Source organism: Alligator mississippiensis, chromosome 1 (genome assembly GCF_030867095.1).
Source record: "Alligator mississippiensis isolate rAllMis1 chromosome 1, rAllMis1, whole genome shotgun sequence".
Taxonomy (NCBI): Eukaryota; Metazoa; Chordata; order Crocodylia; family Alligatoridae; genus Alligator; species Alligator mississippiensis.
This window is the reverse complement of record NC_081824.1, coordinates 210,949,558-211,021,646: the sequence shown is the minus strand read 5'-3', so window position 1 is coordinate 211,021,646 and position 72,089 is coordinate 210,949,558.

The window sequence follows — 72,089 nt, the reverse complement described above, 5'->3', positions numbered from 1 at the left end:
TCTGATATGTTTAAGACATGGGTGATCTTCTTTCCATATCCTGAAGAAGGGTGGTTGTGTCCAAAAGCTTGTCTAACCTCTCTCCAAATTATAAAGTTGGTTCAATAAAAGATGTCACAAAAATATAAAAGCCCCTTGGCCGTTGTGCATTTCCTGAACCATCATGGCTTCAAGCACACTGTAACCCAGGGGCGGGCAATTATTTCAGGCAGAGGGCCTCTTACCCAATTTTGGCAGGCTGTCGAGGGCCGCATGGGTAGCCCCACCCCTTGACAGGTGCCCTGCCTCCTGGTCACCATCTTGGGACAAATGTCCCAATGTCTTGGGACCAATGTCCCAGGGCCAGCACTGGTAGGGCCCAAAGCAGGGCGCAGGCTAGCAGGGGTCTGTGGAGCCAGGCTGGGCTGCACCAGCAGGGAGAGGGGGGAGCTGGCCTGGCTCCATAGAGCCCCTGCCAGCTGGGACCCCACGCTCCTGCCACCCTGCTCTGGGCCCCGCTGGCATTGACCCCGGGGCACCGGTGTGGGCCTCATGCTCCCACTGGCTCCCCACCCACTCATTCCCAGTGCCCCCCAGCTCTGTGGTACAGGCAGGGGGCAGTGCATAGCCCTGACCCCCTGCTTGCCAACAGGGAAGAAGCTGGCACTGAGCGCAGGGAAAAGCAGCCCCTCACCCACCCCATGGCTGGGGCTCCCTGCTGCAGGTGCTTGCAGCCCATGCGGGGCTGTCTGGAGCAGGCACAGGCAGTCCCAGGCAGGCTCCAAGTGTGGGGCACTGGCCACACGGCGAGCATGGGGCTGCTTTTCCCCACGCTCAGCACCAGCTTGTAACCCGGCCCCTCTGCCAGTCTGGGTCCTACTGCCCTTGATTCCTGTCATTTTTGACAGGAACCAAGGGCAGAGAAATATTAATTTTCTACATTTTTTAGGGGTCCCACGGGCCAGATGGAATGGCCTCGCAGGCCATATTTTGCCCACCCCTGCTGTAACCCTTCCATGTATTTAAGACAGTAATTTTTGTCATTTCTTCTATAGCTCACAGAAAGCACAAAATCTAACAGGACAATTTAACTGGGGTGATTGATCATACTTAATTATGCCCAGAAACTAAGTTGTAATGTTTTGTCATGTAATCCTATCTTCAACTCATATACAAGTAAAAATATTTTCATATCTGGGCTGGTATAGCATTTTGGGATCAACCATTTATCTCTTTTGGTTCATTCTATAGCTCCTAGAACTGATTGTACATTAGCATGTTTCATGAAAATCATGCATGACATTGCTCTTGCATCTATATATTGAAAAGAAATGAGACTGGGCCTGATAGAAGCCCTTTGAAGTCAGTGGAAAGACTCCCATTGACTTCATGGGCTTTGCATCAGATCCACAGACTGATTCTCTGTAGGCTGTCTATGTGTTGATGATGTGCTCAGAATATTGCTGAAAATGTTATTAATAATGGGATTTTTTGCATTACAGGTAACCAATAGTTCCTGAGTGTTTGATTTGTCAGTTCTTACAGACATGAACAATTCCCAGTGTGTCATCTTAAAAATGCAGTTAGGTGAATGCAGGTATCTGGAAGACAGAGTGGGATACAAGATTATCTATATTTAGCCAAAATGTTTGTCAGAACTGAATATTCATGACACATTTTCTAATAAATAGTGGTTATGATTCTGAAGTGAGCCTTATAGCAAATAGTGGGGACTAATCATAAAAAAAATAAGAGGAACAGGATTCCAGATTTTTTTTTGCTCCTGTAGATAAAAACAGCTCTTAAGTGTACAGAGATCTCAAACCTTTTGAATATTTTACCTTTGTATTTCTGTAAATATTAGAATTAAAAATATATTATTGAAAGGTAGGGCCGAAAAGATTTGGAACAATTTCAGACAAAATCAATTGCTTAAAGAAAGATCCCCTGAAAGGATAGAGAGGGTTAAAACTAAAAGCTGTTTTGAAAGCCTGCAATAATAATACAATAGACTAGTGGTAGCCACAGGCAGAATTTACTGTCCTTGGTCTACTGAACCTGTATTAACCCTTCAGGTGCCCTGTAAGGTTCTGTATATGTGCACAGTGTCACTTTAGGCTTCTATCTATGGATGTATGCTTTCTGTCAGATTGCTCAATTAATTATAATTGACCTGCCTTTAAAGGCATGGCCCTGGGCATACTAGGGGGTGTGGCACTCATGGGGTTATATTTCAAACCATATCCTACGGTCTCCAAGTCAGTCAATGAATTTTACTCGTCAATATTTAATGACACGAGTGTGTCTTCATTTTTTTTACATTATTTCTCTACACAGTTAGACAGGTGCATTGTCCTCATAGTATGCCTTAGCAACAATGAAGGGAGTTCATTTCTGGGCATTAGCATCTAAGAAGTAGTTTGGTAGACCACAAAAATATCAGCACATACTAAACACACATTTGAAAAATGGACATTACAAACCCCTTGATCTGACTATGAAAAGTAACAACAGGAGTCTTCCTGTAGATTCATTACTGTACAGGTATTTATCAGCTTAGAAGCAGCATTCACCAGTGCATAATACACAGGATTAAATTGGTTTTATAGCATAGGGCAGGAGAGATATCTCAAAGAGTCTTCTCATTTTATACTTCTGATGCTACCTCTGCTGCCCTAAAAGCTACTGACTGCGCATTTTGTGCTGTTGGTGCCTTGGAACAATCTCAAACAATGGATCAAGAACCACATCCTTTGTAGTCATGGTATTTTAGGATGAGGAAAGCTAATTTTAAAACATCAAACTATCCTTCTGTATGAATTATTTTTCCTGATGAGGAAAAATAAAATTGTTTTCAAAGTGGATGCCTTTTCTTTTACTCTTTTTATGGCATGTGACATGAGTGTAATCTGACAGTTAGTTTAGGGGCCTGGAATTACTCCATTTTAATTTTGCCTGTGACAGATTCTTTCAGTTGCCTTGGTTGAGTCACCACATCTGTAAAATGGGGACACTGTTACATACGAGGCCCATCAGCGGTCTAACATTGTGACCAACTGGCTTACAACCATTTGCAAAATACAGCAATGAATAGTTGTGTCATTATATTCACTATGTAAATTCATAAAAAATTATGTTAAAGAGAACATTAAAGTTATGGCAAACAAATGGCAGCCACTTTTCCAGTCAGAAGCCAGCTATAGTTACTGGACCTCTTAGAGATCCCACGTGATGAAAGAAACAGTTTCTGCAATTAAAACATCTCCAGGGCTAGTTTACACCAATGATTAGTGGTTTACCTAAATCACAGAGAGACTTACCAATTTTTGTGGGTTGATTGCAGCATAGAGCTCTAATTCCATGGTCATTTTGTGGTGGCCCTGCCCCTCAGCTCTGACTGGCAGACAGGCTGTGCCCCTTAACACTACTAGATGAAGGGGCTCTGGCAGGGGAAAGAAGGATGAGGGGGAAGCCCCCATCTTGTCTGCTGCCCTTTGTGCCGTTCCGCCAGCTGGCGTAGAATCATAGAAGTAGGGCCAGAAGGGACCTTGTAGATCTTCAAGTCCGACCCCCTGCCTGGGCAGAAGGAAAACTGGACTCAAATGACCCCAGCCAGGTAGGCATCGAGCCACTTCTTAAAGACCCCCAGGGTAGGAGCCAGCACCACTTCCCTTGGAAGTTGGTTCCAGATCCTAGCCGCCCTGACTGTGAAGTAGTTCTTTCCTCTCCTGGCAGCAAGGACCACTGGTTCCCATTGGGGAGCTAACATTTTATTTTTATTAAGGTTTTTTTTTTTTGTTGTTTTTATTAATTTCATGGAAAACCTGGATTCTGTGATTTCCATGAAATCTGTGAAACCACAAATTAAGTAGGTCCCTACAGATAATCCACCAAACTTGCTGTATTGCACATAGATAGGTAGGTAATAAAACATAAAACATCCAACTCAAGAATACAAAGTAAAATCCTGGCCCCGGGTTGTGAGGCGCCATTAGCATTATATAGATACCCCCATAATCAATGGGAGAAACTACAAATTTCTAATATACTTTGGCTAGGGAAGCAGATATGAAGCATGGAGTCTTTCAAGGGCTGATGATTTGGTTCAATCCAAGTCATAATACAGCTGCCCATATGAAATGATTCAGTCCATTCCATACATGGCTGCATCACAATTATAGTTCTACTAAAGTTTTTGATCTCAGCAGAAAGACACCGTACATAGCTTTTCTCTCTGTGTATCTTCTCTTTCTGTAGGGACTGAGCACCTGGGTACAAGAACATAACCTGCCCATAAAAACTGTCAAAACTGAACCACATTGGTGCACAGGCTTGTGTTGCCCCTGCTCTGGTCATATGTTTGTCATAATCAAATCAATATACAATGAGACTAACGTATGCTTGATTCATCAATATGTTATTGGTGAAGAATTAGAAGATCTATGCGAAACAAGGCAAGGTTGGAAGCTGACTAACCAGGGGAAACAGGCAGACAGCTACAGAACCTAGTTCAGGAAAAAATATGCCATTGTGAACCTGACAGAGGAAATCTCTAGGGACCCAATATTCCTGCACAGCACAAAAATACATAGGAACGAGAGCTGAACAGTAATCCAAGAGCCATGTGGCTTTTATAGTGGAGCTCGGGGCCAGTTTTCTCTGTTCACTTTTCCTCAGACAAGTCAGGCTGCAAACAGATGTCACCTCTGTGCTGCCATAAAAATGTTTAGGGTGGTGCAAGCATACAGATGTCCATGTCCCTTGTCCTGCCACAAATGCTTAACATTGTGGCGCTGACTATAAGCGGTAAATATTTGTGCCACTTTTATGTGGCACACATGTTTGCTTTATGGCAGGAGAGTGTGGGCGGCCTGGGGCGGCCCACCCTTTCTAGTTGCCCCAGGCAAGTACTTCTAGGGTTTCAAGGGCCCAATCCTGTGCATGCCAGGAATTCCCTTATTTGCAGAAGCACACCCTGAGTTGTGGCAGTGATGGGAGATTTCTGGGACACGCCTCTGTAAAGGGGAGAACCCGGGGCTCCCCCATTTGCAGCTGTCCCAGAACACATCCCGGCACAGTTGTCCCTGCTCCAAGAATGACATCTGTTTATAGCCTTAGAGGCTAAGCCAGGGAAATGAACAAAGGCCAAGGCTTAGTGTGGTTATGCTTACAGTTTCCCTTACATCTTGGCCAAATGCGTGAGGTATTTTTCCTCTTCAGCACTTCCAACATCTCGCCCTGCACTGCGGTATATTTAACACCCACTTGTGCTGTCTTTGGCTGCCAGGCTCCATTCTTGCACATCCTACAGTGAGAGGCATGGAGGCATAGCTAGTTTACTCATATTTTTACATCAGTTTGGGTCTGCACTGCAAAACACCTTTTTCTGTCCTTCACTGACCAGCCTCTCCAGACCACCCACATTTTCTGAACATGTAAGTTGGCAGTTGCTTGGAGGGGAGCCCAGGTCTTCCCTCTTTGCTTGGACCCCCTGTGGCTTTCCCCCTGATTCTTCTCCTCCCCATACTGCGGCAGGGGGATGGAAAATCCCTTGTTAAAGTAGAAGCTGTAAGAAATTTTTGAGCAATGAAAGGAAGTGCTCAGACTAAGGTTTGGAGTTTGCGGAATATATTTTGATCCTGCTACAGGAAAATGTTTCCTCCAAAAGGGCAGTTAATCAGTATTTGTTTGCAGTGCTGATATTCAGCAGTGACATGGTTTTTGAGGAGGCATGCTAGAGCAAAATGGAAGTTGGGCAGCTGGTGATGGAATATGTGATCCTGAAGATAGCAGAAAATACCTGGGTTAAGCAGCAGATGTAGCTTGAAGATGCTATGGGGTCATCAGGAGATGTAGAAAGAGTGGAAACACTGTTTGGAAAAGAGAGTCAGATAGCAGAAAAGAAAGTCACCAAAAAAGCTTTGTTAATATAATAATATTAGGGTTTGTTGAAATTAGTTTCCTACTGCTTGAGTTCTGGTGTTCTCTGTCCAGGCATCATTTGTATCTTATATGATGCTCTGTGAAAATGTTCTCTTACACTGGCCAGTGCTACATACTCTCCTTGGTTTTTATCCATCCTCTCAATTACAAAACAATGTTAAAATGACCAAGAATGGGATGTAAGGCCTGAGGCTACAGCACATGGCATATTTTTGTATCTGAATGGGAGCAACAAGCGCAGTTGATGTAACCATGTAAAATAACCATAATATATGTTTAACACTGAAATGATGAGTAAAATCAAAGATGGTAGATGGATATCCTTACGTATGTTGCATAACTTGAAAGCTCCAGGACAGAGACCTAACCAGGGACAAGGATATACAGGACTGGACCTTCCACACCAGCAAGGGGATTAGCTTAAGTGAAACTCAGCTACATCTCACCTGTATGTGATTTACCTCCCAGGACAAGAGACTGACAGCCAAACCTGCTAAGAGATAAAAGTAGTTAGAGCCCAATCTAGGGGGCTGCTGGTAGGGGAAGTAATGATTCAGGTGGTCTGGTGGAAGTGTTGTCCGGCTGGAGAAAGGTATGTTCCTGTTATAGAGATGTTTGTGGTGCCTGCAATTGGCAAGGGTGCAAAGCTAAATTATGATTAGTTCTTCATTAGCTGCACTAGAGAAGGTGGTTGAAGTGGGGATGGTAATCTGCTGCCTCTGGCTCAACTGAGTACTGATAGCCATAACTGAAGCTTTTGTTTCCTATGGTCTCTGTTGCTTTTTTAGAAAGTTGCAAGCCTAAGTATCTTCAAGCAAAGATTTCCCTTGCTGACCTGGTTCCAGTGCTCTGCAGAAACCCATGTTGGGTTTCTCTGCCTTTCTTGCCCTCTGGATTAGAAATGATTGGGAGACCTACACAGAAAGCTTGCCTAGCCACTGGGGAGCGGGCACAGCGAATGCCTTTCATTACTTACTTGCAAATTTTCTGGCTAATAAAAGAGATGGATTCTTCCAAGAGGCACATAGATTCTTTCTGCTTGCAAAGGTGGATTATGCCTAGGGGTTGGTTGAAAACAAGGAAGCATAGAATGTATTTAAGCCATGAATTTTGTCATTTTACATATAAAGTGCAGCTAATGAAACTGTTACTTGCAGCCTCTCCACAATATTCTTGCCTAGAATAAAGAATTAAATCTTAATACAAATACATCTAGGCTTACAATGTGTAGACTGCACTATGGACCAAGGCACTTTAAACTGGCTCCTTCTCTCATGTTACAGAGGGCATGTCTACATGTGCATAATAATGCTCAGCTATAAACTTCTGCACATATTGCACCAGAGTTTACTGCTCCCAGGCACCATGTTTACATGTGCTCTGACCCAGTTCAATGTGCTGCAGAGGGGCTGGTGGGACACAATCATGCTGCAGTGCAGGGCTAGCTGGCAGGCAGGCCCCACACTGAAACACCCACATGTCCTAGCCAGCTGGGTCAGCGTCAGTACTTGCATGGAAAAACTCTGCAGCAGGATAGTACTTGCATGTACAAGCACTAACCCTGCTGAATAGTTTATTAGTTTCTTGCAGCCTAATAGGGCCGCATGTGTAGACACCAAGATGTTTACTGTAGAGCTAATTAGGCAACTCGGCAGTAAATATCTCATGTAGATGCACCCAGAAAAATACCTGTTAGGTACTCACAATGGAACCAGAGCAATCTGACAACTACGGCTAAAAGCCACAGGTACAAAAAAGGAAACTGGAGTCTTTTGAAAATCTACCCTCACTAGATTTTAGAGTTAGTGGAGTTGCGAATGCCCAGCCCTTCACAGAATCACCTTGTGGCTCGTCTATTGTTTTCTACTCTTGACGTTACTAGTCTACCACTTTGATAATGTCTTATTTTAGACTCTTGCACACCTCTGCAGGGTTTCACTCTAAAAGTCTACTGCCTCCAAACAAGAAAACACGAAGTCTTCTTGGCTTATCTGTCTTGTTCAAAACAAAGAATGTTTTATTTCGTTAAACCCAGAGAAAAACTCGGAGTAATGTATTTGGCATGATGGGCCCAGGCTTTCAACTCATGTGCATCCCATTGGCTTTTAAAGGGAATTTGGAATGCAGGATCAGGCACAAGATTGAGACTTGGCATCTTTTTTCATTTTTTGGTTTCCAGTTGTTGGTGATCATCGCACAAAAGTTCAAGTTCCTTCAAGTTCCTGAATAGAACTTTTTGCTTTTCTACAAATATCCCTTCTGTTCATATTGTGCTTGTGATGCAACCAGAGCATGAGATAGATTATGTTTTGACCTTTAGCTCTTCTATTATCTACAAGTTTCACTTAATGGGAGGGTTTTTGCATAAACTAGGAAAACCACATCAAGCAAACTAAATCTTTTCCCTTTTTTGTATTGCTAACTTAAAAACAACCTCCAGAAACTTGCTGGTGTCACTTTACGTCATCTCAGGCTTCTTGTGTAGTCCCTTTGGCAACTATATCCTGATTTTTGTCTCGTCACACAATAACCTCTCTTTACAGATTAATCTTCTACTATGTTCATTTTCAGTTGAAAACAAATCTTGCACCCATTTCAATAACTGTGGAAGGCTTCTCAGTTGGAGCACAGATCAGGACCCATCTGCAAAGATGGAAGGCCTGGAGAGATCAAGGGTGGGAACATGGGGGATTCACACAATAGCAAACAATGTCTGGAGCTGAGCAAAGATCTCCTTGTTGCTTCCCCTTCAAAGGAGACCTATTAGAATCATAGGGATTATTGGCTGTTAGACTGGAACCATCTCAAAGGAGTGGCTTCACTGTCATTTGCAGCCTTTGGGGGTAGATTAGTCCTCCTTTCTCTTGGCATTCGCTTTAAGACTTACGAGAGATATTTGGGCACTTTGGTGTTGTTCCTATGGAGCGTGGATAAAGCAGAACTTTGTTTTTTTCACTGACCAGTCCAAATACCTCGTGTCAAAATGGAGATGATCCAGACCAAAAAAAGTTAAATAAATAAAGATCAGGCTGCCTAACCCTCGTTAAAGATTACTATGCCTCAGGTCTTTGCAAAACAGAACACAAAGCAAGACAATAGTTTCCCCAGACTAAGGTTTTATTATAAGTCTGAACCATGTTTGGGAAAAAGGTTTCTGAGGGTCCCAGACCTTTTTCACAAAGTTGAAATAATCTTGTAGTAAGTTTGGATCATCTTTGGGGTAAGTAATGTGAAACTCCATGATTTTGCATGTCTTCTGTTCAAGGGCCCTGGCTCATGTTATATTTAGGATGCAATTAAAGTGGTAATCACATAAATACAAACTTTGATGCATGTTAAAGCAATTTATGGTTTGATAATATAGCAAACAAGCTACAAAGAGATTCCACATATAATGTGTAACGTCTTTGTTGCTCATTTGTATCATATCTTAAATTGAATGCGTGGCATGTTGGGGTGATCCATGGCTGATCACAATGTTCAGTAGAGTATAGGGATCCAGCATGAGGCAGCCCTAGAGTCTGGGAGACATCCATCTCTACCTGACAAGGGAGTTTTAAAAACTCACTGGGCACTTAGACCCAGACAGCAGGCAGAGGCTCCCTGGTCTCTGGTTTCCTGCGCCCAGGAAGCTTTAAAAAGTGTGCGTGGGCAGCTTCCCTGGGCTTCCCACTGGGGAGTTTAAACCCTGCACCTCATGGGTCTGGCCAGGCTGCCATGTATGGGAGATCAGAGGCTTCCAGAAGGTTTAAAGTCTTCAGTGAGGGAAGCCTTTTATCTCCACAGTGCCTGATCCCCTTTCAAGAGCCTCTGATGCCCCAACCCTGACAGCCCAACCAGAGCTGCCAGGTGCAGGGTTTTCACAATTGTTGGCCCAGCCCAGAAAGCCCTAGTCTCAAACTGGACCTGGGCCTAGGACTGTCTTAATTTCAGTTGACAATCAACTCATTGTCAGCTCACTGCACTGGGGACTTGAACTGGCCTCGGTAAGGGTCCACGGTTGGGATGACAATTAGCTGATTGTCAGTCCTAGTTCCAGACTGCATTAGAGCCAGTTTGAATCCCTGGTCTAACCCTGGGGGCTGGAGCTGACAATCAGCTGATTATCAGCCCTTGGTAGACCTCTAGCCTGGCACTCCTATTTCAACTTGCTGGTGCAGGGGGCCCAGGATTATGATCCTGGGCTCCCGCTGCATAGGCAAATAGTAATGGCATGATTGGGATTGGATCCCAACAACTGTGCCTCCTGCCATGCATGTGTGGCACAGCAGGAGGCATAGTTATTGGGGTCATATTCCTATCATGCCATTAAATAAAAATCATGTAATTAAAAGTATTCCAGGAGTCTAAAACTGCACTGGCCTCGTGTGTGTGTGTGTGTGCGCGCACGCACATAAATCAGAGGCCTGGTGTTTGTATCCTGCCTAAAAGTGTTTGCAGCTTTCCTTATGTCTTGCCTTTAAATAACTAGCCCTTGCGCTTCTGTCATTCAAAGAGGTGCAACCACTTTATAGTGGTAAATCATTAGGATAGTTTTCATTTCCAAGATGTGCAAACAGGGACACAAATGCAGCAGCAATCTAAAGTGGGGGTGCCTAAGGATAGGTCCTGTTTGTTGGGCAAGGGGCCGAACTTCAGGCTTTCAAGCTATATTTTTTTTGTGTGAATGGTATGGTCAGGTATATAGGATCTGAGCCAAAGGTCATGAAAGTCAATGGTAATAGTCATAGCTTAGAACTCTGAATCAGTGGTTGGGCAGACACACAAGCTAGGGCTCAGTTCGGTACTATTATCTCCCTCCCTTGTATCTTACTTTTACAGTGTCACATAAATAAAAATTCAGGGAACTGTGCTACACTTTCTTCATAATGCATGTGTACAAATATTTGGGTGCAGCAATGGTTCAAAGGAGCCTGAAGATACTATCTCAACTGTGGTGTTTTCCTGGACCATTCCAGTGCTTTCCCTTTATGAATAAAGGCGGTAGTGTCTGCAGTCAGGAGATCTCTCATATAGATTTAATCTGGCTGTTTTCCTCCCTGGGGAGTGGAGTTGAGGAAAGAGAAGTTCAAGGCAGTGTGTGTCTGAGTTTTGTAAGCAGTATAGACATGGAAATTTGAATCCTAAATTGCACATTCCAGTTTTCCTATGGAATAGGTGAGTAAAAAGGAAGCAGAGCTTTTTAATATTGAAGACATACCTATTTTTAAATAGTCTTATCTATGTTGTGTATGTATGTATATACATGATATATGTGTCTATGCATGTGTTTGTATCTTTTATATAACAATACTATGTTTATAAATATTGTGTATAACTCAGTTTACAGATACTATTGATGATTCCTTTATTCACCTTGTGGCAGAACCATTTAAATGAAAATATGTTACCCATTTCCTTACTACTATAAATACTATGCTATGGGAAAATAGTGAAGTGCAATAGCAATACATCCATAGAGAAATGCCCTGTTGAGACGAAGAGTATTATACAGGGAACAATTGACAGCCCTTCACTTCAGTGGGTACATTTCTCTGTACAGCTGCATCACCACTAATGATAAATGAGTAATGTTTGATAGCTGGCTCCGTTGCCTGACAGCTACAGTTTTGGCCAGAGGGCCACGACAGGCTTTAGACTTCTGTTCAAAATGAGTTAAACATATTAGGTATTATGAAGGCACAGAAGCCTCGAGAATGAGTGCTGAAATGAGTTATCAAGGTATGCTCCTGGGTACACAACTTGCAAAGCAGATGTCATTCTAATAATGTGTGATATAGAACATGTCTGGCCTAAACCCTGCTGGATGAAATATGAAGCCCCGTTGGTGATATTTAATACCATTTTATGAGGTGCCATCTTATAAAGACAATGCCCGCCTTATGTGGAATGCTTAAGGTATTTTGCCAAAGGCACTGGGAGGTATCTGAACTAAGTAGAATTTTTATTATTTTATAAGCCTTTACTTTGTAATATTTCTGTTTCTACATTATTGTGGTACTAGCTGCACTAACCCTTTGTCTAGTGAACTTCATGAGCGGTTTACTGATAGATTGACTGATAGCCATTGTTGTCTTTGGACATAAAGGCCAGTTCCTACCTAAATATATTCTTAACAAAAAATAATAATAAAAAAGACAGCTTCAAGAGGAAACAAAGCTTTACAAGGTGTGTTCCTGGAAAAGAGGACTTTGGGACTATAATATACGAAAGTTTTGATGTTTTTACTGATGCAGGGCCTTGAAAGATCATGCATTGGTATATTATCATTGCATTTTTTTCTTTCCTTCTTGAATTCCTATTGTAAACTCCTGACTTGCAATTGAGATTTGTGAATTCCTTTGCAGTTTTCTGAAGGAAACATACATTTAGTGGCTTAATGCAAGGGAGATAACATGGGCTGTCTCTTACTGTCTTTATTTCTGTTGGTATAACACTGTTGTGCCACGCAACTTCATTCTCCTTCTGTTCTGTCTACTTAAAATGGTTGGAGTGTGTAATGAGGTATTCTAATGAATTTAGATATTTCATTTGTGGGATGTAAGGATAGTGAGGATGATGGTCCCATAAAATTAGATATTCAAGTTGCTATAAATTGGTACAGTGCCAAGGGACTGTGGACAATGGCCTGAGGTACTAGCTCAGTATAGCTATAGAATTGTCTGTCTCCCTTTACTCCACATCTTTTTCTAGGCTTTCTGCAATTTGCTGCTCTGAAGCAGTGCCTCCTGTGATAGGGAGGAAAGTGGTATTATGAATACCTAATGGTAGAATGCATTTTTGATGTGCCAGTACTGATGTGCAATGCTTGGTCCTGGGGATTTGACCTTATGAAGAGCACCTTCTAGGGTCGGGCTAGGGAGTTCTGTGTGGATTAGATTTTGATAAAGTGCTCAGTTCCTTGTGGGTCTGTGTCACATGGTTGTGGCTTTGGATCTGCTCTCCTAAACAGCTATCTAAGGGATTTTTCCGTTGCCTGGCCCATTGGTGGCTACCATTTGTACAATTTCCAGCTTAAAAGGGGGCAGTGGTGAACTGAAATGTGTGGCCCTTTCTCCTTACACTAACTATAGAGTACCAAGCACCATGCCAATATCTTTTCCTTTCTAAGTGATTTCTTAGCTATAGTACTGAAGAGTGATTTTGGGGCAACAAGAGGCTAAGTTGCTTTGATAAAACATAGTCACTTATTTTTCCCTTTGAAAAAGCTTCCTCCCTCTCCATTTATGTCACCCTTAGAGTCCAAAGGTTCACAGATATTTAGGTTCATCCTCCTTTGTACCATAACTATGCCAGATATGGATAAACCATTGCAACACTGGCAAGTGATGACTATTGCTGGCAGAATGGGTCATCTGTTACTCTGGGTCCATAGTTATTCAGCAGCATTGGCTTGGAAAGAGACTATTCATCCTGCCTAGGTGATCTGTCCCTCCTTCTGCCCAGGGTTTTTACTGTGTAATAGAACAACTAAAACTCCAGATGAAATATTCTGTCTGTAACATTCCTGGTATTTGAGCCTGTGCTGTCTAGCTTTGTTTTTAAATGCACTGAAAATGCAGCTGTTTGGTAAAGAAACAGCTTTCGAAAGAAACATGCATTGGAAATTCCTGAAAGTCACTGCTCAGTCTATGACACGTCAAGTTATATCTGGCTATGCCAACAAGTATCAGTGTATTGCAAAATATCATAATAAAAGGTGACAAGTTACATTGTAAACTGCTTAAGTCAATGTGTTTATCCCAAAGTGATTTTTTTTGCAAAATTACAGTTATATTGAGAATTTCTCCCCCATTCTGCCACCCAGTGAAACCCTTTGATTGTTGTTATCTAGAAATTAGTCTAAGGATTTTGGGCACACATTTAGGTCACAAAGCAAGGCATTCTTAATGCCAATATTTGTAGTGTTTTTCATTCTAGCATGTTAATTTTAGAATGAAAAACACTTCCACCCTCCAGTTGTGGCAGTCTTTATATTATACTATTAAAGTAGATCTGGATTGTAGCTATTGGCCTCAGTCCTGCACTAGATGGTGGCACAGCTTTGCTTTGCCCCAGGAAGTGGTTCACTGCAGAGAGGCATGATGCCCTACTAGATCCCAATAGTTCTTCTGCTAGCATTGGAGGTTTGCAACAAATCTCTAAGAGTTACTGCCTGTCTGAGGGAAGAAACTGGCATCTGCAGCAAGGAGCAAGTTGGTGTGTTCTCAGGATTGCAGAAGTTTGTAATGCTGTATGGCCTTTATTTTAGCCTTGAATGGGGAGAGAGTCTTCCCCACAGCCTGGCTGTACACAAACCAGCCTCTACTGTGGCGTTGCATGGCTTTATCCAATCCCCCTCCGAGAGCTCATAAACTAGTTCGCAGATCCTTTATTTTAGCTGTACAGGTGGCTCATGTTTATAGAGTTTTTCAATTCGGAGTTCATTTCCTTAAAATCTGTCCTTATGTTCACTAAAATCCATGCAGTCCCAGTTCCAGGCTACGTGAAGTTTTTAATCTTTTTTCTCTTCTTTATTTCCCTCCCCCCCTTCCCTTTTTGCCTATATTGTTGCAGGAGTCAAATGGGAAATACACAGAAATAGGAGATTAAAGATGTAAATTTTATAAACAGAAATCAAAGGTCCTAAATCCTTAGCGAAGAAAAGCCAACATAAGTATGAACATTAAAAAACATACATAAATAGTACTTCAAGGCTGAATGTGTTAAATAATTCAACAGTTAAGTCATAAGTGTTCTTAAACTTAAGTATAAAAATGCCCTTGACAATATTTCATAGCTGTGCATTTCTTTAAAATATTTAGCATTCTCATTAAAGAGAATGACTTTATTTTATATATTAGTTACACTCCTGCTTCTTAATATGAAGGAATTTAGTAGCAAAGAGCATTCTTATGTATATAAGCAAAAGACAATTTACATATAAAGTTGGACAACTATTCACTTTTTATTTATTTCCAGATCATCTGCATCCACGCACAGCCATACAGCATTTAAACAAATTTGTTCCTTAATGTGTAGTATTAATATTTTCTGCCCCAAAGTATCATTTGCTAATGCCATCATGAAGACAGGTTCATTCACAGCTACATGTAAGTTCTTGCCTTTGAAAGACTTAATGAACCTTACATTTTTGGTATACTGCACAGTAGTGTAATGCCTATTACATATTCATTGCTAGAATGGAAGATTTCCTTTAACTCTGAGCTTCCTGGTCTAGTTCACTGTAAAACATTGTCAAAAGTCACAAGAGACTTTTACTGAAAATTGTGACTCTTGATAGCAGGATGTAATAGGAAGGTTTAGAGTAGAAGAGCCAGTAGTATATAGGCCCAGTGGGAATAGTTCTGACAGACAAATGGATGGGTAATACAATTTTTGACATAATGGGATGAAAAAGTTTATGCCAGAAAGAACTGAATTAAAGTTATTACTTTAGAATTTCTTTTAAGTTTTCAAGACCATCAGTATTACCTGTATGTGTTTCATTTTATGGCATCTATGCATAGCAGATTTTTAAACAGGGTTGTTGTGAATTGATTTATAAGCTTACTAACAAATCTGCAGTAAAAAATTTAGTTACCTCCTTGGAACCACCCTCAGTAACATCATTTTTACACAGTGGGGTTTTTTTTTGTGGCTTTATATATATTTGTATAATCAGTTTGCTTTTCAACTCCCTTCTGCAAAGAAATATGGAAATAACTTTCAGTTTGGTGCTGAAATAGGAGGAGAGGGCATAAACCTATATTATTTTGTACCTCTGGATGCTTTGTAAAGAATAATTGGAGTTCGGGAAATTAGCAATGGGAAATTAGCAGGCAGATGCCATTCAGTTCCTGCAGAATTCATTGCCAGCCTTAGCTAACTACAGGTCATGTATGCATGTGCTGTCCATCTTTCTGAATGATGTCGTCAAGTATATTTTGTGTGTGATTGGATGCCTGGTTTTGACCACTGGCCTCTAGAGGTTGGCAGTGCCCCAACAATAGCTGTGCTTCTGTGTAACCACTGTAGCAGTGGTTCATCGTAGCTGGCAGTGACTAAAATTAAGCCAAAGGCCAAAATGAAACAATACGTGTGGTGGAGAAAGGCAAATAGACTATTTTGTTTTAAACATTGCAAAAATGGGGGGGGGGGGGGAAGGGGAGGTTGAGGTGTAAAGTTGGTAAAAATGTATGCTAAATTCAAGATTCAGAAACTGGTCATCTCTTGGGCCATGCTGCTGCCTGCATTGTGCTGGATGTTAGAGAGAGAGACAGAGAGATGGAATGAGCACACTGGGTACAGGAGACTAATTATACTGCCCTCATCTCTCTTGCACATCAGATTAGGTACAAAGGTTTTACTTCTTTCTATATGTATTAAAAAATGTCAAGCTGTACAGCAGTATGTAACCCAGTGTTTCTTTTGTTTCACTAGTGGGTCTGTTAGGATGGAAGTCTTATTGCTCGTGACATCTTTGAAACCATAACATTTTCATAGGCTCACAACTTCCTGTCCTCCAGAATTACAGAATTCATATCATAGCATCTCAAAAAAATAAAAGCCCTCAGAAGCAGTCATCACTGACAGAAATACAGGTCAGCATCCTTTGCACAATTCCTGTGCCAAAAAGCAGCAGTAGACCCACACTTAGCAGGCAGATGGGAAATCTCTTGGCACAGTGGCCTTCCACTGTGGTCATTTCTGACTGCACAGGCCACAACAGGGCTATGACGGGGCTTACCTGAGGAGAGGGGTGCTGCCTTGAGGAGGCAGTTATATAGAGGTGCTCTGCACTACTGGAAAGTTAGGGGACCCACCATACTATTCTTCTCCACCTGTGTGCTGCATTTACTCTGTATACTCTGGGGTGGGGGGAAAAGGAAGGCACTGTATCCACCTTCTGCTTTCAGAGAGAGCAGTACATGCAGGGAGCAGTTCCTGGATTCCCCAAAGGAAGGGCATTGTAGCTGTCTTTGAGGTTGTTCTTGGGTCAACAAATAAAAGGACTCCTTACACCCTTTCCCATACAGCCTCAATATCTCGAAAGACAATCTGGTAGCATGCAGCCCCTAGCGTCCACCGCTCCCATCCTACCCCAAGCTGTCAGTCTTCACTCATTCCTTCCAAGATCTCATACAGCCGTGCAGAAGCTCAATGAAATGAATTCAGCTATTTAATAAACTTAGACTGGTATGTATAATGCATTATCTCTTAGATACTTCACTTGCCCCACAATCCTTGTATTGCATTTGGCTCAGTAAATGAGACATTAGGTAAAGATGAACGGAAAGGTGGAGGGATTCATTTTATCGAAATTATTTATATATATGAGAAATACATGACTTTTAAAATTCATGGCTCTTTTATGCACCAGCCACAGAGCATACACTGAATCTAAAAGAAGAGGAGACACAGGTTATGTGCTTTTGCATTGGTGTGAATGAAATCAAATTTGGGCATAGTAAAGTATCTCCTTCCACAATGAAAATTGCCATGCTGTTCTAATTATGAATATCACAAAAGCCACTGCTTCTATAAAATACCATGGAGCTGCACAAAAGGATTGACTGGAGAAGCACACATCTACCTACCAATAAGTGGCACTGAGTATCTACTCCATTTCTCATGCAGGTTGGCATATCTCTCAGTGGTCCATCTGGTGGAATTGGATGGCATTTATCAGGAACTAATCCAATCGTGGCATGCCAAAACCTGAACATAAAAAGTACTTGTGCCTAATGTCAATCATTCACCCTCTGACAGTTCAATAAACATTCTTTCTGTGATGGTTTCCAGCAATACTGACACCCAAAATGTAGGAAACAATGCCAAAGAGAGAAATGACAATGCTTCTGTGACACATCGAAAGGGACTTATGCAACCTGGTCTGAATTTTGCCAAGTGTTTCTTAGTACTATGTGGTCTGCAGGCCACTGGAGTGTCAGAATGAAGTGCAAAAGGGGTGACATTCAATAAATAAAAAGTGTGGAAGGACAGTGGCAGTTGGAGCATGAGATGCCAGAGTTTCAATGTGCAGCTCTGGGCTTCCAAAAAATATGAGTACCTCTTCACACATCATTCTCTTACACACAGAAGAGAACTGGAGTGGGAAAAGCATAGTTCCAATGCCTGTTCATTTCACTGACACACAAAAGGACCCAGTGATCAATTTACCTTATTTCTTTGGAAGGAATTCAAGGTAGGGATGACCTTGAAGGGTGCAAATGGGTTTGACACTGCATTTTTCTTCCTTTCATAGTAATGGCTAGAAAGGGCCAAACCAAAGGTGTTAACAGGGCAACTTCAACACATGGGGCGGTGCTGACTGCTATGCTGCCAGTTGCAGCGCTGAGGCCAGCTGGGGCAATGGCTATTTTTGCACAATCACTCTCCCCCAAAAAGCAGTGACTGGAGCTGCTGTCCCAATCACCCCCCCCTTACTTATGCTGTTGGTCCAAACAATGCCCTCAACAGCACAGAATTCCTCTGATGTGATGTCTGCTTGTGAGAGGTCCGCCCCTGTAGATTTTGGCCAAATATTCATCGACTGTTGATGTTTACATGATGTGAAGAAAGCAGGAGAGACCAGAGGTTGGTAGAATCAGGATACATTTACCGATGTCACTTCTAATGAAGTGTGAAATGAGGACAATCATTTTAATAGCATAGTTGTTAGCAATGACAATAATGCTTTATAAGTAGCTCTTTTATTGTAATAGCTCACCTGCAGGAATAAGCAAGTAGGATTCTGGTCCAAAACAGGGCAGAGGGAAGAGAATTTTGAAAAGCCTTGCTTTATTTTATGTTTCTAGCGAAGAGAACTCTACAAATCAACCCACTTGTTTGCAGTAAGAATAACAATAAATAATGCTGCATTCTTCACTCATAGATGGCATAGTACTTTACAGTACAAGTATCATGGGGAAACTGAGGCACGGCATGGTGAAATGATTTGCCCAAGTTCCCCCAATTGGTCAGTGGCAGAGGTGGGAACTGGGAATTAAACTCCAGCCTCCTGACTTCCTTTATAGTCCCCGACTTGCTGTGGTAGTATTGGTTCTTCATTTGTGCATGTGCACTAGAGAGAGGTGAGAGCATCCTATGTGCTGTCCCCAAAGTGGAGATGTTTTGATCCAGAGAGCTGGTTGAGGGTCAGAGCACGTGAGCTGTTCCTTTGTTTTTCTTTGTACTGGGGCTGTACCTGTAGATCTGGACTGTGAATGGAACGAGGAGTGAGGGACACTAAGGACCTTCCCTTAGTGCTCACCCGTCCTACGAGGCAGGCAATGCACAGAGCCCAGGCACCACCCTCCACCATGACAGTTAGCACATCTCCTCTGGCTGGAGTCGGGTGGCAGCATTTGCTGAAGCAAAGGATATCTGGGAGGGAATGGCATCTTTTGGAGGGGTCAAGGTTAATTGAGGGAGCAGTCTAACTAATCTACTGCTTCTTGGTTGCTCAAGTCTGTGCCAGGACAGTCTCACCCACAGATCATATCAGGGCAGGTATGCTAGAAACATCATTAGCAGGGATGTTATACAAACAGATTAGACCCTTTGTCGGCCAGACAGATAGCTAGCTATGCACAGAAATCCTGAGGTGCAGAAATTCTTATATACACTTATGACAGTTTTCCAGGGAGAAGTGCTAGCTAACTCCATCAGTGCCTTTGAGCCTAGACTTGTTAATTGGCATTACTTCTAATTCCCAGCTATATTTTAAGGTATGAACCTAAGGAATTTTAAAGTCATTATGTGAGTGAGGGACTGATAAAAATAAATCCTTCAGGTTTGAAAGTGGCAGAGGGGGAATAAAAGGTGTTAAGAAATCCATGATTTTTCAGCCAATTGGTTCAAAAAAGCATCAGGGTGGACTGCAGCTCATGCAGAAAGGTCACTGATACCACTCTGGGTGCCTCTTTTTATGAACTTTATGCATTGCATAAAATAAATTTAAGGCAGTTTAATTTAACAGTCTAATTAGTAATGGATTTTTCATTTTTTCCTTCTGTAATTGCACGTGAGACAAAGATATAGGGCCAAATCCAGAGCTGGAACAAGTATGCAAAAGTCAGTGAAGCTTTTCCTGTTCACTGCACTGTTAGAATCAGTCTCTGCAGATGTTCAGGACCAAATTCATTGCTGGTGTCAAGACAGTGGCATCATGAATGAATTTGGCCTCAGACATTAACGGGGTATAGAAATCCTGCTTAGATCTTTAGCTGCAGAGCAGGAGAGATACAACTTAAAAAATTCTTCTCATTAATAAAACACTTGGCGGAAACAGTTAAAAATCTCCAGTAGAGCTGAATCAAACTCCTCTGTGTTTTCACTTCACACAGATTCATGCAAACATTTTTCTCCACTTTGAGTCCTCTGGGCTCAGACACCCTGCATTTCTCTTTAAAAATTCCATGTTCCAATGAACCCCAAGCCTCAAAGCCAAGAGCAGTGTAGGGTACAGAGTCTCAGCTTATGTAAATCAGTATAACTCTGCTGACTTTGGAATGGTTACATTGCTTATACTGCTACCCTGAGTTTCACCTTGTTCCACATCCACAGAGTGTAAAAACCACAGAATTTACAAGGTTGTAATGCTAAACCATAAAGTGGCCCATGGCTATGGGGGCAATATCTCAAACAGAAATCTTTAGCCAATAAGATCATAGGCCAAATATTTCAAACTATTGTGCCTAAAGTGAGCTACTCAAATCTGTATTTAGACAGGGATTTTTCAAGCACTGATTTCCCACTGCTTTTTTTCATTAAGCCATTGGAACTGACATCAAAACTTTAAAATTCTGGATGTCTTATAACTTATGACCTACAGCTCTTAAAAATACAGTTCTTTTAAAACCAGCTCCCATCCATCCAGGCACAGTTCACATCTTTTTCCAGTGCACCTGGACAGGAGAATTTACTAAATACTCCTTAGCCTGAGATTGTCCAGGGACTACTCAAGAAGCTCTCACTTTGCTGATTTCCCATCCAGTTATCACCCTATTTCTAAATTCCCCTTTTTGGGGCAGGTCATTGAATGGGTAGCTGGCTGACAGCTCCAGACACTTCTGGATGCCACTGATTTTCTGGACCTTGTCAGTCTGGCTTTCATACTGAATGCAGCAACTATGCTTATAGCCTTAGTTGATGATTTTTGTGGAGATTGACAATGGAAATTGTGTCCTGCTCTAAGGTGATCTTTCTGCAGCCTTTGATACAGTTGATTATGAGGTGCTGGTGAAACATACGTGACCTGGTGGGTATTCATGAGATGGTTCTAAATTTTGCTCCTTTCTACTAGGGAGGTCTCAGTCGCAAAGGGTCATGATAGATGAATGCTCATGATCTCCTTGGGCCTTTTTCTGTGGGGTCTCCCAGGGCTCCAGCTTGTCTCCCCTCCTGTTCAAAGAGATCTCCAGCTCCACTTTGCACTCCTCTGTGCAGGGCTGACCAGGTTCCATGTCCTCTCTTGCCTCTCTTGCTGTCCTCTCTTTCCATTGCTCCAGCCTCAAGCTTCCTCTTCCTTTTGCTCTTGCCTACCAGCTAGCCTCTGGGATTTTCTGGGAGTTGTAGCCCAAATTAACAGTCAGCACAGCTCTGCAGCCTTGTTCTTGGTTCCTCCTGCGGTTACACACATTACATTCTCATCACAGCAGAAACACTTGGGAGGTCATTCTCAGCAGTTGCTCCTAAGCTCTGGAGCTCCCTCCCTCTTGAGGCCTGCCCAAGTCCAAGCCTGGACATATTTTGGAAGTGTCACAAAACCTTTCTCTTTGGGAAGGTGCTTAGCCACCACGACTAAGCCAAGATGTTGTTTAATGGATCTCTGCTTTACTTTTATTTTAGTTTGTTATTTTTGCATTATCTACTCTAGTTTCCCATTTGAGTTACTGGTTTCTCTTGCTGTAAGCTGCACCGAGCCTTTGTTGGAAAGGGCAGAATGTAAATTGCATAAATAAATAAATAGGTGCTAAGATTCCCATGTTCTTGAGTGGGGTACTGATGTATCACATGGGGTACTTTCTCTTTCACAGGCAGGCAGGATGTGATGGAGAAGGGGGTTGGTGGAATGTCAAATCTGACACTTAATGGCAGCTGAACTGGATCAAAAAGGGCTGGCACTGGTTGTTTCCCCTGCCCTTCTTCCCAAAGCAAGGGAAACATACTGGCACACTATAACCCCTTGTCTGATTCTGGATAGCACAATTGTATGCTGCCTTTTGCTTGGACCTGAGTGCTAGCCAACATGGCCTTGTTGCTGGAAAGTCTTGCCTGACCAACCTTGTCTCCTTCTATGACCAGGTGATGCATTGCCTGGACAAGGGAGACAAGGCTGATACCATACATCTGGATTTCAAGAAAGCCTTCGACTTGGTCTTTCATGGTGCCCTCATGGTAAGCTGAGGAACTGTGGCCTCAACCATCCCATGGTTTGATGGCTGGAGAAGTGGCTCAGGGGTCGGACCCAAAGAGTATTAGTTGACGGAAGCAAATCAACATGGCGCAAGGCGACCAGTGGTGTCCCTCAGGGCTCAGTACTCAGACCAGTACTCTTCAATATCTTCCTTAATGATCTGGATTTGGGCATCAGATGTGGACTGGTAAAGTCTGTGGATGACACTAAACTATGGGGAAAGGTGGTCACAGTGGAGGATAGGCTGGGAATACAGGCCAACCTGGACAGGCTCACAAGGTGGGTGGACCAAAACCTGATGGCATTCAGTGTAGAGAAGTGCAGGGTGCTCCACCTTGGGAGGAAAAAACAGCATCATACTTATAGGCTTGGCAGTGCTATGCTCACTGGTACCATGACCGAAAGAGACTTGGGGGTCTTGAATGACCGCAAGATGAATATGAGCCACCAATGTGATGCCGTAGCTGGCAAAGCAAAGCAAGCCAAACCAAACCCTGGCATGCATCCACTAATGCATTTCAGGCAAAACCAGGGACATCATCCTCCCACTTTACTTGGCCTTAGTGAGGCCACAGCTGGAGTACTGCATCCAGTTTGGAGCCCCCCACTTCAGGAGGGATATGGGTAAGCTTGAGAGAGTCCAAAGGAAAGCCACCCACATTATCAAAGGCCAAGAGAGCAAGCCTTATGAGGAGAGTCTGAGGGACATGGGACTCTTCTGCCTGGAGAAGAGAAGGCTCAGGTGGGACTTGGTGGCAGCCTATAAGTATATAAACGGGGTGCACCAGGATCTGGGAGAACAGTTGTTCACCAAGGCTCCCCAAGGGATAACAAGGTCAAATAGCCACAAACTTCTGGAAGGCCGATTTAGACATAAGGACATAAGAAAAAACTTCTTTACAGTCTGAGTGTCCAGGGTCTGGAACCCCCAGAGGTGGTGCAAGCACTTTACTCTGGACTCATTCAAAAAGAGTTTGGATGCTTATCTTGCTGGGATCATTTGACCACAGCAGACTTCCTGCCTATCGCAGGGGAGCTGGACTTGATGATCTCGCAAGGTCCCTGCCAGCCCCTAATGTCTATGAAAATCACAAGCTACTCTTCAGTGGTCACACGGACATGAGACCCTTAATGCACATTAGCCGGATAACACTGTGCAGGAGCATGGGGGTTAAAAACTATGTTAATAGCCTACTACACAGTGTTATTAGGCTCATGTGCAGTAAGTGTCACAAACTAACCATGCCCTGGTGCTACTGCGCGATGAATCTAATTTCTGCACATTTAGTTGGTACTTTTATTAAGCAAGTACTAAACAAAATGTACAGTAATTAAGGGATATTAATGAACGTGTAGACATGCCCAGAGCATTTATATGCATACCTTTTTGTCCTGCAACCCACCGCAGATCCACTGCTTCCGGGCAGACTCAAGGCTGCTCCGTATGCAAGCCTATGAGAACTTCACTGCATTGCGTGCAGTCATATAAGCAGAAAAATGTGCATCAGTGCACAGAAAATGGTGGTGGTGCGCTTTTGAACTAAAGCACTTCTGATGTGTTTTAGTTCAAAAGTGCGCCACTGCCATTTTCTCAGCGCTGACATGCATTTTGCTGCTTATACAACTGGGTGCTTTTCAAAGTGGTGCTTGCGTGTGTAAAAATGCCTGCAGTAATCCATGTTTTTTTTGAAGGGGAAAAGCATCAAATGTAATATGCTGTGTTGAAATGCCCAACTTTTGAAAATCTCACTAAACAGTTCTACCAAACAATGCATACATTTTACAATTGCACTGTAAATAAATATTCAGAAGGCTCACAATTTTACCTCGTAGGTGATGAGTTTCTCTCCTCTCTTTCCAACTGTCTTTGTTGTTTATTCAGCTACTAACCTATTTTAAGGAGATTTTGCCCATTCTTGCAATTTTGCAGTTCTGCAGTTTTCTCTCTGGGAAGTATACAGAGAGCCAAACTGATTCCATGGATAAACTCATTTTATTTCAGTCAGAATATGGATGAACTTTGTCTAAGCTGCCTCTCTGACAAGCAGATGCCTTAGGGTACTGAGTTTTTGTTGAGAAGTCACTTGGATATCAGTGTCTGATAGGAACCTGCCAGAGGTCTAACTGACCAACATTGTATAAACTGAGCCTCACACAAGACAGGCAGGGAGCACAAGACAACAAGCAGTTGCAACACTGGCTCTGGTGAGAGCTTCTGAGTAGTGCAGTTGGCCATATCTTCCTTTTTCAGCCAAACATTAAAACAGCAATTAATGATCATAATAACATAGTACATTTAAAAAACCTATCTATAACCTAATAACTAACAAAGTTCATATAGTCTCTGAGATGACCTGTTCTGTTTTTTAGGAGAAACAGCTGTCTCAGTGGCCCTTCTGGACTATGAGGGAAGTGTTGCCTATTTCTCTGCAGAATGTGCATGTAACAGGTTACAACCTCGGAAAACAACAGGCTGCCTCTTGTAATACCACCATTGTCTGCAATCATCAGTACCCCGCCATAGCTAGACAGCATCGTTTTTATGAAGTTGTGGTAGTTTGTAGGACTCTAAACTATATCAAGCTTTTCATTTTGCTTTGTTTGCCTCCTTATGCATCTGAAAGTCCCCAGCGACTGTGACATCAGTTCTAACAATACAGGCAGAAAACTGTTTTCAGTTTTCTGTTGAACAAAATGTCAGCAGGTGACAACCCATGCTTCACTGGTGCTGTTCTGTAATATAACAGTACTAATTAAGGATTAGAGTCTTACTCTGAAGCCTTTTTAGTAGGCATGTTATTATTTTGACACTGTTATCCACCAACTTGTTGGATTGGAGCTAAATGGAGACAAGCAGTGATATTGTTTAAATATGTCTTATTTATGTTTTAGGGTGAAGATATACTTTATACTTAGACCATAATCTGTGGAAGATTAAACTGTGTTCAAGTCAGAATGTGCTTGGTGAGCCAGGATATGTGGGCTCTCTCCCTGCTCTGGCTGGGGGGAGACAGCTGAGAGTGGTGCATCCTGGGATGCTGGAGGACTGCAAATTGCTTGTTTTATCTCTGTGAGCAGACTGAAGTTATGCTAATATGAGCTAGGTAGCAAGTTCTAGAAATAACCCTCAGCTGAAATGGCATAATTGAGATGCTCAGAGGGCACTTAGCATGAGTTAATGAGCCTTAACACACAGATGCTGGCCTTTTAAATGCTCGTAGTATGGTCTAAGTATAATGTGTAGGTTCACCCTTAGGTATATCTTATTTCATGGCAACTGATTAAATTCGTGACCACTAAACTGTAGCCCGTTGTCAAACATTACTAAATGTATGGAAAAATTGATTGTAACATGTGACTACCTATTTGGCTTGTAGTACCTTCTAATAAAGTTATTTCAGGCAAATGACTCTTAGTCTATGTTACTTTGGAACTGGCACACTTCCCCCCTTCCCCCCAGCCCATATAAACAAGCCTACTTTCCTTCAGGAGGTATTGATTCCTGTTCCTTTTTGGCTTGGCTTAACTTCCAGTTTTATTATACAAAACAAACCGCAACAGTTTGCTAACTATTGTGTTGATTTGAGGTCAGTATTAAATCTCTCTGACTCCTTTTCCCCCCATGTGAATCCCTAAATGACCATGTGTCCTTTTAAATATATTTTTTCTATACAATATAGGAATTACTTATTACTTCTAGTTTTGAGAGTTTTTTCCATTTATTTGATAATTATGGCTGGAAATATGTTATTCTGGACACCTTTTGCTAATAGATGTAAATATTTTATGCAAATTCCCATTCCCAGCAAAATATTTGGCTATCATATTCCACGTTTTGCTTGAGATCAGAAGGTTGTTGTTTTGCTTGCTCGTTTGCTTATTTGTTTTTTCCATTGGATTACTATGCATATAATCTAATTCTAGACTCTTCTACTGCATTTCTGTCAAGTGCTTTAGAGAAACTCTTCCTAGACCAAAGCAATGCTGTTTCTTGGGCATATTTCCCTTGACCTTTTATTAACAACTGAGATGTATAATCCTGATCTCCATTTGTAAGAGGAATATGATAATACCCACTCTGGAGGAGGCATCTGTGGACAACTTTGTTTTATGCTTGCTGTACCTCCGTACCTCAGCAGTGGGTTCTCTTCAATTTACTCCTGCTTTTCAATCTGCTTACTAACATTTACCTCCAATGGTCACTGGACAGCTTTGCATATTACTACTCTCAGTTTGCCTATTCAGACACTTAGGTTAGATACAAATTTCCTTTTATATAAAAGGAGTCTTCCCTTAGACAAAGAAGAGTACATTGTGATGACGGCCTCAACCTTAGTATGATTTACTTGTGTACCTTGTATTATCTATTCACTCAAATATGCTGTTTCCAGTACACAGAATTGTCATGCTTGTTTAAGCTCTAGTCCAGGAGCTCTGGCTCTTCCCAAAGCTGCTTGCAACTTCTGGGCATGCTTTTTTTTTTCTACTGTTTTCCACAGGTCAAACTGTCATCTTTGTCAAGTATAGTAGCCTCTCTGCCATCAAAATGTATGTATTTTCCAGTGAAACACTGCAGGTGCTGAACACAACCCAAATGGCTGTCTGAGGAAACTCTCTCTCCCAAAGGGGGTGTTGAATGTGCACAAATGTTTTTCTAAGGACACCTGCCAGGACCCTGCTGACACGTGAAGCGCAGAAAAATATTTGGCAGCAGCCATTTCTCCAAAATTTTTCCCTTTGTAGGTAGTGGAAAATGTTCCCTTTATACTTTTTTTATTTAACTCTTTTGGGTCTCTGTATAAGCAAATTATTTGGTCGTCTTTTACCCTACAATGACCTGTAAATGTAACCACTCTGTTGGTTCTATTGCTCGCTTTTATGATTGTCAGAGCAATTCTCTTCTTTTCATGTCTGCTTTAGGTAGATGGGGATTTTCCTAGGGATGTGAATCATGGTTTTTTTTACTCTGTTCTATACATCAGAAGCCTCCTGAATGACAGAAGATATTCTCAAACTCTTCCTCAATTGACTTGGTTCTCCAGCTTCTTGATGAGACCCAGAACTTGCAATGTTTTTAACCCTATAATGGGTACTTTTTCCTTGGTAGTTTTACTAATTGCAACTCTTCCAATTTGCTATTTACCTGTAAATATATTCTGTAAGGGAGTATGTGAACTATAAACCCAGCTTCAACTTCTGCCCTGGGTTTCACCCATTTACCTCCTAAATTCTTTTTTTGCTTGAACCTATTGCTTGCAGGTACAAAGTGAAGCTTGGTTTAAACTTTTTCCAGTTGTACTCCATGACTGTGGAGACTTTCAACCCTGGTGGGGTTTATAACTATTCCATTCTTCTATGGTGGACCTGTTAGTCCATTTTATTCTTTGTCCTATGTACTGTTCAGTGATCATTCAGAGTCAAGACACCTACAGAGATCTCTTTGATTCAGTGCATGAGTTCTGATTGCTCGGCATCATGCAGCATGAGCTTTTGCACAGCAAAATGGATTCATGCTGGCTCTTGCAAAAGCCTCTTAAAGGTACAGTTCCTTGCATTAGAATACAGTCTAAGCCTTTCAGTTCTTGGTTATTAATTCAAATTTAGCCCAGACCACAGAGAAAAAAAAGATCATTCATGTTTAAAGGTGTGCCAAGGTCTTTACCAAAGAATCATAGAAAGTTAGGGCTGAAAGGGACCTCAGGAGACCATCTAGTCCAACCCCTGTGTAAAGCAGAACCAGCCCCAGCTAGGTCTTAAAAACCAAGGATGGAGATTCCACAACTTCTCCGGGTAACCTGTTCTAGTGCTTCACTATCCTCCTAATGAAAAAAGTTTCTCTTAATATGTAACTTAAACTTCCCTGACTTCAATTTGAGACCACTGCTGCTTGTTCTGTCATTTATCACCACCGAGAATGTCTAGCTTCATTCTCTTTGGAACCCCACTTCAAGTAGTAGAGGGCTGCTATTAAGTGCCCCCTCAGTCTTTTCTTCTGCAGACTAAATAAGCACAGTTCCCCCAGCCTCTCCTCATATGTCATGTGCCCCAGCCCCCGAACCATTTTTGTTGTCTTCCACTGGGCTCTCTCCAATTTGTCCACATCCTTTCTATAGTGGGGGGCCCAATACAGGACACAGTACTCTAGATGTGGCCTCACCAGTGCTGAATAGAGGGGAAAGGTGATGACCTCAGTTTACTCCTAAGAAAGAGGTGTGGGTATCTCAAAACTATATGGAGAACAAGGCATGAATAACCAAGGATTCTGAGAGTGGGCCATTTCTGGTCATGATTAAGCCAAATTAATAAAGCACTATAGAAAAGTTTACACCAGGACCAGTGTTGTACCAGCCCTGTAGATTAATAGAGATTCTCTTTGGTTTGGATTTTGAATCTTAGTTCAGGAAACTTATGTTCAAGGTGCAGCTCTGAAGTTATGAACCTCAGAAGCTGAGCACAGAGAAGCCCAATCTCTGAGTAACTGTTACTTCAGGTAGTTCTGCATAGTTTTCAACATTCACAAAAACATTAGCTGCTCTAGAGGCCTGCAAGCCCTGAGTTGTCTCTAATCAGCAAGCATCTGAGATTAATTGTAAGTTTTTTTTTTTCTCTACCCACCCACAGAGATAAGTGCAGAGAAACCAATTTGGTAATTACTCTGAGTCCTGGTACACTTCTGAATTGTTCCAGGGCCAGAATAAGTGAGGACTAGGGAATATTTACCAAAACATGGAACAAGCATTCACTCTGTTTAAAGAAAAACCTGACTTCTGTTGCAAAGGGGCAAAGGCAAGAAAGTGAAAACAGAGATGTGGGTTTGGAACGGGGTTTTTTGTCACTGCATTGTGGGGGGATAAATGTAAAGATTCAAACAGGTACAGTTAATTGAATGATGTTGTAAGTGGCAGAGTGAAACTGTTCTGATGGCTTCACCCAAGCTATGTGATTCATTTAATTAACTTTGAGAGAAACTGCCTTGGTCTTTTATCACTTAGCTCTGTAGTGCCAGACATCCTCCAGTAAATCAGCAGTGTTTATTCTGATCTCTACTTTTCTGCAGCATGTGTTTAAAATTTGGTATTGAAATATTGATGCAGTGAAAGGAGGCATTTCCTGAAACTGAATGGAAGAGTTAAAAGAGCAAAAAAAAACCCCTTGGTTTTTTTGGCCATCTATAACATGCTGTCAAAGGTAAAACATGTGATCCCACCTCTTTGTCATCAAAAACGGTGCAGTGTAAATATATAAACAATGGATGAGACAGGGAAGAGGAAAAAAAAAATTCAATATAAAGGCAGCTTTTTTTACCGGCTTTTAGTAAGTATAAAAGTGAAAAGTGAAAAGCAACATTGGCACCTGCTAGTGGCCATTAAAAACTACCATGTACTGCTAATCTGTGATCATAAAAAGGCCATCTGCTAATGCTCAAAGGTCATTAAGATACCAGCCGTGTTTACTCTTTTCTTATTGGCTGGGCCAATCATTTCTGAGAAAGAGGGCTTAAACAGTTATTATGGTGGCGCCTGCTAGCACCACTATATAGTTAAGTATTTTCATTAGAAACCCCTACTTTTAGGGCTTTTTAACTCAGCCATTAAAAACACACACACAAGCCATTCTGGACTGCAATATGTCTTGTCAAATTTCAGGAGGAGAGTGATTTTTTAATAAATAAATCAATTTGGCATCCCTTTTAATTTTAAGGAAGCCAAACATTTAGAAAGGTTTGGCTTGAATGCTTTGGCCAATGCTTCTTTAAATCAGATATGTTGTTCTTTTCAAAATTGGTATTTCATAGGATATCAATTTATCATGAAAACTGTTTCTTTTTTTTTTTTGGTGAATAAAAATATCAAAGATGCATATGGGATAACAATGAGATAACAAACATGATTTGGAGGACTAAATATGTCACCAAAATGGCCTCAGATCTCAGCAATATCCACACGTAGCCACTCTTTCAGCTTCTTATGATGGTTTCAAATGTGTTTACCATTTAAAGTATGTATGTCTCTTGACTTCATTTTGTCCCATTCCAGTAATGACACAACACTTAATAACCCATTCATCCCTCCCTATCTCTCATAATCATCTCCATTCCTGGTGCATAGAATACCTTCCTGGTGCTGACTTATTCTGATGTTTCGTCAAGATTCATTTCTGCTGTTCCCAGAACATGTGAACAATAATCATTAACAATATAGTAACATGTTAACCATTAAGATTTGCATATTTCTAAAGTGAGGAAACAAATAGTTATAGAGCTCTTCCATTCACAATGTCACATTTGGACATTAGACTACATTTTCCACAGGGCAGGGATGATGCCATTATATTGGTTCTTTAAAATGCCTAATGAATAGATGAAAATTAAGGTGCAGATCCTTCAATTGCATTGATGCAGTTGGACCTAATTGTGTATTGTTTTCAACAAGGGCTGATGCAGCTAAACAGTTCAGCAAGCTGGAGCCAGGATCATACTAACCTTAACACATAACATTTATTTAAGGTGGTTATTTGAGTTTGATGATTGACATAAAGCAGCATTTAGACCATAGGAAATTTCTCCATGGAACCAGCTTTTGGTGGATTCCCCACCCCCCAGGTTTATTAACTACCATTACGGCAGTCCTAGTGGTGCATAGGTTGTTTGTGTCCCTACTGTGAAGGAGCATCAGCGTCACGGTTTGTGTCTGCTGATACTATATTGGTGTAGCGACTAACTAAGTCACCGTAGCTCATTGCCACTGCAACATAGCTTGTTGTGTAGATATGCCCACTGAGGAAGAGCTCACAAAGAAACTTCTATATTAAAGAAGCTGTTAGCATCTGACTTAAAAACACAAAAGCAAATTATGGGATTATGTGGAACTATAAGTGTCTACGCTTCACCCAGAATACCAACTGGATACTCTTCACCCCTCCATAGTGGCAATATAATGGTAACATCTCTAAACAGTAGGGGCATCTTATACACCATATATTCTACATGTTCATGCACAAAGCGTGGGGTAAAAAAGGAGTAGCAGCCTGAACTCTGAATTTCCTTGATTTTATATGTTTGAGTCAAACCTTTAAGGTTACATTAACATAGTTTTCTTGTGGTTAAATGGAACTATCAAAAACTTAGATAATTCTTTTTTTCTTCTGAGACTTCCCAGCGATAAAATGAGATATTGCTGCTCAAGTTTTTTATCCTTCATTTCTGATAACGACAGTGTCTCTCTCATAAAAACCTGCCTTTTATCTTCTCCAATTAACTGACTAGCTGCACCCTTATGTTGAAAAGTTCTGAGTAGATTGCAGCTTCTTCCTGAACAAAGTCAAAGTGCCCTCTCTGGCTGCTAAAAAATAAATTTGTCCACAGTACCCACCCTGAAATCTCTGATTGTGTTGGAATTGGACTAATCTTTTGCTTTCTGAATAACATAAAGAAAAAAACCCAGGTCAGTGAATGATGAAAGCTCATTTAAAACATGGAAGCTTAGGACTGGTCTTCTCTTCCTTTAACTGGAGATTCTGTCGCATCTTATGTAACTGGGTTTTTTTCCATAAATTCAACTGGCCATAGTAAGTTTTCATGGACAGCCATGATGTAAGTGGGGGTTAAAAGTCATGTTGCTGAGCTTATTGCTACCAATTGCTATTATTTCTATTGTGATTGTACGTGGGACCCCACCAGAGGTAGGGTAAGGCATTGGACACATAATAAGAGATAGGTCTTGCCTGATGAGCTGATGGTCTCAATAGGAAAGGTATACTAAGACTTCAAAGGAATGTCATGATCTGCAATTCATAGATAAGAAGCAGCAGGCTGAGATTAAATAATTTGACTAAACCTACGGCATATCTGAATCTAGAACTCTGAAGTCACAGCACTGTGTCTTAACCACAAAACATTCTTCCTCTCCTGGTTCACTGTGGTTTTCCATGCATCAAATAAAGTGGATGCTGCCTTGGATTTTTACATTTGGTTCACCAGTCATGTGATTTCTGATCACATGAATTATGATCAGTAAGGAGGGAAAATGAATTTTTTAAATTTGTTGTAATTGTGTGATGTTTCCAAAATATAGTGATGAATTTCTCTCTCTCTCTCTCCTCAGTGGTCTAGAGCTCAGCAATAGCAGTTTTGCCAGAAACCTCTTCTCACCAGTAAGTCTTTCTTAAGAATGTTACAGCCCAACAGGTAGATAAAATGACCTCCACTAATTGTAAACAGGACTGCTGGCCTATTGTTCTGGGGATATAACAAGGCCAAGAAACTTCAGGAGGTATACAGACAAAGTTGTTAGTTTATCCAGTAAGCACTCAAAACAAGATCAACTACAGACCTGTTTTTTGTTTTGTTTTGTTCTGCTTTTTTCTTTTTTTACTAGAAACTGCCATAAAAGCATAGCCTTCTGCTACAGATGTGTCATGGTGCTCTTTAAGACCCTTATTCCAATGCTTCCCATTTAACTATTTTTAATTGTATTAAACAGCAGAGAAATGCTTCAGCTTTAGTGGAACTTGCTTGATTCTTTGTTATAAATGTCTTTGGTTTATAATTCTATCTTTGATATATAAGTCTGCTTCATGGCAGATCATGGATAAATGTAAATCTCACACATATCTGCTGTAACCACAAATTGCTAGAACAGAGGATGAGACTGGTACAGGGTCTCCAACAGGAGTGAAAGGGACCAAGCTCTTCCCCCTTCGGATTTTCAGACTGCTCAATCTCCAATTCAATCTTGTAAAAGCAGAATTTGTGGCACTTGTGTAATAGAAATGCAGACCAAAATCAAAGAATGCACTCAGACAGGTGATGTCTGATAATTTCAGATCCATGTGACTAGCTTTTGCAGCGCAAGGTCAATGGTCCTCCAGCAGCCAACTGGAAAAGCGACAGGCAGAACTGGGGCTGGGGTTAAGGGGTGGTATATTTTTTCCTTCAAAGCAGTGCAGCTCCCATTACATCAATGTCAGGGGCTAAAATCTTGTTTTAAATCTGCATCACACTTTCTAGTTTGGAAAGTCTCTGCTTGCTATTTTATTCTTTAAATACATTTCTTGGAGCCTAGACTTAGATCTTGTCTAAATTAGGAAAATTTGCACCATTGTAATTGTCTCTTATCTCGATATCAGTGTAAATAGTTCCATTCTAGATGAATCCTTAGTCCTGGTCTCTGACATGAATGTTGTGAATACCTCCCATTGTGACTCATTCATTTATCAGAGCACGCATTTCAGATGCCTAGGTTTCCAGATATGTGCAATATATTCTCATCTGAATTAACCATTATCCAAATATAAAATGAATAATACATTTTCAAGCTCAGACTGGTACAGAGTGTATATCCAGTGGATATGTCTACACTGCAATGACTGTGGTGTTATTTAGGGATACCTGGTTGTGCTTTAAAGTAGCTAGTTTGCAGATTGGTAGTAGTGTAGCCATAGGAGCACTAAGAAGACAGCAGGAAGTAAAATTTGCCTGAGAAGTAGTGTAAATTAGTCTGCACTGAACTCTTCTTTGCTGTAACTAGACTGCTACTTCAGTAGCAAGCTTGTTAGATACCTAAGCTAGTTAGTTACACTTATACGTCTGTGACTGTTGTGACTGCAGTGTAGACACCTTCATTGTGGGCACTAATATGATATGTTGTCCTTTTTGCATTTTGCCTATCTTACCTGGGGTAAATTGGAATAGGTGGATTGACTTCAGTGTTAATATTACATTTCAATAGGTGAAAAGATAGAAGCTAATCCAGACCAGTTGGAAAGACAAATTGATTTTTCCAGAAATAGGCACAATACTACCTCATCTTAATCTTTGTTATTTAGAGAATCCATGTGGCTACAGCTGTGGAAAAGAGGAATATGTGTAATGATGTCCACATATATTTTGGTGACCTTTCAGTCATCTTATTAATTGCTAAATGTACTTGGTGCTGCACAAAAATAATTTGGTGCTGCACAAGAACATGTTTCTTGAAACAATGCAGATGCTATTGATGAACCTCAGAAAGCAGATGAAGTCAGAATGATGTAAGAGCGATGGGAAGCTAGAATGAAATTGTGAGGAGCACCATCAGGTGTCACATGAAAAGATTCAAATGCAGACAATCAAAGAATTCAGAAGAGGTTTAAGGAAAAGAGAAGTGAGTTGGTGAGAATCTGACAGTGTTGAAGCCCATGTCTAAATTAGGAAGAATGACAAGTCTCTTCTAGCTAGACAAGAGGATGTTAGGGAAGATCCTGAAAAGAATGTTTGTAGATTGGAGGGAATTCAAAGATATTTTAAAGGAGTAATAGTCAAGGCAGTAGAAGAAGACAGTATATCTAAGGACTATGAAGGCAGACAGAAGAAAGAGTACGTTGTAGGGAGTTGGAGAAGGAGGAGAAATAAAGGAAGGTTATATATGAACAGGTGAAAACAAGGGCATAGGGGGAGCAAGTTTATGAAAATCAGACAAGAAGTTACAGAATATGATGAATAGTTGATTCTGAAGGCAAGGTATAGAACAGGAGACTGTATAAACTAGATAGCAAATTGGTTACATGTGTAGAACAAGAAGTCATTACTGATTGCTGCTGGTTGAAGGAGTGAGAAATAAATGGTGAGATGACTCAGAGTCAGTCCTAGGGCTATCATTTTTCAATGTGATTATTAATGACCTTTGACCCAGGCTATGTCTGAGGAGTGACAAAACTTGCCGGTGACAATAAAACAGGAAATTTTAAGCTATTAAATTGATCTAAGGCATGGAAGGTCTCAGTTAGAAGACTGAGTCTATAATGATAGTCTAAGGAACCTAAGCTGTTAGGAGAAGGGAGGAATCTTTGTAGTGTATTATAAACTATGTAAGAGTGGATGATCATGAATTAGTGGAGTATCAGAGTAAATTTAATAACTTAGAAAATGCATGGGTGGCCCTGGAGCTTAAGCCCCTAGTCTCCAATTTAAGGTAAAACAAGAAAAAGCATGTCTTTTTTGCAGTGGTCATCATTTGGAATGTTCTGCTCCTTAGGGATACTGTCAGAACCCAATCTTGCTACAGATTGAGAGATATGAGTTCATTGGACATTAATGGTACCTTGGATTCTCTGAGACACAAATTTGTGGTGATTCTTGCTCAAATACACAGTGCTACATTTATCATCTGTTTTGAAATTGGTAGAAAATTTTTGCCCAGGGCAGATCATGGGAAGTGATTCTCATTTGGAAGTTCTCCTCCTGCCCAACCTCCCACACTCTTTCTTAGGAGTATTCAGCAGACAGAATCCATTAAAAGGGGATGAGTGTATTCTGCATGATTCCCGCCTTATATTTGTGAAAGGACAAATATTGCTAGACTTCTTCTCTTCATTGCTTCTTATCTACTTCTATAGCCCCATCACAAAACATACCTATTTGTGATAAATATAGGACTAATTACCACTCTCTAAGATAGGAAAAATGTTTTAGAGCCAGGACTGTCAATGCAACATACCTCTCCTTTTTCTGTTAGTCTGTGGGGCCCAACCTTTTTGGCAGGGATGCCACTAATTAGTAGGGGTGTGCGAAGCAGGCCGTATTCAATTCATATTCGGCCTGATTCAGGGGACAGTGATTTGATTCGTTGATTCGGATCACTGTCCCAATTTGATTCAGCCAAATCTGAACCTGAAGATTCGATTCTGATTCAGAGAATCAGTGATTTGGCTATAAACACAGCTTTAAAAGTTTTTTCTACATACCTTGAGGTACTAGGTGCAGCTTGTGAATGCTGTGATGGTGGGGCTGATGGAATGTCCCACAGGAGCGTGGGGCCCCACCCTGAATGCTTGGCGGCAGACCTGGAAGTGGACCAGAAGGACTTTCGGTCTACTTCTGGGTCTGCCACTGAGCACGCGGGGGACACCCCCTGCATCCCACTGGCTTGGCAGTCAGCCACAGGGGGACCCTGGGTGCCCCCCCAGGCCCAGGAGGCATCACTTGCCAAGCCAGGGAGGACAGAAGGAGTAGGTCCCCTGTGCACTCTGTGGCAGACCAGGAAGTGGACTAGAAGTGCTTCTGATCCACTTCCAGGTCCACCACCTAGTGCATTGGGGACACCCCTGCACTCCTGTGGAATGCTCCATCCAGCCCACCATCCCAACATTCATGAGCTACCTGTTACCTCGAGGTATGTAGAAAAAACATATAAAGCTGTGTCTATGTCTGAATCATTGAATCTCTCCGAATCGAATTGGAGAGATTAACAGGTCTCCTGATTTGATTCGGATTTGGAGATTTGGCCGCCGAATTGGGCCAAATCTCTGCCAGATTGAGTCAGTGGCTGAAGCTTTGCACAGCCTTGCTAATTAGTCCCACACCGTTCCTCAGTGCAACTGCAATTCCTTTCTTCTGCCTGATCTGTTGCTCTGCTTTCAGCATCCTTCCCTATCTACCTTTATTCTGTAAGTCTCCAGCCCTGTCTGCAATGTGCCACATATGGAATGCATGCCACAGGTTGGTGACCACTGGGTTGGACCATTCCATTTAATTATTCTGTACTTGAACAGTTTCCCAGTAATGATGCTTGATTTTAAGCCATAGCTTCATGAAAGCTGCTTTTGATACGGAATAAGATATACTGGAACCTTCTTAGACTATCCATAAAATAAAAGTTTGGGTTGAAAAATTAGCTCATAGAATAAAATAGAATAATGAAAATCCATCATTATCTATGTTGCAGACAAGGGCTGCATTTTTGTTTAGCATTTTAGTTAGAAATGATGTATGACTACATCATAAAACACTAATATTAAAAAGATCTTCTTACCCTGAATTCAAAACATATATTGTACTCTCTTATCATCAAGTCACTTTAGACTGAAAGTTAAAAATGCCCATCCTGTGGTAGCAGTCTTGGGTATTACATCTTATAGCTGATATATTCTTCTAATATTTTTACTTAAAAGACCTATTACTCAGTACTTGTGTGCACAGCCATTCATTTTGTTATTGAACATGGTATTGCTGAGAATAGTAGTTTTGTATTTAAGATTGCATTTTCAGTATCTTCCTGTTTGCTTCTATATGATTTGAAGTGCGTACATTTTTGGGAATCTCTCAGTTGTACAGGATGAGGAAGAGCATTTCACATACAGTCAATGGCAGCTTTAGAATCAGTGGAAGTTTTGCTTGAGTAAGATATGAAAGTAAAGGTTTGATTCCCAATTAAGAATTAGGGTATGTAAAGTGAGGCCACTCATACTTGAATAAAGTATTAAGGGTGTGCGAAATGGGCCCTATTCGATTCGGATTTGGCCCAAATCAGGAACAGTGGTTCGATTTGTTATTCACTTGTTTGATTTGGATCACTGTCCCTGATTTGATATGGCTGAATCCAAATCTGAAGATTCGATGCTGATTCGGAGAATCAGCAATTTGGACATAGATACAGCTTTAAATGTTTTTTCTATATTCCTTGAGGTACCAGCGTGGCTTGTGATTGCTGTGATGCTGGGGCACACGGAGCGTCCCACAGGAGTGCGGGGGAGCCCTCCACATGCTCAGTGGCGAACCCGGAAGTGGACTAGAAATACTTTTGTTCCACTTTGGGTCTGCCGGGGTGAGCGAGCGCTGGGCCCCCCCCATGCCCCTCCCAGCTTGGTGATTGGCTGCAGGGGGACCCCAGGTGCCCCCCCAGACCCAGGAGGCATCAGTCACCAAGCCAGGGGGTGCTAGGCCCTCCCCACCATGAGCTCCCTGACGGACCCGGAAGTTGACTGGAAGTACTTCTGGTCCACTTCCGGGTCTGCTGCCGAGTGTGCTGGGGAGCCCCCCATGCTTCTGTGGGATGCTCCATGAACCCCACCACTGCAGCACTCATGAGCCCCTGCTACCTAGAGGTATGTAGAAAAAACATTTAAAGCTGTCTCTATGTCTGAATCTCCAAATCTTTCTGAATCTCTCTGAATCGATTTGGAGGGTTCTGATTCAATTCAGAGAGATTAAAGGGTTCTCTGAGTTGATTCAGATTTGGAGATTCGGTCACCAAATCAGGCCGAATCTCCGCCAAATCAAATCAGAGACTGAAGCTTCACACAGCCCCATTAGGTATATATGAAGGGAAGGATAGAGTCCTGAATGTTGCTTTCTGGCATACAGAACAATTCACTGAAGGGTGGTTAAGTGGCACAGATTAAGCTCATTAACAGTTCCGATATTTGCTTGGTTTACACAATGCTGTCCAGCAAATTATATTGATGCTTGACAGAATTATTGTCATTATTTATTTTGCTGTAAGCCAGATTTATAGATATTTGTAGCATTTGTAAGGCTAAGCATAAGAAACATTAATAGCTTTACTAATTATATTATATCACTACTTTAGAGATATAAATAGTGATAAAAATGCCAAGTAAAGTGAGCTAGTAAAACATGTTTTTAAGAGAATTTAAAACCAAATAGCTGATTGATGATCCCTTGGGTAAGTCTTAAGTTTTTGAATCTGAGTGTAGTACCACTGGCACTATGGCCTGGTTTTTCCTCCTGTTGCCCTGTCTGGGGAGAACCACTCCCAGCTGAAGCACTTGTCTACCATGAAGTAATGGAAAAAGCTTACAGAATTTTGCCTTAGTGGGAGACGATGCTCACCCGGTCAGGGCAGTCTCTTACCAGACTTGCTGCATTACGGAATGCCGTTTGGCAAGACCCTTATGGGGTCTGGATTGGGAGCTCCTCCATCCCCACATTCCAGCCACAGGCCTTCATATGGTTCTTTGGTCACACTGGACCCGGACTCCAGTCACTGTATCGATCACCCTCTGACTGTCACACCATCCTTGGAGCGTCCTAACAATACCTCCCTGAACTCATGCCTGGAATTCCCAACAGTCCATCTAGAATGAAAATAAAGAAACATGGACAGCCTGGATGCCTTTCACTCTCTTCCAGCGTGTGTGTCTTTGTCCATCATCCAAGAGCTTCTCCCATCATTTCTGGTATCCTTTTACCTCTGTCCCGAGGCGTGTCCAGCCAGTCAGCATCAGGACTTATCTCCCAGCTGTGGCTCATGACCCCCGTGGGAGGAGGGCCCACCTGAAGTGGCTCAGCTCCAGGACTCCTCTCATCTGGGGCTCCAGGCTCCCCAGGGCTCAGCGTGCTGGGTGAGACATTCCTGGCCAGGGACTCTTTCCCCCACAGCTGCTGTTTCCTGGCTGGGACTTCTGGCATGCATCACCTGGGCCACATCTCTCACAGTGCTGCGTTTAACACTCCAGCTGCATCACCCTGAGCCAACGGGGCTTTTTGCTGGACCACAGGTAAGGGAGAGGGCATGAGTGGGGGGGCTCTCCTTGTCCCTGCTACACATACCCCCCTTAAACTTTGAGCATCTCTGTCCCTTTGACTTATTTTTGGGATGTCCCCAGCGAGAGAGCTTTCTGAAGAGTCTCTGGTCTTTGGTCTTGGGAGCTGTTTAAGTTCAAGTTGACAGGGAAAAAAAGCTATGACTACATTTTTCCTTCCCGATCTGTACTCTAAGTGGTACAGGTGTAGTGCTAATGCCTATCACATAATCTGGGCCTTATCAGATTTGTGGGCTGTAACGACTTAAAGGGCACATGGTCAGTGATGAGTGTGAACTCTCAGCCTAACCAATATCAAAAAAGTTTCACGCCCCATTGGATGGCCAGACATTCACATTCTATAGTGGCATATTGAGTTTCATGGTCCAGGAATCTGTGACTTCCATATGCAACTGACCTGTTTTCCCTATCAACCTTCTGGGTCAGTACAGTGCCCAGGGCAACCCCTGAGGCATTGGTTTCCAAGATGAACAGTTTACTGAAGTCAGGTGTATAGAGCATGGGTCCTCCACACATGGTGTTGAAGGGCCAATTAGCGAGGTGCTTAATTAGTCAGACTAATTTGAAAGAAGTGGATGGCCTTCTCTCATCAGGGTGTACACCTACAGCCTGGTGCTACCCCAATGCTAAAAATAATCAATTAGTGAAGAACCAAAGACACCAAAATAGGGGGTAATAACAAATATATTATCCAACAATAGGCAACACCAATACACACAATGATAAGAACCCAAGAACCCTCCCCTACTAAGAACAACAAGAAACACTACAAGGCCAGACTATGACTTTACAGAGAAGAGTGCCCACTGGAGGTGCTAGAGAACTGCAGGCTCTCTGTCCTACTCACTGACCATCTGTCACCGACACAGCACTCTCCGCTCATCTCACATACGCACACACAGGATATTGGCCGCTCTGAGACCTCACCCAGGTGAACAATCATGAAAGGGATATTATTCTCATTAGAGTATGAGTTCTACTTACCTTGGTCTATTCCAGTGTACATGGATGAGAATAGTGATTGTGTTGAATAAGGGATTGTTAAATCAGATTGAATAATCCAGTGAGTTTCAAAATTCTATATTACCTGTATTCTGAGACTGCACTTGTTGCAGCAAATAATTTCATTTCATTGCTATCTTGTTCTCTTCGCTGCCTAACTGTTTGATTGCTTCTTCATTTGTTTTTGTCTTGTTGAATGCTTAAATGGTGACCTGTCTGGCAGAGGGGCCACTTTTTATCATATGTGTATATATAGGGTCTAGCACAAAGGACTCTGGCCATTTAGGTCCTCCTACCACAACAACAGCAACACTCCTGAGGCAAACTTTGCAAATTCAAAACACAGACCCTTAGAAATTCGCACATGAAAATATAAATATTCAGAATGGGGGCAGGGGTAGTGGGAAGAGAAGATACGTATAACTGTGTAGCTTTCCTTTTTCCAGTTATTGATCTTACTTGGTTGTGTTATCCAGTGAGCACCTTGTTCTCTAGATGCCGATATTGAGTGAGAAAAGATTTAATAAATTTTCAGCATTTGCTGCAATAACAAATGGAAATCCATCCTTAGTTTAATGTGTTAGGCAAGAAGGGGAAGAAAATAAAAGGGAAAATCTGGTGTAAGGGAACTGAGAAAAGATGCCAAACCTGTATGCCCATAGGCAGGGCCATTATGAATAAACTAGTAAGGTCTTTGGAGCTATAGTCCCAAATGATGATGCATAGTCTTCGGGTATACATTGAGAGCCAGTCATGCAATGATTTGAGAGTTATTTGGTTTAGTAGTGGTGTGATTCAACCTCATTTTGAAATGAGTGGAAAACCTTACTGACTTGAACAGATTTTGGATCAGGCCTGTTGTTCTGCACTGCTGAAGCAAACCAGGAGTTGGGGGAAATGGCACATTTTTGAGCTTGTAAACTCTGAGTAATTGGCTTTCCTAACGCAGTCATTAATACAGGGGTGGGCAAAATATGGCCTGTGGGCTGGATCCGGTCCATCAGCTGATTGGATCCAGCCCACAGGCAGACACTAGTCATTTAATTGTATCTGGCCCCACTGGTGGCTGCCCCTGCTGTGCTGTGCGTGGGATTGAGTCCCACCCGGAGCAGAGCGTGCTGTGCTCCCAGCATCTGTCGCCGGCGGGCGCCAGCCCTGTCATCAGGCACAGCTTCTGAGCAGGGCTGCTTCTGCCACTGTCCAGGGGACTGCTGGGCTCCCCCAGCCTCCAGTGACGACTCCTGTCCCTGCTGCAGCACTCTAGGCAGCAGGTAGGAGAGGAAGCTGCAGCGTTCAGGGGAGCAGGGTGGGCTCTGCCTGCAGCTCATTCTGGTCCTGCTCATGCTGGGTGGGGGAGCATGTGGATGGGGGTGGAGGTTGTGAAGAAGCTTGGCTGCTCACAAAGCCCTGAAGGGCAAGCATGGGACAGGCAGGAGCGGGGGAGCATCAGCAGGAGCCAGTGTGTACTTGGTGCAGCCCTACCAGGCAGGCACATGAAAGAGAAGCAGCAGCAACAGCAGCAGGAGTCAGCACAGGCTTGACTGCAGCCCCACTGGGAAGGTGTGGGGCTGTATTGGAGAGCCAGCAGTGCCAGGCTCAGCTTTCTGCCCTCACTCCTCTCTCACAGAGGCTTCTGTTGCTGCGCTCCAGCGACAGCTGCTTTCCTGCCCCAGCAGTGCACTGTGAGTCAGGCAGGCAATACTGATCCTCTTTCCCCTCCCCCCTGCAGACTTTAAGCTGGTCCTGCTCCAGAGGAGACACCTGTTGTGCCCCTGGGAACCGAAGACCTGGACCCAGACTCCACAGACCCCCCCAGTGTAGAGCTAGGAGGTAAGTGTATTGGGCCAGGTGAGGGTGTGCAAGCACAGGGGGTGCTCAGAGGGTACTGCGTGAGAGTGTGCAGATGTTTGCATGCGTGCTTGTGTGTGCAGCTGTGCTGGGCAGGACACATCTGTTGAGTGGAACCCGGGAAGGGAACACCACCTGCCCCCAGTCCCTCCTTAGCTGAGCCCCCCAGGAAGCCCCCTGAACAGATCGCAAAAACAGGCACGGCTCTATTAGGGCGCAGCAGTTTCCATGGAGGGCATGCAGGAGGTGCCCAGCGGGCTGGTCCAGGCAAGGAGCCTGAGGGCAGAGGCCCAAAGAGGAGCTGCTGGGACCAGGTAGGGGTATAAACTCGCTTTCCACCATGGTGGTGATTCATTGCAGCCATAGGCATCCTGGCACCACCGAGATCTTCACCCAGACAGAGCCCATGGCCCTACACCCCACCCAGATGCAGTCCCTGGCTCTGGATTGTGGGGGCTGCCTGGCATGGCTGATGGCAGCTGGGCAGGGGGTGCACCCCCACTTGTGGGGTATGCTCCCTAGTGGAGTCTCTGGAGGGCTGGGTGTGGGAGCTCGAGGAGGAGGTACTCCAGCTATGCACCATCAGAGCCCATGAAGACTTCATTGATGGCTACTGCCAGGCCCTTCTCCAGGAGAGGGAAAAAGAGATGGAGACAGAGGTGGTGACCAGCAAGGAGGCTGTCCATGAAGACCCACCTGGAGCTACCTGGAAGACAGTTACCGCATGCTCCAGGAAATGCAGGGCCATGGCTGTTCCTCCCCTGGCCCTGTGTACATCAGGTACGCTCCCCTCCCCACGCATGAGGAGGCTCCAATGGTGACACTGGAGGAGGAGGAAGGTAAGCACCATGCTGCCACCCCCAGGAGGAGGTACAAGGTGATGGTGGTAGGGGATTCCATCCTGCAGGGCACTAAGGGACCCATCTGCCATCCATATCCCCTAGCCCATGAGGTCTGCTGCTTCCCTGGGGCCTGCATCTGAGATATTGTGGAGAGGATCCCCAGGCTCGTCTGACCCTCCAACTACTACCCCATGCTCCTTATCCATGTGGGAACAAGTGACACGGCCAGGAGTAATCTGGACCAGGTCATGAGTGACTACAGGGCTCTGGGGGCTGGGCTTAAGGGGTTGGGGGCTCAGGTAGTCTTCTCCTCTGTGCTCCCTGTTGCAGACCATGGTCATAGGATGGAACAATGCATTGAGGAAGTGAACTGGTATCTCTGAGGATGGTGCCACTGAGAGGGCTTCGGTTTCCTAGACCACAGTGCACACTTGAAGGAGTGAGGACTCCTGGAAAGAGATGGCATCTACCTCACACAGAGAGGTAAATCCCTGTTCTTGGCCAGGATGGCCGATCTTCTTGATAGGGCTTTAAACTAATATTCAGTCCTGGGACCAGTTTTGTTCAATTTTACATCAATGACCTGGAAGATGGGATGGAGTGCACCGAAAACAAGTTTGCTGGTGACACCAAGGTAGGGGGAGTAATAGATATGCTGGAGGACAGGGAAGGATTCAGAGAGACCTCTAAAAATTAGAGGATTAGAGACACATCTGGAGTACTGTGTCCAGTTTTGGGCTCCCCACTACAGAAAGGGTGTAGACAAATTGGAGAGAGTACAGCAGAGGTTGATGAAAATGGTGAGGGGGCTGGACTTGTTTAGTCTGGAGAAGAGAAGATTGAGGAGGGATTTAATAACAGCCTTCAAATACCTGAAAGAGGATGGAGCTAGATAGTTCTCAGTGCTGGCAGATGACAGATCAAGGAGCAATAGTCTCAAGTTGCAATAAGGGAGGTTTAGGTTAGATATTAGGAAGAATTTTCTTACCGGGAGGATAGTAAAACACTGGAACAGGTTACCTCAAGAGATGGTGGAAGCTCCATCCTTGGAGGTTTTCAAAACCCGGCTAGACAAACTTTGGCTGGAATGATCTCGTAAGGGATGGTCCTGCTTTGAGCAGGGAGTTGGACTAGATGACATCCTGAAGTCCCTTTCAACCTTAATTTTCTATGATTTATACACCTAATATTGTGTAGCACCCTGCAACACTCTTAAAATGACCTTATAGCACCCCATGGTACCCTGAGATCCTGGTTGAGAACCACTGGACTCTAAGGGTGCCTGTATATGCTGCAAGGCTGCTTTGATGCGCTGTAATTACGATTAGTTGAGCCTGTTGGAACGTGACAATTAGTGCGCATCATCCAGCCTCCACATATTGTGCATCAGTGTCCCCTCACTTCAAAATGGCAGGGACACTTATTCGATGAGCTTTAGATAGAGAGCCCCTGCTACCATTTTGAATCTTGGGGACGCTGATACATGAGATGTTCTGGGAGCTTTAGAGAAGTTCTTGGAGCTGTTCTAATTAAAGCGCCCACCCCCACCACCTACAGAGCACATGTAAAAACACCCTAACAGTTTCCAATCTTCCTGTATTCTGGATATATGATATAGCTGGGCCTTCCACATGCAGCAGTATGGAAGATTAAACATTGTAATTTCTCTATAAAAGGACTTGTTTTCAAGGTAATTTGGAAATGTTCTGCAGCTATGTGCTCCAGTTCTTCCAGATGTCTTCTAGATGGAAGAATTCAGGTGCTTTGACTTGCTTTCACTTACCCTGCACAAAGATAACATTTTCTTCTAGTGCCGTGTACTCAGGGCTGGTTTGCTCTGTACTCCTTGCCAGTATGCCTTGCTGCGGTTCATGGTCATTTCAAAAGAACCTAGTAGAAGGTTGGTGTTACACATGCACTGCTTTCATAGCTGATCAAATTATTTCATGACTTTCCCAAAATAAGGGAAAGTTTCGTGGTGGCCTTTCCTTCCTTTCTTCTTTTGTGTCCTTGTGACAAGGTATTTAGCTGAATTTGCAAATTCGTTAGACTCTGACAGGGCCACACTATGAATGCTTCTGCTATGGCTTTATGGTGGTGACAGAGAGGAAGGATTTACAATAGAAAGCATCAGATGTCATCTGCCTCCGAGTTTGTTTGCTTCCATTCCACTTCTTCCCTTCTTCAAAACCTCTTCAATTGAGAAATGGTTGTAGTACTGTGTAGAAAGTTCAGTCAGGCTTCACTGGCTGGACTTATGCTTCAGAGAGACATGGGCATTGAATCTTGTGCCTGCTTGCATGGGTGAGAGCAGTCTTGGAGAGCTGTAGAATAAGGCAGCTTTCAAAATAATGAAGAGCACCTGAGTACTCACAGGATGGATAAGGCTTCAAACTGCTCCATGGCATTATTTCTAGCAAGATGTTTTTCTCATAACCAAATGTAGTCATCAGAGTTAGTTTGGTGGATTTGACAGGTATGTTAAACTTGCCTTTATCTATTTTAGCAGATGTATTCTTTTCTGCCTTTTCTGACAACAGAATCTGTTGACATACCTGTTTGTGTGACCTGTTCTCTCACTTACACCAGAGTAAATCCATACACGCTGTGGAAATGTTCTGATTTGTACTGGTTTACAGGACTGCAGAGTCTTGTTCCTTGTCTTCATAGGTAGAGATCCTCAATTCCTTTTTATATCAAAGAAGCTGGTATCTTTCCTAGAAATAGGTCAGTTATTGTGAACAATGAGCTTCACGGGTCTAGGAATAAGAATGCCAGTGTTACTTTCCTGTTCAGGGTAGCAAGGCATTTTTACCACTAGCTTATCCCATTTTTCTACACTCTCTTAATAGGTAACACTGAGGGTTAACATTATTGAGAGAAAAGTTCAGCAGAGGGGTTTGTTTTTTTGGGGGGGTGGGGGGGTTGCATTTTTGGGGGCATTTTTACCGAATAGAAGATGTCAGCAGTGATCTTGGCTTCTGCATTGATCTTTGAAAATATTATAGGGGCTGAATGGCTGGATTTTATGTTGCCAAGAAATACCGACACTAAAGTTTCAGAAGGTTAATGATGGTCTCTATTGATAATGAATACTGCCCGGTCTAATTATCTTGCACCAATAAGAAAAAAGAATCAGCAGTTTGGTAAGATTATGTCAGGACTAGTCAGATAATGCAGATATTTTTACCTCTGCACTTTTTCCAAATGGGGGATGCTGCAGCTTTAATTAAATGTTATATGAATACATTTCAGATAGACCCAAACACAGGGCAACTGTGTATCAGAAATGCTGTTTCTACATTTAAAATGTATTTGAAATGTAATTTAAAAAAAAAGATAATGGGAAAAAAACCCTAAAATAACTCGAAACAAGCCAGAATATAGTAGCTCATCATTACACTAATATATCAAACAATATGAGCTTAGCTTAATTATCCCCTTTGAGAGTTGAGAAAACTAAGCACAACCTTCAATTTACAGCTGTTTGGTGCCGGGAACCTGAATTATTATTTAAGAAGAAGAAAAAAAAAGTTTATTTATTGTGACCTACACTCAGTTTTTATTCATCATGGAAAATCTGTATATTCACAAATGAGGGCTATTCATCTGCAGACTGCAGCATTCTTCAGCTGTCCGGGGCTGCATCAGCCGCACTTCTTCAGCTTTTGTGTTCATCTCGAAGGCTCTTCATCCAAATTGTTCATCATCTTGATGGCGGAGCTTTATCTTGCTCTAGTGCAGCTGCATTCCGCTTATCCAAAGTGCTGAGAGATACAAGAGAGAGAGAGAGAGAGAGAGAGAGAGAGAGAGAGATGGGGGGAGAGAGAGAGAGAAAGAGAGAGAGAGGCAGAATAGAAAAGAGAAAAAGGAATGGCCAGTGCTCATATGAGGATAATTTGTAGTTTCTCAATAATAATAAAAAAAAAGGAGGACAGGCTAATTACTGGCTTAACTAGGGCAGCCTGTGGATCCTCATGTCAAAAGGACTAGCGTAATTATTTGCCATCAAAGCACATTCATATTGTGGTACAAAAGAAGGGCCTTCGCAAATGGATCTCACTAATAAACAGGGCTGAGAGGAGCATTATGTGTCTCCCTGGATGCAAGCGCATTAACACAGTGACATGGAGCATAACTCTGAGCCTGGAGAAAAAAAAAAGAATGATAATTATCCCCCCTCCCCATCTTTCCTCTCCTTTTCCTTTGTGTTGGACTAGCAATCTGAACGCGACCCATTTGAAGGCCCAAGGCAGGCTATTAGTGACCTCTGTGCATTGACAAGGTGGCTACATTCTTAAAAGCCTGGCTCTTGATGTCAGGAGGGTCACATGAGCCAGCTAGAGTAGCTTTAAATGGTCCAGCAACCACTTCAACCTTAAAGACACCTGGAAGGTCATAACCAATTTAACGTAGACAAATCTGGCATAAAGAGGGATCTTTTGAATGAACAGACAAAAGTTTTGTTGTTGTTGTTGTTGTTGTTGTTATTTAAACAGGCCTTGGCATTAGAGATGCCAATAAAAGAAACAGGATCAAGAAGGCCACTTCAGCAGTCAATATAGTATTATGGTACAAGAGAGTATTCAGGAGGGTGGATTATCCCTTAGAAAAAAGAGCTTTTTTCAAAAACAAATACATATGTATATAACTTCAGGGGATTTTTGTCACAATCTACATATTAACATTTAGGCTTAAAAAAAGGAACAGAAATCAAGTGTAAGTGTGTTTGTGTGTACATGTGTGTGTGCATGTATTGCTTGTGAGACCAGAGGGCTGTTTGTGCCATGGATTTTTTTTTTAAGGTTACAGCTACAATATGTTGTTCGCTGCAAGTTCAAGCTGGCAAATGTATCCCAGGTCCATGTTTGCTGGTTACTGGAGTTCATCTGTGATGCTTGTCTCTAGCAGATAGAGTGCTGTGACTGCAGATCATCATGGAGTGAAGTGGTCTTTGAGTCCTCAGTTGAAACAGATTAGACAGACGAGCTATCCCATCTTGAGAGAAGTGTTTGGCAAAGTTAGGCTTTTCCCCCCACTTATCATTTTCATAGAGAAATCCCTGCAGCATGCCCTTTGCAGGGTGGGGAGTATCCTCAGCTACTCCTGTAGAAGGTACTTGTGCCAGGTGCGGCTGTTCAGTAACTTACAATGGGTTTCATTCAGCACCTCATGTTATTGGTTGGATGGCTAGACTGAAGTTAAAAATTGGGCGACTTTCAAAATTCTGGAGCTGGATCTGCTTTCAGTGCTGCAAAATGGAACTGTCTAGCTGTACTTTGCAAATAGTTAGGATAAAACATGTTTAATTGGGAATATTATTGAAATCAGGCTGGCAAAATAAAATGTCTCAATAACAGTTTCAGTTAAAAGTGGGGTGCTGGAAGTTTCACTTTGTTGGAGATTTTCAGATTTCAGATTAATTTGGTTTTGTTCTGAATTGTAGTAAGGGGGTGGAGTGGGATGGAGCGGTGGCAGAATGGTTAAGGAACCTTGCTATGGCACCAGAGGCTGTTCAACCCCCTCCCTCAACTCCTGCTGAAGGGTGACCCAGTTGTAGTTGGGTTCCTGGTCATTCAGGCTGTGGAGTCAAATGCAGGTAGATGCAATGCTAGCCATGTCACTCCTTGTATGCACTTGTCTACAGGAAGTGGGGGACTCTAACTGCACTAGCCCAATGGGCCTTTAGGATAAGTGCATCCTTGATCCAGACTCTAATCAAAACCAAAATTTTTTAAATTGCTTCATAAAGAAAAATTCCAAAATGTCTTATGTTTTCGGTTAATCAAAATGCTTCCTTTTGAAAAAATTAGATGCTTCCATTTTGATTCCCTCCTTTTAAATTTCTTGTGAATGTGTACACACACAGGCAGAGACACACATTATATTTGTATTTTATTATATAAATTATATATACAATGTATATTATTACAATTACTATTATAATAACACAATATAACCACACTATGAATATGAGCCGGCAGTGTGCTGCTGTAGCCAGTAGGGCAAATAATACTCTGGCATGCATCAATCAATGCATCTCCAGCAAAACCAAGGAGGCAATTCTTTCACTCTACTCAGCACTGGTGAGACTGCAGCTGGAGTACTGCGTCCAGTTCTGGGTACCACACTTTAACAAGGACATGGACAAGCTTGAGAAAGTCCAGAGAAGAGCCACCCGTATGATCAGAGTCTTACATGGCAAACCATATGAGGAAAGGCTGAGGGATCTGGGACTTTTCAGCCTGAGGAAAAGAAGACTGAGAAGGGACCTGGTAGCAGCTTACCGCTACTCTAGGGGAGTACATCGAGGGCTCAGTGAATAACTGTTCACCAGGGCACCCTTGGGGAAAACTAGGAGTAATGGCCACACATTCCTGGAAGACCAATTCAGGCTCAACATTAGGAAAAACTTCTTCCCAGTCAGGGTGTCCAGACTGTGGAATAAGCTCCCTCCAGAGGTGGTGCAAGCACCTGCCCTGGAAATCTTCAAGAGGAGACTGGACGGTCACCTCGCTGGGGTCCCCTGACCCCCAGTTATCTTTCCTGTTTGGTGCAGGGGGCTGGACCCGATGATCTTCCAAGGCCCCACCTTACAATCTATAACATGCATTGTATAAAACATATTATATAATGAGATGAACATTATATATAATATATGTTATTATATTATTATGTACTGTATATAGTATATAAATATATTATATATTCTATTGTATATTCAAGGATGTTTCAGAAAGTAATGGCAATTTTGAAACTAAAACTATTTTGCTTGCAGTGGGTATGTCTACATGTGCAATTACTGCAACTGAATTAATGGTGCAGTTTGAGCCATCACTGTCTATACTTGTGTTTAAGTGCAGTAACTTACTCTACTGTCAGATAGTACCTGTGTCTGATGGAACTATCCTATGCTGAAGTAAATTAACCTACTGTACCTTCATTGTGATGCACGTATGGACGGTATGCTTCAGTGCACAGTAAATTAGTCTACTGTGCAGTAAAGCGCATGTGTAGATGTGCCCAGTGAGTGGGAAACTACACAGCAGCAGGGAACACTTCTGGTAGTGTTGTCTAAAGCACTCAGCATTTACAAGTATGTAAGAAAGTGATACGGTCTGGTAAATGATCATTTGCCTGATCAATGATCACAAAATGGCAAGATGGTTTTACTTCAAAATTGCTGTTACTTTCTGAAACACCTTCATAATATAATACTATATATAATATGATACAATTATAAGAAAAAATTTAAAAGATATGCTTCATTCTGAAAATGGTGAGACAGGATGTTTTGATGTCAGAAATTGCTTCTGAACTTCCCTCCAACTTCCTTCTGAAATAAAATTGTAGCAAAATCAGTTCAGTCTCTTGACATTTTTTGATTTCAAGGCCTGCCTGTTCTGGTGAAATTTCTTGAACCTATTATAACTGTAATAGAATTTTCCATAAAAGTAATTGGTTAAAAAAAATCTTGCAAAAACACTCAATAATTTTCAAAATATGAGAGTTTTCCATGAATAAAACCCCTCATTCAAATATTTTTAGTAATTGAAATAAGGTGCTCAGCTCTCTGGAGAAAGAGACTTTTTATTAAGGGAAGTGGAAATGACAAATAGGGCTATAGAAAGTGATAAAAGAAGGAGGCAAAGTGAACCATTTTGTTTTAAATAAGTAGATGTTTTGATGATGGAGTGGGTTGGGCTGGACCAACTAGGAATAGGCAGAGAGTGAAAGATATGCCTTGTTTACTTTCAGATAAATCAATTTACTCTATGGCTAAAGTCAGGTGGAGGAGTACAAAGGGGAAACAAAATGTTCATAAACCTTTTTCTCCCAGATCATTTGCTCACACTTTGTCTCACCTTTCTGGAGACCTTTTTCTTTCTTCTCATTGCAGAGATTGCTCTCCTAATGAGACTTTCCAAGCTCTCCCAGTTCTACCTTGTAAGCCAGGAATTAGTGCAAAGTATGCAATGACTGCTGGCTATAAGTGTGTTCATTCATGTTCTAATTAGAACACCCCATTGTCACCTCACTGTCATGTGTATTAAGCCCCCACATATTTTAAAATGGCTGCAGAATGAAGTTCGGATAAAGTGCCCCAAGGCCATTTTTAAAAGTGTGGGGGTTTCATAGCAAGACAGTGAGCCATTTTAATTAGAGTGGCTCTCTGGGAACGTCTCTAATTACACCCCCTGAGCACGTGTATAGGCAGTCTTATTGTGTTTCTGCATAGATGTTACTCAGCTATTCTTTTTAGTACGGGCCAAGCTCTGGTGTCAGCGAGAGTTCATGGGCCTCAAGATCCTTTCATCCTGCTGCAGGGTGCCACACATTGTTAGCACTGGTAATTGTGCAAACATGATTTACAAGATAAACCCAGAGGCTGTGTCTAGATGAGCAGAGGTGTGCAGTTTGTGGTGCCACAAACCTCTTTAAAAAGTGTTAAAACATGCCCTGCACTGCAGATTTGGAGCGTGGGGCCAAAATTTGCTATCTGGAAATCCCAGTAGCAAAAAAGGTGCTTGGAAAAAATGTGGCTTGGTGGACATGACAGGAGTGTGCACCACCAGGTACAGAGGCTTAGTCCTCCAGGGAGATAGCCATAGCATCTCCACTCCTTCAGTTGAGCCCCAGCTCCTCAAGAATGCTGGGAGCCAGGGGGTGCTGCACAAGGGCAGTTTGCCTGAAGTGGGACAATTTGTCCCTCCACAAAGTGCATGTGCAGGATTGTGCACTGCTTCAAAAAGTAGCTGTGCAAATTTGTGCCACTACTATTTTTGTCACTGCAAGTGCATGCCCCTGCACATCTGGATGTGGCCAAAGATTTCAAACAGGAATCCATGGTGTCCAGAGCATTCCAACCTGTTTGGGTCTTTCTGAGTTTTTTGCAACAGAAGAATTGCTCTATCATTTTTATGTAATCAAAAACTGAGTGAAAGCTAAGAGCTGGCATTTTCAGAGGGGTACCTTGAGTCTCAAAAGGTTGAGAACCATGGATTTAAGTTGTTTGAGTTTTCCTCCTCTAGTCCAAGGGACTTCTCCTTAAATTCTCTTTGCTCAGACACTGCTGTTTTAAGATAAGAGGAACCAGCCCGGACTGTTAACAAGGAAGAATTAACCTGATGCGGAAGTCATCATCCCATCTAAGTTTTTAAACGTATTACAAGCTTTTATTTTATGTTGAAGACCCATACATTGATCTCCGAAATGGTTGCCTAAGATAGTAGGGAACTAGAATGTCCCTCTCAGTCTCACAGCACTTGTTCCTATATTTTACGTTTTGGCTATGTTAAGAGAACAGGTGAAGTTTCTTCATTTAACTAATATGAATTGGCAAAGGCCTCCCTAACTTGATCAGCTTTCTAAGTTAGGACACAGGTATATGTAATAGAAGATAAAGAACTTTGTATTGCTAGTTCCCAGACTGTACCTTTTTCACAGGTTTGAACATGACTGGAGTACTGTATGAATGTGTATGAACTGTTCAGGAAGGACATGCAGGGGAGAAGAGGAAGAGGAAGAGGAGTGTGTTTTATGTAAAAAAAACTATATGATTGCTCCAAGCTCCAGTATGAAACTGGAAGTAGGCCTGTTGAAAGTCTCTGGGTTAGGGTCAGAGGGGAGAGCAACAAGGGTGATGTCATGCTGGGTGTCTGCTATAGACCACCACACCAGGAGTATGAGGTGGATGAGGCTTTCTTCAGACATCTAGAAGTTTCCCAATCACGGGGCCTTGTTTTTATGGGGGACTTCAGTCACCCTAACGTGCTGGAAGGGCAATACAGCAGTGCACAGGCAAGGAATTTTTTGGAGAGTGGTGGGGACAACTTTCTTCTGCAAGTGTTGAAGAGGCCAGCTAGGGGCTGTGCTCTTCTTGATCTCCCTTTCACAAACAGGGAAGAATTGGTGGGGCGTGTAGAAGTGACCACAAGATGATTGAGTTCAGAATCCTGTAGGAAGGAAGGAGAGCAGCAGAGCAAGGACCCTGGAATTCAGAAAACAGACTGGGATTTACTTAGGGAACTGATAGGGAGCATCCCTTGGGAGGCCAGTCTGAGGGGGAAAGGAGTCCAGGAGAGCTGGTTATATTTTAAAGAAACCTTACTAAGTGTGAAGGAACAAAGCATCCTAATGGGCAGGAAGTCTAGCAAGTATTGCAGAAAACCAGCTTGACTCATCAGGGAACTCTTCAATGAACTAAAAAACAAAAAGGAAACTTTCAAGAACTGGAAACTTGGACAAGTGATTAGGTACAAGTATAAGAGTATTGCTTGGGCATGGAGGGACAAAATCAGGAAGGCCAAAGCTCAACTGGAGTTGCAGCTAGCAAGGGACATGAAGGGTAACAAGAAAGGTTTCTACAAGTATGTCAGCAACATGAGGAAGATCAGGCAAAATTGTGGGTCCCTTACTGAGGGGGGGGGAGGCAACCTAGTGACAGATGATAAAGAAAAGGTTGAAATACTCAATGCCTTTTTTACCTATCTTCAGAGGTAAGGTTATCTCCAAGACTACTGCAGCTGGCAGCACAGTTTGAGGAAGAGTTGAGCAGCCAGCAGTGGTGAAAGAACAGGTTAGGAATTATTTAGAAAAGGTGAATGTGTTCTAGTCCATGGGGCTTGCTGTGATGCACCCAAGAGTGCAGTGGGAGTTGGCTGATATGATTTCAGAGCTGCTGCCCATTGTCTTTGAAAACTCATGGCAACTGGGAGAGGTCCCAGATGATTGGAGAAGGGCAAATCTAGGGTCCATTCTTAAGAAATGGAAGAAGGAGGATCTGGAGAACTACAGACTGGTCAGCCTAACCTCAGTCCATAGAAAAATCGTGGAACAGGTCCTCAAGCAATCCATCTCTAAGCACTTGGAGGAGAAGGTGCTGAACAGTCAGCATGGATTCACCAAGAACAAGTCATATCTGACTAACCTGATTGCCTTCCATGATGGGATGCTCTGTGGATGTGGGGAGAGCAGTGGATGTGATATACCGTGACTTCAGCAAGGCTTTTGATACGGTCTCCCACAACATTCTCCCAAGCAAGCTAAGCAAGTACAGTTTGGATGAATGAACTGTAAGGTGGATAGAACGCTGGATGGATTGTCAGATTCAAAGGGTAGTAATCAATGGCTCGATGTCTTGTTGGCAGCCAGCATCCAGTGGAGTGCCCCAGGGGTCAGTCCTGGGGTTGGTTTTGATTAATATTTTCATCAACGACCAGATGGGATGGAGTGTACCCTCAGCATGCTTGCAGATGTCACCACGCTAGTGAAGTAGCAGATATGCTGGAGAATAGGGCTAGGATTCAGAGAGACCTAGATAAATTGGAGGGTTGGACCAATAGAAATCTCATGAAGTTTAATAAGAACAAATGTAAAGTCTTGTACTTAGGATGGAGCAGTCCCATGCATCAGTACAGACTGGGGCTGACTGACTAAGCAGCAGCTCTGCAGAAAAGGACCCATGGGGTTACAGTGAACTATAAACTGAATATAAGCCAACAATGTGCCCTTGTTAAGAAGGTTAATGGCATTCTGGGCTGCATTATTAGGAGTGTTGCCAGCAGACTGAGAGAAGTGATTATTCCCCTCTATTCGGCACTGAGGAGGGCACATCTGGAGTCCTGTGTCCAGTTTTGCCCCTCCCCTTTCCTCCCCACAGAAAGGGTGTAGAGAAATTGGAGAGAGTCCAGCAGAGGGTCCTGCTTTGGGCAGAGAGGTTGGCCTAGCTGACCTCCTGAGATCCCTTCCAGCCTGAATTTTCTATGATTCTATGAAAACATTCCATTGAAACCTCACATGAGTAGTGACATACAGGACTTGGCAGATGGGGTAGTGTTAGTGATACACACCTTTTATTAGCACAGAGAGTTGTGTTCTTTGTTTATTTCATTTGGTTTAATAATGTTGAATAGAGCAGGAGTCTTTGGAGACAAAGGTGCGGTGGGACAATTCAGTGGGGATATGCATCCTTTTTAGAAATGCTGAGTATTCTTGACTCCAGTTGATGTTAATGAGAACTGTGAGTACTCGGCATCTCTCAGAAGTACTCAGAACTTTATGGGATTGGGTTGAAAGAGGCCTATTTTTAGCACTGGTATTTTTTCTAGTTAGCCTGACCAGGGATACTCCTTCTGGACTAACTAAATCAGGAATGCATAACATAAGCTTTTCCAAGCAGGAAGCATACTTCATCAGATTGCATTTGATGCTTGAAAGCTTATGCTATGCATTTCTGGTTTAGTTATTCTATAAGGTGTAAATATCGCCTGCCTTCTGCCTGACTTTAGACTAACACAGCTAACTACCTCTCTCTGCCGAGGGATACTGCACCACTTTGGGGCTATTCCAGGAGACATTGCTGAGATGAAACTTCAAGGCAACCATACAGGCAACCAAGTCAAGGCAACCATACAGCTCATGTTTGCCTTGGCTTGTCATTCCCAGAAGTGATGCTGCTGGGAACTAGATACTGTTACATATTTCCTTAAGTTCCATTAAGGAACAATCTAAAAATTATGCTGCCTATCAACATTTTGCCAGTGACCACTGGCAAATAGAGTGCTTATAAGAGAAGTACAACCTGTCAAGCCAGATATCTTGGAAGATATTGATGTAGATACAGATTTGTAGTATCATGATTGAATTATACCAATTTTTGGTTTGAGATAGTTTAGTGGATAAGCTGAAATAGTGTCTGCAGAACATACTTACAAAACTCCAGCAGCCTATAGTGGTACCTTGCAGTGTTTTCATGCTGTCTTTCCTATAATATAGTAACTTATATTTTGTTTTCATAGGGCCTGTAAGCAGGTTACTCACCCAGCTCCCTTCTCAAAGTCAGTCAGCTCTGAGTTCTGGGTTTTCCAGACAGTTTATTTTTCATGCGGTAAAATTATTCCACATAAACAAAACATACAATAAAACAAATAAGTGTTCAAACAACAGACAGACACTACACATCTCCGGCGCTACAAACACATCTCTGGTGCCACATACTGCACATTTAGATGTTCTTAGTGCTGTAAGGGAGCACTGCCTGTGTGTGCACTGCTCTGCTTTTTTTTCCATGCATTTTTTTTCCGATATCCAGAGGAGGTCAAAAAAATCTGTGGAAAAAAACGTGGAGCAGTGCATGCATAGGCAGTGTGTGCTGTTAAAAAGTAGAGCTGGGCTGCTGCACTTGCCAGCCAGGCTCCAAGTGGCAGAATCATCACTGCTGCAGCCCTAGGAGACCCTCAGGACCCCAGGTAGGACTGCCTCCCCTGCTCCACCCAGGGTAACTTGCCACTTGCCAAAATGCGCACGGCACAGGCATTCCCTGGGGACAAGTAGCAGCGGTGCAAGGTATGTCGCTGCTAGTTTTCCCTGGGAACCAAACATTCACATGTGTCTGGATGCACCCTGAGAGTACAACCCTGGCTCTGTTCTTCTCCCTCAGTACCACAGCCTCCCTCTTCCACTTTGCACTCTGCTCCTGGGGCTTTTAACCCTCTTTGTGGCTCCATCTCCATTCACTCATAATCAATTGCCTCTGGTTCCCAGCCTTCCAGCCGAGCAGCCTATGAACTGGGAAAAAACAGTGAATGTGATATACCTGGACTTCAGCAAAGCTTTTGATATGGTCTCCCACAGACAAGCTAAGGAAATATGGGCTGGATGAATGAACTATAAGGTGATTAGAAAACTGACTGGAGCATTGAGCTCACAGGGTAATAATCAATGGCTCTATGTTTAGTTGGCAGCTGGTATCAAGTGGACTGCCCCAGGGATTGGTCCTGGGCCCAGTTTTGTTCAACGTTTTCATCAACAACCTGCCTATTGTGAAGCCAAACAAAATAAACAAACAAAAACATTAGTACCAAAATTGGTATTCAAGTAGTCTTATTGGATTTATGCCAGTTATACACATGCACTTGGACACACCCACACACATGCATACAAGAGATAGCTGGGTGTCTGTCAAAGGAAAAGGAGAATGTGTGGTTGGAGAGATGAGATGTGGCGGCAGTGCAACTTTTAGGAATTTTAACTGGGAAAACAAGGAGATTGGTAGAAGAAGGAGAGATTTGTGAGGAGAAGGGGCATTTGGGAAGATGAAAAGGAAAAATTGTGTGGATAAAATGTGGGTTTGGGGGAATGCACTGCAGAAACTGATAAATTAGTAAGGAATTTAGAATACTTGAACTCATATGGATAGTGGAACTTATGATATCAAGGGGAAAGGAAATTCATCCATTTGTTTCCATTCTACCAACACACATGTACTTTATAAACAGTTATTTCACTGATCCCTGTCCTCTTGTATACAAGTGTTTTAAATTATTTATTTTTTTGGAAAGACCTGTAAAAATAAGAAACCAGTGTAACTTTTAAGTCACTAATTATTCCCTGCCCCTCTCTGACATAGCCAGGTTTTATCTAATTTTTCATTTTATTTTTTATCTTATTTTTAGTCTGCTATTTATTAAAAGAAAACATTGCTAATTCTTCTTATTATAATTGATACAACTTCCAAAACACAGAACATGCAATAGTAGAAAAAAGAAGGAGAAATAATTATATTATCTAAACATGATTCAGAACAGTGTAACAAGAATTAGTAGATAGCAACTACTACCATGAGACCAGGATTCAAATCTGACCCACGTCATGTGACTAGGAATACTCATCATTCGATGAGCTTTTGTTCAAGCACCCCACCACCATTTTTAAGCATGGGGATGCTGATACACGAGATGCAGGAGGCTGCTGGAGTGTGGTAATTTCCGTGCTCCAGCAGACTCAATTAAATTAATCTGCTCCAACATGCTGGGATTCCAGAACATGAGAGCAGCCTCTGTGCCCATGTATAGATGCTCAGAGGTACTAAATGTAATGCGCAGTAGCAAAAGTGCATTAATGCACATGTAGAAGCACCCACTTTGTCAGATGCTATGAATGGACTAGCAGAAAGAAAGGACTTCTATGGAATATAAATTCCCTCCTGTATAAATCTCTTTCTTTCTTCTGTCCATTCATAGCATCCTCCAAGTAGGCTGAACACTGTTTTCAACACTATGGACTGTTTTCAGTTACAAGGAATTACAAATCTGTAAGGCACATAAATGTCAACGTATATATGTTAGCAAACAACAATACATATTTTTCCTTTAAATAAATATAGATGGAAAAGCAGTGTTTACAGATAGAGCCCAAATTTAAAAAAAAATCAGCTTTCTAAGCTTAAGTTACATATTTATTTTTGATCAGGTGAACTTTCTTGGCTTAGCTGCATTGAGTCTTGCCAAGGACCTAGTGGTGATATTAGCAATAAAGGCAGAATTTTTAATATTGCTACATCTATGTAAAGATAGTTATAGAGTTAACATTTATTTAAAAATACTGTTAATGGTTACTTTTTATGCCATTAACTTTTTTTCTAGCAGTATTTTATACCCTTACATTGCATTTATGTACCTGGATATGTATTTCTAGTGTTGCCAAGAATAATCAAAGACAAATATAACAGTTGCAATTTTTTTCCCCTGATGAAATTTTATTGCTTCTTCTCTAAGCCCTGAGCTGGCCTCCAGCAAGGGACTGTGTCCTCTTAAAGCAGAAGTGCACCATTTGAACTTTGCTATCATATAATGCTTTCAAGGCTGCTTGTCTAAAGTGGTTTAATTTGTACTGCAGAACTAGCCTTGTACCCACAAATGCTCCAAAAGCCACAGTGAGCTAGGGCAGCAGGGCTATTACTAATTTTTTATTAAAATCCCTTAGGCACACACACAAGGCCCAAAAGCAGCTTTAATAATAGACAACATACAGCACATTTTTCTTGTATTGCCATGTAATCAAATCTAAAGCTTCTGTTCACTTTCTTTGTTTTACCTAGAGGACCAGCTTCCAATTTAGTTGTGGCCTGCACTAAACTGATTTTTCATTGTAATTAATGCCTACTTCGGCCTCAGCCACTTATACAACTTTCCATTAGAGGTTTGCAGCCATCCACAGAGTATTTCACTAAGTTACCCTCAAAAACCTGCTAGAGCTGCAATTTTTTAAACTGGTTTTTATTATTATTTTGCAGAGAATTTTTAAATTACTCAGCTAAATTGTTTCCCCCCCTCTCCTTCCCCTCTTATTTTCTTCTTACTCCTCCTCTTTTTTTCCTGCCTGCTGCACCTATTAAAGTATTTGGGCAAGGGTCCAACTAGAAGAAAAGCCTTTAAGTGATTTCAGAAAGGGCTAGTGGAACTTATTTAGGCCCAGGGTCTGCTGTGGTTAATTTTCAGTCTGTGTTTTGTGCTGTCCATTTCCTCTGAAATACTACCTGGGGTTTAAGGTTCCTCAGCACAGGATGTTAATAGACCTCTGCAAACATTCAAAAGGCAGCTTTCCCACCACTAACCTTAAAAAGATTGTGGCACCAGGCCCAGGGTCAGATTGAATAGATGAAAAAGTATATGTTGTGCTTTTGCTGTTCGTTGGACCTTTCCCTGTTGGCTTGTCTGACATTTTCAGTGACTTTTCGTAGTACCTTATTTTCAACATGCTTCCTAGAAAATTCTGCCTATTACCTTCTTCCATCCTCCCAACAGCATTACTAAATCAGAAAGAGCTACTAGCAGTAATTATAACTTACAGACTTTTTGGACTTTTCCTTTTCAACCATAAGACTCTGCTTTCAAGAAGACCCAATGAATCAGCTGAGTCCCTCAGCACATAATCAATATAGTGTAGGCACTACAAAAGTTTGCTTGCTGACACCAGTTCTGGAGTGCTCTCTTTGAAGATCTTTGACATAGATCTTTCCTAAGAGAATATTTCTCTTGTGAAGCTAAAACAAGAACTAATAACGAATCAAATGTAATCTGCTACCCCCACCCCTTTCTAGAAGACAGTCATAGGCATCCTATGTTGGGCCACGCTCATATGCTCAGGCTCTTGTATATGTGTGTGAAGCTTGAATCTCACCCTTAACTACTTAGCCAGTACTAACTACTGCTGTACATATTTTTGATACTGGCTTGAAAAGAAAAATCAGAGATTCTGTGATTGCTGACATTTGTGCCTTGCTCTAGTACTGCTGAAATGGAGCAAGAAAGCATGTCAGTGCCATGTGCACGTTACAGCCTGCATAGTTTAATGTAGATACAGTGACATATATTTTAATTGTACCTGACAAATTAAGCAAAGCCAATTTGAAGAGATGATGATGCCCTCTGGGCTGCAGTGGCTAAATATTGATTGTGCCACTTTAATGTACTGTAATGATGGACTATACTCTAAGGGACCAATTTTGTCCTCCTTTGCACAGGTGTGACACCCTCTGAAGGAGATGTACCCATGTAACTGAGGGCAGACTTGAATGCAATACATGGATTTTTAGAAACTTACCTTGTTAGAATCTCTCAGACAGAGAAAGAAAAAAGAAGGTAATACCAGGGCTGTAATGGACCTGCACTGTATTGTCCTTAGGTCAGGTGTTTCTATCTGCAACAGTTGACTGTATGAAGAATAAAAGGCATTTCTTTAGATTTTGTCTCTAGAAAATAATGGTAGTACTTTTGTGATTGACAGGAGAATCAACTTAAACATCGTACATGAGAGAGCAACAGTTGAGAGAGCCAAAATACAATGGGCTAGAGACAGAACAAAAGTGGAGCTCAGAATCTGATTAGCTTGGAACTGGGGGTGGGGGGAGGATTAGATATAAACCTCCAGAGCTGAGACTTCTACCACATTAATTTTGGGCCTGGCCTCATGCTAGGATGAATCTGTTTTCCTGTTTTGGTTCAGGTGCTGCCTCATTCTCCACTCATACAAGTATGTCTCTGGGGTGACTCCACTGAAGCAAGTGGACTTTCACTGGTATAGGAAGAGGGGAAGTGGGTGGGTAGTGGCTTGACAATTAGGGTAGCATCCATATTGTGTGAAACCTATGTTTTAGCAAACCGCAGGGGCACAATCCAGATCCAGATCCAGAATAAAGAGCTCCCAAAATGTGGCTGCCCTGTTTAGCACTCTTACAGCTGTAATGGGATGAGGATATACTTAAGCATCAATTGAGTATTTCAAGAAGCTTGCAGTCTGACATGAAGGCCACATACCTTCACCATGTTCCAGTAGCCTGCGTGCTTAGAAATCACATGGCATTTATATAGTAAGATATAGAGGTGTTCAAAGCTACAAATAGCAATTAACTGCTGCCTACCTAGACAAGCAACAATTGGGGATATCTTCTTTTTTCTATAACCAGTAACATATAATTTCCAAGGTATCATTTCATAGCCATTTGGGTTTTCTCTTACTCCTTCCACATTCCAGACACCTCACCCTCATCTGTGTTGCCTTCAGATCTGTCTGATACCATTTTAATGCTGTAATTTGATAACTTGTATCATGTCAGAAGTTTTGGCCAGCACGTTTACTTTTGAACCTGTTTTTTGCTCTAGTCCTCCTTCCACTGTGCCCTTGCCATGCTCAAACCTGCTCACCACAATGTATATACTTCATAAAACCTGCACTGAGCTGGGCAGTTATTGCTTTGGCACTGGCATAATGGGCTAGAACAGGGGTAGGCAAAGTTTTTTGGCCAGAGTGCCGAAAAAAACACAATGTTTGTAAGGTGCCGGAGTACCTACATGCCAGAGCCTGGAGCAGCTGTTTGCAGCCTCCCAGCTGTAGCCAGCCCATGGAGCCCTGTCTGCTTGCAGTAGGGCTTGCAGCCTCCCAGCTGCCTGCTGGGAGCAGCCTGGGCTCTGTGGCTGGCAGCAGCTGCTTAGAGCCCAGGCTGGTGGTGGTGTGCCAAGCAAAATGGCCTTGCGTGCCATGCTCAGCACACGTGCCAGGGGTTGCTGACCCCTGGGCTAGAACCTCTATCCTTTTTGCATCTCCCCTTTTTACAGGAGAATCATGTAGGGCTATAGTTGCCCTAAAGTTGCTCTGAGTTACGTAGCCAACTGACCTGGCTCCTTGCTGACCCCAGGATCAAGAAAGCACAAAGATCAGCTTTAGATCACCTTTGCCTACCTCCAAAACTGCCTGCGTTCCTGCACCAAACGTAGCTGAGCCAGCCCCGAAGAGCCAGCCCATACTTTCTAGAAGTATGTTTAGCAGGTCTAGAATTTCGAATGACCTTAAAAACCACGGAGATGCTCACTGCATGCACAGTAGCTACTGAAGTGTTGCAGCTAGTAAATCACTTGCTGTACCTGTGCCTGACTGAATACCCCCTGCAGAGAACTACCCGATATTGTTCTAAACACATTTGTGTATCTCTGCCTGACATTTGCTCTGCTAAAAGGTCAGTGCTTCACAGTGGAGACAAGAACTGTCTTCCTCATTATTACGTATTGCCATGAACGGCTGTTTCTGACGCCAAAATTTCCAATGACTTCTAGTTGCCATAGATGGGCAAGTACTGCACAAAGTACCCTCTGCCACTTTAGAGCATCAGCTCTGTAAGTAACTGCCAATGCTGAAGTGAAAAAGAAGTGGCTCTCCATGGCTAATTCCATACTTACAATGACTAGGAAACATATGGTGATGGGACAGATTTGACAAAGGAATAAAGGTCTTCAGAAAAACGAGGTACTTTTTGTGCGCGTGTGCTTATATGTGCTGCTTCTCCTGGGGGAAGCAGTGCTTTCAGATCAAGAAGCTACACAGATTATTAGGAGAGATGCTGGGTAAAGGACAAAAACTGAGGCAAAACTTCAGTAGATGTGTCTGCCAGAAAAGAAATAGATTCTAGGACCTCTTCATCTTTGCATGCCTTCAAGAGGCCAGGCAGGGAAGTGTGTGTGTGTGGGAGGGGGGGAGACATATACTTGTTAAACTGAGGTCTTGCTGAAGGGCAGATTAGGTCTGAAAAAAAGCATGTGTGACTCTGGACTTCTTTAGGGCTTTGTGGGGTTCACTTGGTAAGGGGAGGGCTGTTCTCTGATTCTAAAATTAAGCACCCAATACAATCTCAGGAACAGTTCTATATTTTTATCTATAGAAGGTACTGCATTGTTGATGGTGTGTCATTGTTGTTGTATATTAAACAAATGTTGCTGTCTCTTTTTGGATTCATTCTGTAATGTACCTATCAACACAGCAATATAATATGCACAGAGAATGAATTTCCTCACATCACAAACAAATCTCCAGGTGGCCTGGTGCATTAGCAACAGCCGCAGCACAAATCACTTACCAGTCCAGGAGTGATGTTGGGACTTTTGCTTTCTGGCACTGCAGAATTCAGACATGTCACAGAAGTGATGCGCTTGAACTTCTTCAGATAGGTGGTTGCTGGATGTCTACTCATGAATGCAGTTTGTGCTACCCCTGTTGACATCGAAATCACTGGATCCTGAACCCTTCCAGGATTCAGGGGTATAATTTTGGATTGGATGTCTGATGCCCAGGTTAGGAAATGAAGAAGGCAATCTTACCAGCAGTGCAGTGTCAGGTCTTTATTATACCTGCTGCATGGAGTAGTATTGTCTGGTCATATTGTCTTTGTTTCTCCCATCTATTTTTAATTCACTGATGTTGGACATCCAGAGGAGGTTAAAGAAAGGTGAGAAGCAAAGACAGGAAATCTGATGATGATCCTGGAGTGAAAGGGTTAGGGAAAAGCCAATGACTTTATTTATATTGGCCACAGGTGTTGATGGGACCCAGAGGAGTACTCCTACAAAACACAATAGGGAACAAACATTGCATAACAGAGTTTTAATGAAGAATACTTGTTTTCCCATAGCAGCCCCAAAGCAAACATGTACTTTGGAAAAAAAAGTAATTTTTTTCATTTTTTGCATTACAGATTTCCTCATCCATACTGTTGAAGAATACAGGGTTGAACTCTGGAGAAGCAAAATATGGGCAGGTTTGTACTATTCAGCTAAGCAGATGCTTAAGGTTCCAGCACAAAAACTCTGTCTTGATTGTGAAGCCAGACTTCTGGACTGACTAGTATCCAGCTCAGAATGAGATTTTTTTTAGAACAATGAGTATGAAGGGAGTATAATTCCTGCTGTTCTAATTACTGTGGGATGGGAGTGACAAGTTAGAGAAAGGAGACACTTGTTTTACAAGTGTGTTGCATGCTTTTTTTAAAGCTCCAGGGCAATATAAATGGACATTGTTGAGAACAACTAAAAGCTGGTTGTGCCCTATTTCCAGGCAGCTCCACTGAGGTCTTCTAAATGATGGGTCTGTGATGGGCTGAGACTCACCCCTCTTTTGTGAAACACTTTAAACTGTCATAGCACTCCTCTGACTCTATGGTAGCTATTGCCTATACTCTGAAGTCATTTTTTCAAGGGTGGGGTGTATGAGGATGGAGGCAAGGGAACAACCTGTTGTAATATCCTTTGCCAAATCTGTAGGATGTCTTCATAAAAGATAAACCTACCTGCAAAGTCCCACACATTGGCGATGCATAGGGGATGCACGTGGGTGCACGTGCACCCCCTGAGATTGGCCGTGCACCCCTTGAAAGAAGCGTGGGTGATTGCTGCTCGCCACTCCCCCACCAGCAGCATCTGTGGGGAGTCTCTGACCACTGGTTAGTGCTTGTCAACTCTCCCTGCTGCTAAAGCTGCTGCAGCTGCCTGCGGGAGCTTCCCACTCGCCCCCACCACACCCCTGCCAACACCAGCACCGCTGCCACCTGTGGGTGGTCACCATGCCCCCCCAGCTTCCAGGGGCATGTATTGTTCATGGTCCCACATGCAATGTTGTTTCAGGGGAAGTTGCTGGAGGAATTCATGTAGCTTAGAGGTATGGGATGCCACTGGGATAAGAGCTGAAATTGCAGGATTTTTTGCCGATGTCCACAGCCTAGTAATGTGTGGGATTTTCTTTTTTTCCCGCCAGTATGATCTTCTGGGTGAAGAGGGCATGAATCTCCCCTTCCTATAAAATGTTGAATTGCAGTGTATGGAATGTCCTGGCCCTACTGATGCTTTTTCCCAGAGGGCAAGATTTGGCCTAATGTTTTCAGACAACTGGAGAATACTATTTCCCCAAAGTGTTCATAAGTGCCATTGATGTAGCGCATTGTATTGGTTTCCCTATGTTAACAGCAAAGAAATAGGAAGGCATTTGGACTAATGCCATTTAAGTTCTAATTGTAGAAGGTTGAGATGTTACAAAATGAGCATGAGCTCTTTTGATTTGTCAGCCCATCTTGCTGCTATAGGAAGTGAGGGTAAGTTTATGTTGTGGTCTGCCAGTCATGAAAAATTCCACTATTTTTATTAAATTGAAATTCATCTCACTTTGCATGAAAAAACAGCACTATTGGATCTCTTTTTAAAATTAACAATGTATGTAACAATGGAAAAAAAGCTAACATTTACTTAGTGCCTGGAAGCAAAGCCACAGTCAGAAAGGGAGAAATCTGGAGTATCTTTTGTATCCTCCCCATATGTCTTGTTCATGTGAGTGTATGTGTGTTCACACACCCGTGTACGTATGCTGAGATGATGAAAGCTGGCTTTGCGTGGGAGGTTTGCAAACTCTTGCTAGAGCCACTGAGGAGGAAAGGGGACTTCAGTGGCTGCCCTGGACACCTACCAGAATTAGCAGGGAGCTCAGCACTGAAGGCAAAGTATTTGCTTCAGAAATTTACACGTGGACCAATGTACTTTCAAAAACACATGTGCATCATTAGAACGGTAGTTTTGCAAACAAAGCGCATGTCATGCTTTTCCTCCTAATCTTTAGCTCATTAATTAGTTCCTGGAATTACTGACAAGGCAATGTATTACGTTTACACTATATAAACAGTATCAAGCATATAAGATAGGAGAATACAGAAGGGTTGAGGGGGTATCTGTTGGTGTATAGTAATGACGAACATTTTTGTTATATGATTACACAAAGTCCTGTATATGAATACTGGGCCTCAGTTCTGAGCTGTGTTGTAGGAGAGTCTCTAGTTATGTAGAGTCAAGAAAGTGGGTGCAGACAGAGGTGCAGCTCCCTACTGTAACAGAACACTTTACAGGAAGTGTTGTGAGTTTCAATGATTGAAATTTTGGACTTCAAAAATGTAGATTTCAACAAGCTCAGGTCACTAGTAGGGAAAATACTGCTGGACCAGGGACTGAAGGCGAAAGGAGTACATGAAGAGTAGTTGTTCCTTAAGGACACAATCCTTGAAGCACAAAGGAAGTCCATTCTCACACGGAGAAAAGGTAGCAAAAGGGCTGGGCAGGCCTCTTGGCTAAACAGAGAAATCATGGTCCTCTTGAGAAACAAGAAAGAGACATACAGACAATGGAAGCTTGGGACATGCCCCAAGGAGGACTATACAACAGTGGCTGTCACTTGTAGGGAGCAGATTAGAAAGGCTAAGGTGGTGACAACTAAAATTAGCACTGGGAATCAAGGATAACAAGAAGTCCTTTAGTTATGTAGGGAACAGGAGGAAAAAAATTGGGAGTGTGGGGCCACTGCTGAACAACTCAGGACAGCTGGTTACTGGCACTCACGAGAAAACTAAACTCTTAAATGACTACTTTGCTTCAGTCTTTCACTGGGCCAAGGGGAAAATCACGCCATATAGGGTACAGAATGAACAGGGTAAGAATGACCACCTTTCTACTATTGCCGTAGAACTGCTATGTGATCAATTGAAAAAATTAGATGCATGTAAGTCAGCAGGACTGGATGAACTTAATCTGAGAGTGCTGAAGGAGCTGGCCAAAGTTATTCTGGAAACCCTGGGGAAACTCTTCCAAAACTTGTGGTGCTCTGGTGAGGTCCCTGAGGACTGGAGAGGGGACCTCATCAATGTTGTGTTGTTTTCTTCAAGAAGGGGAAAAGGGAGGACCTGGGTAACTATAGGTCAGTTAGCTTAACTTCTATCCCAGGAAAAATCCTGGAAAAATTAATTAAGGAGTCTATGTGTGATAGGCTTGCAGAAGGTACGATTCTGAACGACAGCCAGCATGGCGTTGTTGTGGGCAGGTCTTGACTTACCGACCTCATCTCCTTTTATGATCAGGTAACTCACCACTTGGATAAGAGAGAGGAGTTTGACATTGTATACCTTGACTTCCAAAAAGCTTTTTATCTTGTATCCCATGATGTTCTCATGACAAAATTGGAAGGCTGTGGGCTTAACTGAGAGACAGGTAAGTGGGTACGAAGCTGGCTGTGGGTCAGGACCCAGAGAGTTCTAATGAACAGATCTTTGTCATCCTGGCGAGAAGTGGCCAGTGGTGTCCCTCAGGGGTCGGTGCTTGGTTCAGTGCTATTCAACAACTTTATCAATGGTTTGGATGTGGGGGTGAAGAGCTCACTGACCAAGTTCACTTTACTGACCAAGTGATGGGGAAGCATGGTCACGCTTGAAGATAGGCTGCAGACACAGGCAGACCTAGACAGGCTGGCAAGTTGGGCAGATCGGAACTAGATAAAGTTCAATGTCAAGAAATATAAAGTGTTCCGCCTAGGGACAAACAATCCCCTATGCACCTACAGGCTTTGTAACGCCAGTCTGACCAGCACTATGACCAGCATTCTTCCAGTCTACTCGGCATTGGTGAGACCACAGCTGGAGTACTGCATCCAGTTCTGGGCTCTGCACCTTAACAAGGACATGGTAAAGCTTGAGAGAGTCCAGAGAAGAGCCACCCATATGATCAGAGACTTGCAAGGCAAGCCATACGAGGAAAGGCTGAGGGACCTGGGACTCTTCAGAGAAGGCTGAGAGGGGACTTGGTAGCAGCTTACCCCTACGTCAGGGGCATACACCAAAGGCTTGGTGAACAACTGTTTATCAGGGCATCCTTAGGGAAAACCAGGAATAATGGTCACAAACTCCTGGAAGACTGTTTCAGGCTCAACATTAGAAAAAACGTTTTCACAGCTAGGATGTCCAGACTGTGGCATAAGCTCTCTCCAGAGGTGGTACAATCGCCTACTCTGGAAATCTTTAAGAGGAGACTGGATAGTTACCTCTCTGGGGTCACCTGACCCCAGTTGTCTTTCCTGCTTGGTGCAGGGGGACTGGACTGGATAATCTTCCAAGGTCCCTTCCAGTCCCTTACAATCTATGAATCTATGATCCCCAGACTGGGCAGAAGTTCACTGTTTGTTCCAAGGGGGAGGGGAATCTAACTGCTGTCTCCAAGCCTGCAGCTGGTTTTTCCAGGAACAGCCTCTTTGCCCTGTGAGGTTGCAAAGTTTTTAGAATAGGAGGGGGGAAACAGAAGAGGGGGAGCTTGTCTTAGGTGTTCCCCAGCTGGCACTGGGGGGTTGGGTGGGTTCCCTCATCTTGGTGAGGGGGCTCCATTTCACCCATCCCATCCTCCAGCAGGGGCTGAAACCCCCCCCAGACTGAACTCCCTCTGCTCCCTTCCCCCCTCCCTTTCTGAAAACAGTGACAGGTTGGCAGGCAGTACAGACAGAAGCTATAGAAATATCTTCATGTGAGGCCTCATACAATGAGGAGTCAGATTTTCACCTTACTGACCATTTTTGAAGCTGTCTGCAGCTGTACACTTGTGTTTGGTCACAACTATAGACCACTTTCTGTGGCCAGATTGGGCAAAAATTGTCACTTTTGTCTGCACCCAGTAAGTCCTAGCAGAGTGTTACTCCTTAGGCCGGTGCATTGTCAAAACTTTCCTGTGTTCTTGTGGTCCGGACTGCCATGGCTTGGCAGCCTGTCTAATTTAGGGCCACCTTTAGTCTGTTACATATTATGCCAGGGGATCAAACTCATACAGAACTGCCCATGATGTGGGGAACTTGAAGTCTCCCTTGCAACTTTTCAGGAGTTGTCATGCATTCCTTGAGCACAGAAAGTATCTAGATGTTAAGAGTATTAAAGTGATTTGGGAAACATAAAACTGCCATAGTGGTGGTAGCAGCTTTGCTAACTTCTTCGAAGTATGTGACATTGCTGACCATATGCTTTTGTTCTAGGAGTCAGGCATATGCTTTAGATGTTTTACTATGGGACTTCATACATAACTCTTCCTACATAACTCAACATATGAAGCTTAGTGCCTTGGGCTATTGCATCCCCAGTGTGCCCAATGTGTTTCTGACGAAACTCAACAATTTTTCATGAAACCTATTTGACTCAATTTTTCTATTTGCTTGCCTTCTTTGGGCAAGTTATTCATTTGTATTCACATGTATTGCAACAGCCTTTCAGAACACACAGTAAATCAGGTTTCTACCCATTTGCCAATGTCCAAATTTATATGACAATGGCTCATTGAATTAAAATGGTTTTGTTATGCTAAGAATGTGAGAAGGGTAAAAAAATGTCACCCTATAGGATATAAGCTGATATGTCAGGAGTGAGGTAAGATATCATCCTGTCCCCATGTACAGCACAGCACAAGCGTCTAAGGGCATTTTGAATTAAATTCCATCCCAAGTGCGGTGAGCCCATGCTCTGTGCATACTCTGATACATTCTCAGTGACATAAAGGCCTTGTACAAGTTGTTTCCACAGAAACAAATTTCACCACACGTGTTCCCCTCTCACCCAAGCCTCTCCAATATCAGGGAAAAACAGAACCCAGAGTATATGATTTGGTTGGCAGATGCAGCATGGAAACTCCTTCCTAAAAATGAAAGTTAAGAGGACTGAGCTGTTGATAATTTCTCCCTTTACCCATCATGCCTGTTTCCAGTGATGGTTCCATTTTCCTAGCTTCAAACTCTTATACTTTTAGGCTTATATTAAGCAGACCGTAAAACAGTCTCAGTGCTCTCATAGGATTTTTTCCAAGCTGCAACTGAAGCTGCTGCCCTGGGATCCTGAAACTCTTATACTTTATATGCCCTTAAGGTGTCTTTATTACTATTGTAATTCTTTATTTGTAGGTCTGTCTGGCAGTTCCCTCAGGTACTTCCAGCTTTGTCCAGAACACTGCCACCAGAAAGCTTTCCAAAGCCAGGCCTGGTGAGCACATAACTCCCACACTGGGAAAATGTATATGGCCTCCAGTGAAGCACCAGATCAATTGAAGAATTATTTTGCTAATATAGAAGGCTATGTAGGATTTTGCTACATCATTTTATGAGACCTCTTTAAGCCATGCCCCCAATGTGTATCTTTAACTGTGGCTCTTAGAAATGCCTTACTGTTTCTCCCCTTATGAGCCGTATACTTTAAACCAGATGCCTAGCTCTGCAATGTTGTTGTTGCAAACCACTGGATAATGTTATGACCAATAGTGACATTTCTCATTATACGTGCTAAGATACGGATCTGTATATCTTCACCTTTCCTTGTAAAAACTGACCAACAGAGGGGTTAGCAAGAAATTTCCCTTTGTTCCCCACTAATTTGTTTAGATTCCCTGAGAAGGTGTCATTTCATCTTCCCTAAAATCATGTATTTTCTACTACTGGAGGCAATACTTTCTGCTATTGCACTTGACACAGCAAGGCAGGACAATAGATATCAACATAAAGGGGAGTTTTGTCTCACAGAACAAGGACAGAATTTACCCAAGTAATGCTACATGTGATGCCCAATTTATTTTTTCTGTCGTATGTGACTGGGTTCATTTCATATCATATCTACAGACTTTGGACTACATGCTGTACTGGCTACCAGGTTGTGTGGCTACACTGATTTCACTTGTTTGACATGAGATACAGTGGCCTGGTCCAAAGCAGACTAATGTCCACAGAAAAAGTAGAAACTTTGGATCTGGTCATAAGCCAGTGCTGATTTTAGCCTCCATTTTATAAGTACTGCCTTATTATTTTAATTTGTTTCCATGTAATTGTATTTGGTTTTATCCCTGGTAAAGCAGTCTGAGATATTCACATAAAGGGTGCTGGGTAAGGATAAGTGATTGGATGATTGATTCTGATTAGCGGTTAGGAATTATAAATAGCCAAATAACAGCTAACCAATCTTTTCTTGTTATGCAGCTATAGTAATAAATAACAAGTACATATTTTTGTAAGGCTTTTTTTCTTAGAAGGAAAAGAAAAAGATATAATAGCTTTTTTAAAAATATGTCACATAATTTATTCTGACAAACAGATGTATTTTGTTGTTGCCATTATCATTTGATGAAATACTTAAAAGCTGGTCCAAGGTGGTACATTTTCAAATATAATATATACAGTACATCTAGCAGTTAACAAAATTTGGATGTGTAGCATAGAATGGTCATTATTTTTACTGAAAAAAATAAAGGCACTAATTACTTACAGACAAGATACTTAGCACAAACAGATAAGCTTCAAAATGAAAAATTCTCGGTTTATGATAATTATGTTCTCTGCTTTGTTTTCAGAGACTGATAATTTGAGGCTTTAAAATCACCAGGAAGCCATTAATTGGAATTCTTCAATAAAAAATAAATTACATAGAAGTTCATGATGAGTTGTAAAAGCACAGGGACTGTATTATGTAGTGAGCGACGTTGCTCTACTATTTATAGAATTGCACAGATATGTCTAACAGAAAAACTGTAAAGAATTTGAGATGTGCAGATAGCAATTATTCACAGATCCAAACGATCTGCAGATATTTCAAATAACTGCTTTTAGCAGATCAGCTATCCAATAAAAGCAGGGCTTTATTTCCAAGTGGCACTTTTCTAACATGTTGCTTCTTGTTTTTGACATCTTATATGACATTACTCTACCACAGCCAATTACAACCAGAAAACAGAAATCCACACACATATCAGGTCAGATGCTATATTTCATTCATGTGCTCATCAATATGGTTTTAAGAAGACTTCATCCTGGATGTTCAGGAGAATCCTTTA